We start from the raw sequence: 72,089 nt of genomic DNA on the forward strand, positions 1-72,089 counted from the left end.
AGTCCCGCCTCCTAGAGGGTCCGTTGAGTGAGAAGCAATTTTGTTTGGGCAAGATGACCCTGGGGCTTCCTGGGTGCCAGGGAAATTGATTCGGAAATTAAGCATGCTGAATATCGTTTACACCTCTCCATTTTCACCCTCGATGCGTTCCTTGTCTCAGAAAAGCGACTGCGCGTTCGCTGCGTGCAACGTTATAGTGCTCGGTAAGTATGATCAAAAACACTGGTATAATACCGTTTTCCATGGTCCCCCCCTCTAATTTTTTTTCTGTTTCGCATACCTGGATTACTGTGTCTTCTTCCTATATTCTCCGCTGCACACGGTCTTTACTCAATCCTTGTTATCACTAGTGAAGGCATTATTAGTTCAAGGAACGCCTTCTCGCTAAAAACACACACACACACACACGCCCAACAAGCGGTGTCTGGCGCTGAATCATTTGTTTGTCCTATCACACCTATTTTGTTGACAGACGGGATCCTGTCACCACCCCTGTTTACTTATTCAGGGCCACCTCCCCATGAGCGAACAGCCGATGTCGTGGTTTGTTTAGTTTAGTCAATTCCCTTAGTCAATTCCCAAATACACACCACTTACGCGAGTACGTTTTTTTTTTCAGTGAATTTGTTAGTTTTTCGGTCGCCAAGACCTTTCATGTTCTTCTCGTCTTCATCTATTCAGGCAGAGAGAAATTGTTGTTGGTGAGAGGGAGAAAGAACAGGTAATACTCTTAATTGTTGATCCTGTGTCGGTACCTTATTTTACAGGGAAGCGGTTGGTATATCATTGTCCTATCTAGGGGGGAACTAAACATCGCACAAGAAATATATTTCGCCATGTCTTTATTCTTTAATCTTTAATTAACGCATTTTTTCCCTCGCTTTTATTAAATTTTTCTAGAGGGAGGAATTCGTGGCGTTAGATATTCCTACATCTTTAGCTACGATCTGATCATTGTTAACCTGAACCTATTTAGTCCTCTACTTTGAATTCATTTCGAGCGAATGTATCTTCCTTGCAAATAAAAAAATCGCCATTATTATTGCTTACACTGTTGCTGTTACTGCCACAAGAAACGATCTGAGGTGTTATACAAGCGTTTTCTGGTACCCGCGAAAACGGGAGTCTGAACAGAGTTTAAAGTTGAAGGAAACAGAGCGCATGTCAAGGGCGACGTGCGGTGAAGTTCCAGACTTGCAGATTACATGTGCTATTTAAGGAAAACTAATACGTGTACGTTCTCCTTCTATCAACAGTTGCACACGGTTATATTTTATATTTATCGCTGCTTCAACGCTCCAAAACCTGAGGTAACTTATGCGTGTTTTAGCAGACAATCTGAGTTGGAAATCGTTACTTTGCGAGTCGGCACTTAAAAATACCAAGAAAATGCCGAGCGCCCGTGAGTGCCCGCACGTGAGCGCGTGCCTCGTGGTGGCCGCCTGGCTGTTAGAAAAATGCAGGAAGCTCACACTTATGCATAAGTCTTGAAGGTAGCGAAGCTGTACGCAACCTTCACGACAATCACGACGGTTTAAGTTTCCGATTCCATTTGATTTGCTTCTTCTTCGCTGCTGCAACGAACTTTACTACAAATTCGTTGCTACAGCGGCGAAGAATAAGCAAATCGGCTATAATCGTGGATGACGCGACGAAGGGGTTTTCCAGGAACGAAGGAACAGAACGCTCACACGTTAACTATAGGCGCCACAGGTTCAACGTGTATAATATCACGTGTTTCGGCTCGAGCAGGTGGCGTGATTCCTCTCCCCATAGTCGTGACTGGGGGAATATGCCGCTTGACTCTCGGGTATTACCCCACGGTCGTGGCCGAGTGGGTAAATAGACTGACTCTGCCAAACCGATTCTGCCGTCGTGGCCGTTGTTCTCATTTTTCTTCAACATGAGGCACACGCTCACGAGTAAGCTATGACGAGTCTTTCTCATTCCGAGCAAGTTTTGCCACGTTACGGCGAACGCTGGACTTTTTTGTGGCCAATGTTGGCTGATCTCCATAAGTAGGTATGTTTCGCTTGACGAACGTGAACTCGGGGCACGTGGCGAAGGCTGGAGTTTTTTTTTTTTTTCAGGCCAATTTTGGGCAATCTCCTTAAGTGGGTAAGCTTCGCTTGAGGAACGTGCGCTCGAGGCAGGAGTGCACGAGCGCTCGGCATTTTCTTGGCATTCTTAACGGCATATACCATACACAAACGATTTGCTCAAAAGCCTCGCTGTTAAAACCAAGAAAACGCCAAGCGCTCATGTGAGCGGTCATCGCGGCGGCCGCCGAGGGTCCCCGGCGCGCGTTTGTCAAGCCAAGCATGCCACTTAAGGAGATTGGCCAAGATTGGAAAAAAAAAAAAAAAACTCCAGCGTTCACCGTTATTGTGGCAACACTTGCTCGAAACGAGAAAGAAACGACCTAGCGTAGGCCCCTTTAGGGTGATGTCCAATGATTATCACGTCAAAAAATGAAGGATGATCTCACTTATAGCAACAATGATGGAGTAAAGGTCGTTGTGGAAGCGAAGAAGAACCAAATCGGCTGCAATCGTGGGGTTAAACCGGTTTGACGGAAGTGAAGGTTGCTTACGGCTTCTCTACCTTCAAGTCTTACGCGTTAGTGTGAGCTCCATTCAGTTTTTGTATGTGCGAGTAACGGCACTCACATGTATATACTTGCTAACGACATATGAAGGATATTGAGAACTTACTACGAAAAAATTGAGAACGATATGAACAATATGAACTTGAACAATCTGGATGGTTGGGTACACAAAGATCGGGGCTTACTCGTAATTCGCATTGCTTACAAAAGCCTACAGAAGTGTCAACATTATCCGACGCGTACTACGGCAAACATTGCCCTTGCATCATCATGTTCTACTTCTTCCTGAAAACAGCGCCTAATCAAATACAACTCAGCTAAAATAAATAAATGTCGATTCATTCGTGGAAAGAACAGCGAGAAAAGAAAAACATGGGCTAACGGCGAGCTTTAGAATTGGCTACAGATATCGATCTCAGCACAAAAGAAAAAGAAGAAAAAGGATATTGCTTCATCTCTTTCCCAATGAATATACGAGACTCTTAGGGACGCGCGCACTATTCCTAAAAATTCGGGACGAGACGGAAACAATTCCCCTTATTTCCTTTGTCTTGCAGTTTGCTTACCTGCAGAACGCATTTCAAAAGCAACAAATCAAATTTCTTTTGACTACGTCTGCACGTCGGGCTCGAAAGTGCAGAGCATCAAGCATTCTTTTCCCCCGCCCCGGCTTTTCCTCTCCGGTGCAAAAAAGTAAGTTCAGTGTATCGATAGCTCGATTCTTCTTCAAAGTTTCTTTCGCTATTCTTCGTGCAGCTGTAATGGCGGCCTCCATACAAATAAAATGACCGTGATTGTTAACTACAAACGCACTATAGAGCTGGGCTTCGTTAAAGAATATCTAGTACCAAGTTTTATGCCAGTCGTTGTTGAGGCCTACAGAGTGTTCTAGTTGGGTGGGATGCTTGAAAATGTGAAGGTGCCCAATGATCCATAACGTGTTAATGTCACAAAAGCTCCAAAAACTTAATAGTTCTTTTCTCTGCCCTGAAGGAGAGCAGCGGATTTGTACGCATTCGCCTGCGGTCATAGTCAGGTAAAATTTTCTTTTCTTACTACCTGTGTTCCGCCCTAGGTATCTTTCTTGAAATAATGCACGTGTTATCAGTAGATTTTAACGAATGCAGTACTAAGAAACCCTTTGCCGATGCTGTCGAGCACGCCGGGTCTCTCAGAACGCAGAGAAATTTTACCCTTCCGCAAAAAAAAAAAAAAAAAAAACATATCATAACGGTGTTGCTGTGTATCAATAATAAAAAAAAAAACTCACAGGTTTTCTCTCTTCTGTCCTGTGCATTATACGAGGTTGTGAAGATTGTAGAGCGCAGGCTGACGCTATTTCCAGCGTGACCATGCGCATGCCAGCTCACAGCTTCCGGTTTAACGAGTTGATAAAGACTGTGGTGGCGTCACTTGGTGCGTGCACGATGAAGCTGGCGTCCTGTAATAATTCTCGAGGGAAGGCCGTTGCATGGTTCTGGCAGCGCGTTCACGAAGTGTTGCGTGAATACGGCAGAACTTCTCAAATGGGAACACAGACTGAGTATGGCATGCTTACTACTTGGGTCTAATTTCGGAGATTCCGTGCTTTGGACACGTGCCACCTGATGCAGCTGTGTTTTGTATCAGTTATCTCAGATATTCACGACTTCAGTAACGACCGTCAGAAAATATTCAGGACATTTACCCTGGTGTGACTTCACCACATCTTTGATCCCTTAGCAAAACATCTTGGGGAAAGCCCAATGACGTACGAAACTATTTTTGGTGGGATGGTTGTCCGTCGGTGGGCTATCTGATCAACATTATGCGCTCAAATTATCTAGCACACCCGGGGCCGTATTAACAAAGCAATTTGGAGACACCGCAGGGTACGCCATCCAGATTGGTAGAATTTCGTAATATTGGACAGAAATTCGCTGTTATTCGAACCCCGGGTCTTCTCCGCTATTTTACTCTTACGTTAGACGGAAGAGGTAAAAATTTTAGGTGCCAAGCAGACAGCCCGGGAGTCGCTGCCATTCCGGAGTGTTTCACTCTGTTTTTGCCTTGACCCTCTCGGACGCCCGCACTAAGCACATCGTCCGTGAAGACGAAGCCCGTGAAACGTCTGCTATGTGCTTCAAACCACAGTTTTCAGTGGCTGCATCGCTACCTCTAATATTTCAACCCCAGCGGATTATCTGTACCCGATGGCAGAGTGTGGCGCGCTTGGCTTCATTCTAAGAGCGTTTGCACAGTTCCCGCCCGTCTTCCCATCTTCCCACTCGCCGCTACGCTTACTTGGAACCACCACAGCCAGATACGAGCCGCGCGTATCGCAATCCAGAGCATCGGTTTACGTGCCCTGCAACCGCTGAGGCTCGTGATGTAGTTGCCACGCTCCAGTGGTAAAGCGACTTACGTACGAGTGCGCCCGAACACTCGGAAACATCCTCGCAAGCCGCAGATTCGAATTCGCCCGAAAAGGTAGTCGCATCACTGCGCTTGGCTTCAGATTTTGGGGTACGAAGTAGAGGTACCACTTCGGATATTTCTTTCTGCACGCTTTTGCACCGGGCATGTCTATTGAACAAGCGAAAAAGTATGCTGGATTTTCCGCGCATGATGTCGACTGAATGTGTATCAATGGATGTTCGGCAGGGTTACGGAGGCCAGCTATCGGACATCATTTTAAAAGTTAATTCGTACAATGATAAGTCCTAACTGGTAAATAACATGGTTATTAGGTGCGTTGGTCTCCTCTCTTTACAACCTTTACTTGATGCGTACATTCTGTTTTTGCGTCCTACCCGCCGCGGTGGCTCAGTGCTTAAGGCGCTGCGCTGCTGAGCACTTGGTTGCGGGTTCGATTCCCGGCCGCGGCGGCCGCTTTTCTGATGGAGGCGAGAAGCAAAAACTCCCACCTCCCCTCGCGGGAACCCCTGTTTAGATGGGACGCATAGGCGGAGCGGCGATGGGACCACGTTTTATAGCGCGCATAACGTTGAGGGGACTGCGTAAGCCGGTCCCAGTCGATGACGACGTTGGCGTACTTGTAAAGCGGCATGGACTCTAGGTGTTTGAGCCAAGCGTGGATGTTGCTTCGCCGGAGAACGGCACACCGATTATATGCGCAGCGCGCCCGAAGGAGAGGAAACCGCGGAAGAGAGAGTACTGCACATGCGCCGGCCCCAGCGCGTCTGCCGCGGCTATGACGCAACACAATCCAACCCAATCCACTTTAATCCAATCCAATCCAAATCCAATTCAATCCAATCCAAGCCAAGCCAAGCCAAGCCAAGCCAAGCCAATCCAATCGAATCTAATCCAATGCCCCTCGCGAGAGAGTGTTCGCTATCGGAGAGGAGAGGGGGTGAACGGTGGAGAGCGCAGCTGGCGCGGCGAGGAGAATGGGGGAGGGGTGGACAACGCCGACGACAACCACGACGACGCCGGAGGGACAAGGCTAGTGAATCAGATGCTCTGCATCTAAAAACGCCCGTGTGTACGAGATTTCGGCGCACGTTAAAGATCCCCTGGTGGTCATAATTATTCCCGAGTCCTCCGCTACGGCGCTCCTCATCACCTGAGTTGCGTCGGCGCGTTAAACCGTACAATCAATCAATCTATCAATCTTGCGTCCTTTTTCGCATTTACCAAATATTGGGCGTTTCTTATGGCGCTCGCTATGCCCTCACCTAGACCTTTTTGTACCCCATCGGCGTATGCGAAACCAGTTTTGAAGGTTACTTTTAACGAGCAATGATTTATCATATCGCTTGGTTTACATTAGATCGGAATCCCATCTCTAAGACATTTCAATTACAACTCATTCAGGCATTCGCTACTACCTATAAGAGTGGTTATTCATGGCTATAATAACGAACAGCATGGCGTGTTATGAGTTGTTTCACTTTTTTATCCTGTCGTTTTCATTTTTTTATGTCACAAACGCGTATATGACATGAATGTTAACTAAAAAACCTACGACAAGTAATCAAAGTTACCATGCAACTCCTTCATAAACTAGGTTGTGTATTCTGCTCTCACACATTTCAACCTTTCACGCACTGACGAACTTCCTCAATTAACAACTCTTAAATGATGTAAACAAGATTAAATATTTCGATCAGTTGAATTTTATTTCCCACATTGAAATCTTTATTTGGATATTTCAGTCGGATATGTAGCATCACTCGAAACGTCTTTCCGAATACTACATCTTCTTGCCCAAATTTCATGGGTATGTTAAAATCCCTTATGTCTCCTATATCAAGTTTTTAGGCACGGGCAACCATCTATGCACTGACAATGAGTTTGTTAGGAAGATCTCATGATGTCAGAAAGGATGACCTGTCGACGGCCTGTCCGGCCGACAAACATAACTACGCAACTTTTGAGTGAGCTCGTTCATAAAGGCCCTGGATTTATGAGTACAAATAGGCCATTGTATACAATTGGTTACTTCGTACAACAAAATGCGCCGCGCAACCGTCATGTCCTAGGAACCCTGGATGAGGCGTCTATATTGAGGAACCAAAAGTCATAAAAAAAACATTCAGCGACAAGCGTTGCAAAAAAAAAAAAAAAGAAAGAAACATCTTTGGGTCAGAAAATGGGATTTAGGTTGGCACTAGGGATTTTCACCTCACCTCGAGTACAGCAAGCTCGACACATCAGCTATTTTTAGTGTTCACCCTTTCGAAGCATCCTGTTCCAGTTTACGATCGATGGTGTAGCCACAGCGCGTGCACATATTTTCTACTTTGGAACTCATAAGAGGACGATCCAGTATTTCCTTTTTTTGCACAGTGAATTTGACTCATCTCGTAGGCTACCGTGAAAGCGAAAGACTCATATTTTCGCGTGAAAGCCTGAAAAGCTTCGCTACATTGTGTTGCCGCATTTTTGGTTCCCGTACATCTTTGCGTTTTGTTTGTGGACTCTGAATTTAAAATGAGGACGCGTGCAGCGGGAAAAATAAAATAGTGTATTTTGGGAGCACGCGAAACCGCAGCGGTTCGCTCGTGTTTCATTTCTGCAGGATTTATAAACCCACGGTGGGACAAAAAGGCGCGCTTTTTTTTTCCTGTTTTTGCCCCAACATACCTAGGTGTAGTCGAGAAAGACAGTTTCTATACAACGGTGCAGAATTACAGGCCCAACGACTGATGTATGAAAATTTCACTCATGTTGTCATGCTGGTGTGTACATATACGTATAGGGGATGACGGGCTTATTGAAGGAATATGGAAATGAAAGCCAACAGTAAAGAATACGAAGCAGGGCATATTGAATGCAGTTCGTGTCTGTTCTCTACAAAATGGGAATTTCCGAATGGCGAGAAAGAAAAATCGTGAGCAAATATGATCCGAGGCCACCCTTTCTGAATAACACGTTTAATACCGCACAAACTTAGCTAAAAAAAAGGCTGAATTCCTTTTTGTTTTCTGGTGTATTTATATGTAATTGTATCTTATGCTTAGGAGAATAGCTCCTCGAACAATGTTAGAGTGAAGGGGTCCTTCATTCATCTTTACAGGTACTTAAGTAACACTGCCGTGCGAGGTTACGCTTTGTTAAATCTGCAAACTGTGGAGGATTTTGGCGTCCAAGCTTCACCTTGGCAATAAGGTGTGCCATAGTGGAGGGCTCCGGGTGAGTTTTCGTTCCCTGGGGATCGATAACGCGTCCCTAACGGCGACGCAGGGGCTTTTTGTTTTATGTCTCCATTGGTAAAACGGCGCTCCCACCTGGTTCGAACTGGCGCGCACTGGCTCACCAGCACATCTTATCCACAGAGCCACGGTGGCGGGCCTCTGTGCAATCTTATCAGATTCATCGTAACTTAGTCATAATGGTTGATTCAATGTGTTTTATTTGTATTTTATCCCTGTCGGGCGGCATGATGTTTTATTCAAAGTATTTACGGTATTACCACTGTTTCTCTGTGCATGGTTTGAAGCTCTACTTATAACTACCGCTAACACAGATTGTTACGACATCACATCTTTTAGTTAAAGGTGTACGAGTAGGGCACTTTTAGATATTGAAAGCGCCAAATTTATATGAAGGAGTATCGAGTACCGAGCTGCCATCGTGTGGTCGATGGCAGCTCGCTACATGGCTTCTGCCATGTTAGCGAGCTGCACCAACCCAAAATTCCTGTCTCATTTCTTACTGTTCCACGACACCGTGATACGCCCCTCCCTCTCCCCCTCCCCCCACCCCCGTCTTCTGTAAGCATCTCCGCCTTTCTAAAACCACAACATTTGTTCTCGTCAACCAGCACAGTATCAACAGAGTCGATTAATTTGTTTCAAATTATTTTTCGTGCACATGTGCGCATTGTAAGGCACAAATTTTCCTCTCGTATCATCATAAATACAACGAAAGCTATTTTCCGTGCAAATAAAATAAATATAAACACGAAGTACAGCATCGATCACGCCTGTCGATCCTTCATGTTGGCCTGGTTAACCTCGTGAAAGCCATTTCAAGTAGTCGGAAGCATGCGCGCAAACACACACGAATGGTCGTGTGTATTCTCTGAAGACAGCCCAGCTCCCACCCGTCTTTGAGTCCGGTATGCGTGCGTCCCACTTCACGTCAAGTTTGAACCGAATCCAATTTAGTGATTTCGGGCTGCAGTTGGCCTCCTAATTTCGAGAAGAGCACCTCTTAAGAGCGCTTGGTGGAATGCGGCCATCTCCATCATCAAACAGCCCGCATCTATCTTCTTATCTTTTCCTGATCGAGTAGCCCTCGCTTCCTTCGAGTACAGTGCTATAACTGAGACGTATTTAGAGCATCCACATTTCCCCGTTTAGTCTGTTTAATGGTTTCAAGGATGCAAGCTTTTCTATAAAACAAGATTTTCATCTTTGCTGGATTTGTTTAGGAACCCTCTATTAACTACGTAGCACCAGTGGACACCATCAACAGAATTTAAAACATGAAAACAGCGCGACTACCCCGACGGTGGTATAGCACAAGCCATGCTCGGGGAAACAAAAATGTGATATTATGAAGCGCGCAACGACATTCACTCACATTGTTTGCCCACTTGGGTTCTTTTACGGTTTGAGCTATGCTTTTTAAGTGTTAAGCTATATTCCATCAGGGCCGTGTCTGCACGGTTACAAGCGTAGTCGCCTGTTAGAAGTAAGTGAATAATACTTCAAAATAATATATCGACCCATTCTTGGGGGTGTTTAGGGGCGTATATTGAGTGCGAGAAAAGTGGGGACTAGATCCCGGCAAAGAGAATGCGACAGCTTAAAATGCACGTGGGTGGGAAATAATGTAATAACTTTAATTTCAACTTCTATGCAACTCGACCAAAGCTGTAGAAAGAAATTCGTGGAAGCAAATATTGTCGATGACAATTGTTCGTTTCCAACCTACGGGCGGCAACAACGTGGAACAACTCTCTATGGCTGTGTTGAGAGCTGTTTTTTTTTTTTTTTGCTTTGAGGGCACCTTGTCACATGGGAATGGTTTGGCTGAAATAACTTAGCTAAACTTATTCGAGCAATTACTTCGTTTGACTAAGCAAGGCGCACAAATCAGTGGGTGTGTGGTGGTGGGGGGATTGTGTAACTGTACAGAGGCATTAAACCTCGAGCTGAAATACATGAACACTTTTACGAAATTCATGGGTGTGCTGACGAATGTTCATCAACGATTCTTTCTTGTAGTAAGCATGCTTTGCCACTTGTACACTCATTGCGAGGTAGAGTACCCTTTACAGTACGAGAGGGTGCTTTGGGCATCAGTGAGTTGATTGATTGTAGGGTTTAACGCGCCGACGCAACGCAGGCGATGAGGCGCGCCGTAGTGGAGGGCTCCGGATTAATTTTGACCACCTGGGGATCTTTAACGTGCGCCGAAATCTCGTACACACGGGCGTTTTTGCTTTTCGCCTCCATCAGAAAAGCGGCCGCCGCGGCCGGGAATCGAACCCGCGACCTCGTGCTCAGCAGCGCAACGCCTTAGCCACTGAGCCACCGCGGCGGGTGGCATCAGTGAGTGAGTGAGTGAGTGAGTGAGTGAGTGAGTGAGTGAGTGAGTGAGTGAGTGAGTGAGTGAGTGATTGATTGATTGTGGGGTTTAACGCGCCGACGCAACGCAGGCGATGAGGCGCGCCGTAGTGGAGGGCTCCGGATTAATTTTGACCACCTGGGGATCTTTATCGTGCGCCGAAATCTCGTACACACGGGCGTTTTTGCTCTTCGCCTCCATCAGAAAAGCGGCCGCCGCGGCCGGGAATCGAACCCGCGACCTCGTGCTCAGCAGCGCAACGCCTTAGCCACTGAGCCACCGCGGCGGGTAGTGAGTAAGTGAGTGAGTGAGTGTGAGTGAGTGAGTGAGTGTGAGTGAGTGAGTGAGTGAGTGAGTGAGTGAGTGAGTGAGTGAGTGAGTGAGTGAGTGAGTGAGTGAGTGAGTGAGTGAGTGAGTGAGTGAGTGACAGAACGAATGAACGAACGAACGAACGAACTTCTGTCACGAATTCCATGCAGCAAATGCCAAAAAAATTACAAAAAAACCTGAAAAAGGCTTCACGGGATTAATTTGAGTCAACGTGGACAATTGCAGAAAATAACAGCAACGATTTGGCTACATTCACAGAAAATCCCGGAGAAGTAACAGTCAAGTTACATTGTTTCTCATTGCACGCTAAGAGGTAGGACAACATTATCAGGAAGAGACAAAGACCGTAACAGCACCTATTACAGGGCGAAATGGGGGTCGAATGCCCTAAAACCTGTCTTAAAAATGTGGCTTCAAGCCGCACCTGTCAAGATTGTCGGACAAGAGCAAAAAGCTTTGCAATAAAAATTTTTCGCTCATTCGCTGAGCGCTTTTCCTATGCGTTTTATATCTGTACGATCAAAATGATCCGCTGCACTTCTGTACTTTTTCTTATGCTGTGCAGGCCGGCGGTGTAGGAGCGAGCTAAGAGTGGTATGATGTCCTTCCCTAGATGTCACATATTTTCAGATAACCTTTAGTCGCCTTTCACTTCTTGACGGTCTCGGACATGTTTATTTCGACCGTTCGTTTTTTCTGTGCATCTTGACAGGGCGTCCGGAAATAGCGATGCTTTTACTACGCTTTCAAAGATTATAATGTACTGCCAAAATGTAAACATCTGTTACAATTTTCTTTGGTAACGAATATGGCGACCAAGCACTGTGACCTAGAGAGCTCCGTAGTAGAAATGAACAGAAGAAATGTCAATTGCGCAAAATTGGCACCACTGAGTTCAAAAACTCCCAACAGTGTCAGGTGAAAAAAACCTTTTGCCTGTACAATTCTTTGATACAGGACGCAAATTTTGGTGACCCCTTCCTTAACCCCTTGTATTATGCGACTTCCTCATTTTCTGAAGCTGATTGTCCACAGACGCTTTCATTTATACGCATTTGAAATGAAAATATATTGTTTTGATCTTAGGAATTATCTATGCTGGTTGAAAGCATCGCACCTTTCGAGTAGTGAAATGTTGTTTGTGGGATTTCTGATGCTAACTACACACGATTGCCATACCAAAAAAATGTGCAGATGATGTTTGAATTCTCGTGTCTTTGAGCCAAAATCTAGCATTTGACCGCGAGTACCAATGCATGGTAACCTCAGCGAGTATTTTCCATTTCTAGCCTACCGCAGTTTCTCAGTGGCTTAGGCGTAGTGCGGCTGAACCCAAGGACGTGAGTTCGATTCCAGGCCGTGGCGGCCACTTCTCTGATAAAAGCGTAAAGTGAAAACGCCTATGTGTTCGAGATTTAGGCGTGCGTTAACGACTTCAGATGCTCAAAATTAATCCGGAACACACCATTATGGCGCGCCTCTTCGCTTTTGTAGCGTCGGTGCATTAAACCTCATTATCAATTAAATCAAATCATTTTTTTATATCTGAGTAACAGTTAAATGGCAGCAGAGTTGTAAAGTATTTAAAATTGTACTGCGCCTAAGGAATTCAAGTACACCGGCGCTCATGAGAGGAGTACGCACGGTTAGGTCAAATGGGGGTAACTGACATAAAAATGCACAAACTGTAACATATAATACCATGTCTGTACGCTAAAAAGCGTGTGCATATAATATAGTTTTTTTGGAATCAAGTGTGTTAGCTAATCAGCAAAGCAAAATAAAAAAAAAATACCCGGGGTCTCTCGCGGCCGCACGGGTTTCGTGACCGTGACCACACTATACGCCTCGAGATTCGCGATCGCTGCGCCGCCTGCCGCCGCTTCTCCGCGGCGTTTGCGGGATTAGCGCTGCGTGGCTGATATGTGGTCATGCAGTGTTTTGGTTTTCTTTCGCTTCTCTTTGCCTTTTCGCGCTCTAAACAACTTGTTATGGTGACGTCTGTAAGCTAACTGCACGTTTAGGGCACTTAAAAAAACAGCTGCGTCTTGGTAGAGCGCTCTAACGCCAACAAGAGCTACCCGGGGAGGCGGTTCTGCGCGCTTCTTGGCCGCTCTTGCGGGCGTCGGCGATGGCAGCAGCATATCACCGCTGTCACCTTCGAACACGTCAGCACAAGTGAATTCTATTTATTGTCGCCTCGTTTAGACCTGATATTGGCACTGTAAGAGGTTGGTTCGTTTTGCAGCGCAGACAACAAATGCGGCCTTGCTTCGAATATGTACGTCGTAGAAAAATATGTTTTGGGGACGTGATAACCCAATAGCTGACAAAAACGTGTGCCTTTTATGGGAATATAAGCCACGCGAAAATGTTAAGTACAGAAAATAAAATCTTAAGTCAGATATGTGCCCACTCATGCCTTATAGTAAGAGCCAAGGTATATGGTAATGAAACCACGGGAAAATGAATGGTCTGCAGAAAGGAATAAATAGAATAGTCGTACGGGAATTAAAAAAAAAACGAGTGCAGCTTCTGAAATGCTAAAGACGTTTGTTTGAGCAAGGTAGTATTCACCAGACCAACTAGATGCGAAATGCACTGATATTTCGCTAGACATGGGAGGGGGGGGGATTAGGAGGAGGACGCTCAACTATCGTTGTTTACAAATGCGGAGCGAAATCAACGAATGAACGTTTTAGTAATCACACACACACGCTGCGTGTTCCCTTTTCGTTTGTTTTTCGCCTTGAAAAACGGCTGATCACTCGGCGGACTCATTTTTTGAAGAATACAGGGTAGGCAGTTCACAAGCGATACGAGGTGTCGTTGGAAGAGTTGGTTGATTGATTGCAGGGTTTAAAGCGCCGACGCAACGGAGACGATAAGGCACGCCGTAGTGGAGGCTCCGGATTAATTTTGACCACCTAGAGCCTTAACGCGCGCCGAAATCTCGTACACACGGGCTCGTTGGAAGAGTGCCGTATCTGATAAGGGTCTCTGATTTCGGTTTATGCTAGATTCTTTAGTCTCCCTGTGTCATGACTCATATGACGGTGTTTCGAAGAAGAGTTTGGTCACGGACGCGGATTACTCTATAAGCCCATCTTCGCGCTTCTCGTGGAGGATAAATGTAACAGATGAATCTTTGCGAGCGCTCACCTCGGGACAAGACAACCCAGCATTAAATTTGTCGTCGTGTGCTGACTCCGGAGTGTAATTTTGCATTATCCATCGTACTTCTTTGGTACAATGTTTGTGAAATTTATGCCGCATTGGCTTGTTGATGGTACTGATCAATATCTGATATGTGATATTGGCAGGCGTAACTTGCGTGCTGTCAGGTATGAGTGCTCCGCTAGATTTTCTAAGTGCACAAAGTCGATTCACATCATAGTGTGTATGGCCGCTACATGACCATCGGAGGAAACACTGCTTACGAAGACACAGTCACGAAATTTCAAGGCAGCGGAATTGCAATCAGCTGCATGCAAATTCTGGCTTCGGGACGCCGGCCTGTGACACACGCCCGGCGCTCATATAGATCTCACTATGATCGCCTCATAAACGTTTATACTCTCGTGAACATACCACGCTTCCAAACAGAGTGCCTGCTCCACGTTATTCGGTATTTCGAAAGCGGACAAACGGTAAATCGCTGTCTTGAACGAGCCCCAAAAGCTACGGCGACAGTGAGGAACGGGCCGGGGACTCCCGCGCCTGCTTTCGAAGCGGGCCGCTAGGGGGATTTCAGTCGCGCCCCTACAGGCCGCGCTCGAGGCGTATATTTCGTGTTTAATGTGCGATGGCGCTGGGTATCACGAAAGTACGAATAGACGAAGTAACGCCGGGCTCTATGCGAGCGTCGCTGAAACGATGTAGAATACTTTATTGTGAAGGTTGGGCAATTATTTCGAATTTCTTCATAAAGACTGTCTTCATAATGAATTATTCCGAATTTCTTCGCTCCCTCCCTCTAGTCAAACTGTGACCAAAAGACATATTTTGGAGCTCGTGGCATCTACTACATTATACCAGTGTTAACGCGACACCGACTACCACCTATAAATTATCGGCTTATAGATAAGCTAAACTTTTTTTGTATGGTTCCGCACAGCTACAAAATATGTTTTGATCCGCTACAGCTTTCTCCGCGGCATACAAATAACATAAAAAATAAAGATAGGACACTAAAAATTAAAGAGAAATAAGCTTGTGCTCCAAAGTCAAGGTGTTATATATGGGCACCCGTAACATAGTCTCAATGACAGAGGGGGATCGCGGGGAGGGTATATTCGGAGGAGGCAAGACAAGGTACGGAAGGGCATAACAAGGTGCTTGCCTGTAGCCTGGGTTCCTACTGAGGCCGGGAAACGGGCGCTAAATGAGTTAACCTTATCGGGCATTTTTATCAGCTGGCGTTCCACGCATGACGACGACCAATGAATTCTAGGGTGAAGGAAGTCCTCCTCCCGTACAAGGCTATTGAGAGATCTTGGCGGGCGAGGTTATCTTCAGATATCTCCGCCGTGAATAATAAGTTCCTCGGAATAAGGGGTTGGTTTGGTCATGATCGGATGACGTAGCATAGAAGGGTGAGTAAATGAGCCCGCTGAACATTGAACGGGATGAATACGTCATCGCCTTAATCCACCCGCATAAGGGGGAACAGGAGGTTGTTTAGACGGTGATAAACGGCCGATCCGAGGAAGTGAGTCATAGAAATTGCTTGCAGCGGCCGGGCAGAAGCAGGTGAGATGGTGCGCACAGCTGACACTCTTTCCGACTCACCCATGGCCAGAATAATAACGCGGGTGCAGGAAAGTCCTGCAGCTGCGGAAAAGGTTACGTTTATTTATTTTTAATCGTGAAAATATGCTGAGAACCCCAATTTTTAAACAGAATTAAATTGTCAACTCATGCGATTTGATCCATAAAGCGGCTCGGAAAAAGGGAACTAGTACAAAGGGGGAGTAACATGGAAGATCTCCACACTGGCCTCATCCATAGCTGCGGCGTTGGATTCTTCAATGATTATTGTGTATTTCGGGGAAATCCTGTATATATTTGCGTCGAATACCTACATTATTTTGGTGAAATGTTTTGTTTTGAGTCCAGCATAGCCTGGTGGAGAGGGCCACGGCCGCCTGAGCGGGCCAGGGCTTCCCGGACCAGAGGAGGCCCTCCACCGGCCGGGCGCCCAACCATCAGCGCCTGAAGCTCGTCTAAATAAAGCATACTCACTCACTCACTCACTCACTCACTCACTCACTCACTCACTCACTCACTCACTCACTCACTCACTCACTCACTCACTCACTCACTCACTCACTCACTCACTCACTCACTCACTCACTCACTCACTCACTCACTCACTCACTCACTCACTCACTCACTCACTCACTCACTCACTCACTCACTCACTCACTCACTCACTCACTCACTCACTCACTCACTCACTCACTCACTCACTCACTCACTCACTCACTCACTCACTCACTCACTCACTCACTCACTCACTCACTCACTCACTCACTCACTCACTCACTCACTCACTCACTCACTCACTCACTCACTCACTCACTCACTCACTCACTCACTCTCACTCACTCACTCACTCACTCACTCACTCACTCACTCACTCACTCACTCACTCACTCACTCACTCACTCACTCACTCACTCACTCACTCACTCACTCACTCACTCACTCACTCACTCACTCACTCACTCACTCACTCACTCACTCACTCACTCACTCACTCACTCACTCACTCACTCACTCACTCACTCACTCACTCACTCACTCACTCACTCACTCACTCACTCACTCACTCACTCACTCACTCACTCACTCACTCACTCACTCACTCACTCACTCACTCACTCACTCACTCACTCACTCACTCACTCACTCACTCACTCACTCACTCACTCACTCACTCACTCACTCACTCACTCACTCACTCACTCACTCACTCACTCACTCACTCACTCACTCACTCACTCACTCACTCACTCACTCACTCACTCACTCACTCACTCACTCACTCACTCACTCACTCACTCACTCACTCACTCACTCACTCACTCACTCACTCACTCACTCACTCACTCACTCACTCACTCACTCACTCACTCACTCACTCACTCACTCACTCACTCACTCACTCACTCACTCACTCACTCACTCACTCACTCACTCACTCACTCACTCACTCACTCACTCACTCACTCACTCACTCACTCACTCACTCACTCACTCACTCACTCACTCACTCACTCACTCACTCACTCACTCACTCACTCACTCACTCACTCACTCACTCACTCACTCACTCACTCACTCACTCACTCACTCACTCACTCACTCACTCACTCACTCACTCACTCACTCACTCACTCACTCACTCACTCACTCACTCACTCACTCACTCACTCACTCACTCACTCACTCACTCACTCACTCACTCACTCACTCACTCACTCACTCACTCACTCACTCACTCACTCTCACTCACTCACTCACTCACTCACTCACTCACTCACTCACTCACTCACTCACTCACTCACTCACTCACTCACTCACTCACTCACTCACTCACTCACTCACTCACTCACTCACTCACTCACTCACTCACTCACTCACTCACTCACTCACTCACTCACTCACTCACTCACTCACTCACTCACTCACTCACTCACTCACTCACTCACTCACTCACTCACTCACTCACTCACTCACTCACTCACTCACTCACTCACTCACTCACTCACTCACTCACTCACTCACTCACTCACTCACTCACTCACTCACTCACTCACTCACTCACTCACTCACTCACTCACTCACTCACTCACTCACTCACTCACTCACTCACTCACTCACTCACTCACTCACTCACTGGCAGCCAGAAATATTTCTTTTACTTAAACATGATATTTAAACTCTACTTTATAGTGTTCCCACTCCCCTCTTTAGTGCGTTGGTTCTTGAGTGTACGTGAAAAAAAAATGCGTTAAACAATTTGTTATAGCTCTGTTCTTGGTTTCCTAGGCCTGACCGCAAAATACTTCTTGTGACTGATGTTAAGGAAATTGGTGCTTTGAGAAGGTCAGTGAAAGTTCACGGGAGACGGCATAACAGCTGACAACCACGAGACGGCCTCACGCGCACAAACGCACATTTTTGGTGCTGCTTGACGTTAAAAAGGTCGCGGGTGGGTAGTGGGCAAGCATGGAGCGCTGTATGATCGTTCCATTAATCGATGTAGCTGCAGCCTGTATGCTTGCCTCGACACGGGTTCTACACAGGCCGCCGTGGCCGCTTTCAGGTGGAGGTGAAAAGCAAAAACTCCAATGTGTCGGCATTCCGGCGCGCGGTAAAAAGCCCAGTTGGTGAAATTAATTCCGAGTCCTCCACTACGGCGCGCCTCTCAGCCAAGACGCAGCTTCGGCGCGTTAAACCAATAAAAAAGCCCGTATTTTTTATGTGTCAGACCTAACCTATTGTTCGCATTGTGTTTCTATTAAAGAAAGCCACTGAACTTTTCACAATGTGACACCCGTATAAAAGTGCGGATTGCAAAACCGGAAATATACCAAAACAGTGCTTTAAAAAAAACCATTGAAAAATGCTTTTTAAAAAGGGCTAATTAAGGTTTAATTAGAAGCTATTCGAGATCTAGATAACAATATAAATGGGGACATTAGCGATCTTAAGGTTTATTTCCGGAGAAATGGAGGGGGATTCTGGCAATAGATGAGCGAAAAATTTGAGACCTACGTTATTTGCGCTTGGCAGTTCAAGAATCTAATAGGGGCCACTGCAACTTTTATTCCCTCACCAGTATCACGCGAGAAACAAAGGTAAATCATTCATTGTTTCTTATATATCTCGTGTAGCAACCAATGCCCCTTTGCCAGGCTAACGTGGCCAGAACTATTAAAGAAAACAATTTCAAACTTCGGCGAATGCGTGTTGATGTGTCCTTCACTGCTCACGTAGAAATAAATCATGTAAATTCGTTTGGTTTAAGTCTTGAGCGACTTAATGCGAGCTTCCCCAGTGTTTTTTGTTTCTGTGAGGAATTCCCTGTTTGTTTGTTTTTTAGTTGCAGGCACTTGTTGCCTCAACAGAAACATGATTATTGTTACTCAAAGATTACGCTCTGCTGTAGTGCCACAAAATAACACATGCAATGATGTTTCCCAAAATGTGGTTTATCGCTGCTGAAAAAGAAAGAAACAGTCAGGGCACACAAAAAAATTACGAAGATAAGAAAGCACCCGTATATAGGCACTTCCTGAGACCGGTGTTCTTGACCGTAAAGGCTTTCTGCTGACAAAGCACTTCCCCTATTTTGTAATTTTTCGTCATGTAAGCGGCACATACTGCGCCCCGGTTCCCGCTTCAAGTATAAGCGACTATACGTAGCAGAGGGCGCTATCACCAGCAGAAAAAACAGCGCCAAGTCGCGGTAGAGCTGCTTGTAAGTACCTTCTATTGACTGATTCGTTTTTCTACTTCTTGAGGTTTTCAGTTTCATTTTTCATCGAATAGCCGCATGCGATGTCCTAACTCACCGCAGCTCTGTATTGAAAATGTCATACAACATTTTTCGCGACCTACCATTTCACAAAGTTAGTTGAAACAAAAAACTCGTTTTATGGATAATCAAATCCCACGATAACTACTGACGGCTTATTGTGGCGAATTGGGAAAATGACGGGAGGCAGCAAAGGAAACGATAATGAAAAAAAGAAAGATGCACTGCCTTAAAGGTTTCTGTCAAAGGATAGCCATTCTCCCAGGCCGTCGCGTAAACCTGCTGCTTAGAAAAAGAATCAGTCAATCAATAAAAAAACAACGCAATAAAGAGTGGCCACAAACATTTTGCGAAAAAAGAAAAGACCCCAGCGCAGGATACCTTTAATCCCTGGAGGGCACTTAATCCAATGTTGGAAAAATCCGAAAGGAAGAAGAGGTAGCTTGGCAGCTGCCTCCTACTATCACCGTCATTGTACAGTTCCATCCGCCCTTAAAAGATTCGCTCACGTCCCGCGGTCCTCGCCTCGGTTCTTCAACAAAATGGTGCCGTGACCAGGATCAAAGGATAACACAGTTGAAGACCTGAGTGCGCACCGCCCCACAACGATGACGTGAGTGACCGCAACGATGGGACTAGACTGCTGCTCCTGACCATTGACCGAAAGCGTCCGCGGAGAAAACACAAGGACTTGAGGACGCGCCAGACGTGCAGCGGACCCCAAGCTCTCAACGATTTACCGATTCTCCGCGGACGTCTCGCGTAGACCACTGAAATACAACGACAACGGCTTCAACATCAACGACAACGGCTTCAACATTCAACCGAGCGTGATCCTTCTCGACGACCACCGAGACATTAACGACGTCGAGAATGGACCTGCAAGGCCTTTGCCAAACAAGAGGCCTAATCCTACAGGACGTCAAAGCACTGATCGACGACATTAAATCCCGCATGACTGACGAGACATCATCAATCGGTGAGCTAATGTTCCTGAAAAAACGTTTATTAGAAAAATATGAAATCCTGAAGAAACTGGACGGTGAAATTGAAGAGCTTGTCGAACTGGACGATTTAGAGAAAGAATATGAAGCATCATTAGAATTCGAAGATTCAATCCTGCTGACAAAATTTAGAATGGAGCGTTTGTTCCCGGAGTTACAAAAATATCCTAGCAATGACACTGTAGCAATAGCCTCCGAACAAGACAACAGCACCATAAAGAACAAAGAGTCAGCACTAAAGAGCAGTGGCCGTCCTAACAAAAACACCAATTTGGCGGCACCTTCCAAACACGATCGTCAGGAGCCCCATGTCACCGAACGAGCTGGTACCTTCAAAGACGAACATAAGGCCTCAACTGACAAAGTGCAGACAGCCGCTCCTGATGCTCGTCCAGACGAACTGACCTGAGCTTTTTTTCACAGTTGACGCTGCAAACGATGAACCGGCTTCATTACCTCCAATGAGTGTAACGAGTGATAAAAGCGACGGCAACACAGTGAGATACCTAAAGAGACGTCGTCTTCTGCGGAAGATTTTGAAGAGAATAAAAAGTGCTCAGCGTACAACGAGCGACCTCAGGGAACACCGAAGGTGAACCAAAGAACACTGCTGAAACATCGACAGATTGCCGCAGTTACAGGCGCACCCGTCGATCGTTCAATTATATGTTGCCATCACGGAAACACGAGACAGATTGCCGCAGTTACAGGCGCACCCGTCGATCGTTCAATTATATGTTGCCATCACGGAAACACGACTTTGGAGGGGATTTTATTGAATAGAACAAAACGTGAAGATTTTATAACCCCGATGCCAAAACAACGAAGGCGAAAATGGCGAAGCCGGACAACCCTACCACAGGCAAGTACAAGTAGCACAAATAAGGCTCAACCGAAACGTGTGATCCAGTACAATGTGAGACTAAAAGCAAGGAATCAAGCTCGTTCACATCCGGCACTTGAATTTCCTTAGGACCCGACAGTCAACCCGACGACCATGCCGCATGAAGTTTGTACGAAGTCTGCAAGGTCGTCTTCCAGGACGGACGACGGTGCAATCGAGTCGATTACCCTGCTCAGATTCTGCAAGGCGCAGGTATCACAAACGCACCAAGCATCGATGGAAACGAAAGTATAGACTAGACTAACACAGGGATGCTACGACGTTCATGACAAGGATTTTGAGCACATTGAACTGATCACGGGACCTTAGACGAAAGTGTTAAAAGACGAGTGCTTGATGACCGTTGAAAACTGCAATTCTTCACGTAATGCCCATTCTCCTCCGCCATTTATCGCGAGGCCGGGAGGATGTTGGAAAAATCCGAAAGGAAGAAGAGGTGGCCATTAGCAGCTGCCTCCTACTATCACTATCATTGTAAAGTCCCATCCGCCATTAAAGATTCGCTCACGTCCCGCGGTCCTCGCCTCGGTTCTTCAACATCCAAAAAGCCCAAGTGTGTTGCCTGTCCTTGATTCTTTTCGTTTTGTTTTATCTGGTTCGAGGACAAATACCTCGATTTAAAGCGGAGAGATACATGCAAAAATTTCCCCCAGCACGCAGAGGCTGCCCTGAATGCGGCGCGTAAGTGTTCAGCCTGAAGGTGGCGAATCCTCGTAAAGTACTGCGCAGTCATGTCGCTTGGCGTTCGTAAGAGGTGGCTGACGCTGAGGCGTAAACGGTGTTGCCTGTGTGGACTCATTTGTTCGTATGTTCTGTGCTTCCTTACTGCTCCGGAAAGCTTGTTTCGCAGATGTGTGAAAAGAAATTATACATTGTTTACCGTAGCCGCTAAACATGACAAGCCCCCCCGTATGCAAAGTACCCTCTTTGGCAGCTGCAGTAAAGATGAAAACTTTCAGATAATTTCGAGGGGCATAAAAATCCCGTTCTTTTTTCCTGTTTTTAGAAAAAATACGAACAATTGAAACAGTTGTGATTTCGCAAGGAGCTGTAAAAAATGCGACATGGTAATTTCGTTAGCATTAAAAATATATATACTCTAAAACCCAGTGCAAGCGCCACCTTGCTTGCAAGTCGAGATTACCGACCAAGAGTGTGCGTGTGTGTGTGTGGGGGGGGGGGGGGGGGGCTGTGAGGAACGAGACCGCAATTCAAGGTGGCGGCTGCAACGATCCCCTGCCTGAAAAAAAAATGCGGAATGCACATGCACCTATCTGAGTCATCGCTTTCCAAACCTTCAAAAGACTCCTCTGAGTAAGTCGAAAAGAAAAGTCCGCTGAAAAGTCAAGCAGAATTTCGCTTGAAGTCCGCCCCGGTCTCCTGGTGCCCTGGCTCCAACATTTGCCAATCCACACTGCAAGTCGCCTTCCTCTGGGCCATCTAGTGTGTTTCTAGTTCCACAGCCGCTGCATGACCGTGCCACAGTATCCCCAGGTACGGCGGCCCGCCCATGCCTCGGCAACCAAATCGAGCACATGCTCCCGCCAAAATAAACCGACACCACAAAAAAGAAAAACGAGTAATGGGGCGAAGAGATAGTGCTATCGGGCTGCTAACCATAATCGGGTTGGATTGGATTATAGACCAGCTGTAGCATGCCAGTGTTGCCTGGGTATGGTGGATTTCGGGGTGTGGTCTCAATAAAGAGAGGGGAGGGGGGTGCTTTCCCCGAACGGCGCGGAAATATGAAATTAGCCGGGAATATCAGACGCGGGTGTGGGCGCTTATTCAGACAAAGCCTTCTGGGCATAGAGGTTGGAATGCATGTTCACAGGTTTTTTGACGTCATCCCCATCGGTAATATTGCGTAGCTTGTTTAGCCAGTTTATTTCACATGCTGCACAACAAAGAGAATTTAGCATTGCGCAAACGGTGAGGGGCTCAAGGGTTGGTTGAAGCGAAGTCCTTTTCATTACGAGGGCAGGTTCAGGTGCTTCGTAAAATTCCAAACGTCTTCTTTCGACCGAACTTCTTTGCGGGCTCTGTATTATGCGACGTTATACAGAAGTTTCTCGACGTCCAGCAAGAGTTGCATCACCAAAGAATTCCGTTGGAAAGCTCTGTTTTTTTCTTAATTTTATCCTGCTTGAGAAAACAATTGTCTCTTTCCAGAGTGTTAATCTTTTTCTTCAACTGCTTACATCTCCAAGATGCACGGCGTCAGTACTCTTTTTTACTCTCCCTCTCGTTATTCCCCGCAAGGTGCGGACATTTGCCATTTTGAAAGGCGCAAAAGCCGATCTCCGGCATCCCACTCCACCGACTCTTCTATGGCTTCCCATTATTGCGCAGGCTATCCGAATAATATTCGTGTACAGTGGGAATGTTCGTTCTATACACCTTATGTCGTATCACCTCTCTCTCTCAAACTTTCGCATCTCGCTCGGTCCGGCCAGCCCGTCTGACTCAGGCGTCCACCTTGCCAATCAGCTTACTCTTGTGGCTCGCATACAGCGCAGGCTAGAACTGGCCCACAACTGCTAAAGCGTGCTGAGGTGAGGATGCTAAATCATGCGTGCTCACAAAGATTGTCAATCAATCAATCAATCAATCAATCAATCAATCAATCAATCAATCAATCAATCAATCAATCAATCAATCAATCAATCAATCAATCAATCAATCAATCAATCAATCAATCAATCAATCAATCAATCAATCAATCAATCAATCAATCAATCAATCTTGTTTTATACTGGCGAGCACTTCGTCTTCCCGTGGAAGCTCTGTGCACACTCACCTCCTTCCCTCGAAAGTTGCGTGCCTGCCTATTGGACGTTCCTCGTCCTCCGGTGTCATCTGATTCCTCTCTGTAGACAGCTCCGGCAAGTAAGCTCCCTCAGCCCAAGACATTCGCAGGCCAAGGGTGCAATCAAGGATTGTCCCACAGTGTCGCCACCTAGTTTCTCTCACTTGCGAGCCCAGATGTGCAGCCTCCTGTCTTCCGTATTTTGTCCGCTCGTTGTTCCGCGATACCTTCGTTGTAGCTTCGCCCTCTGGTGCAGATACCTGTAGGACTTTGCACCACCGCATATAGCGCTATCGTAGACTTTTATATGCGACGCTGAGGGCATCTCTTGTCTGCGGCCCTGTCCTTCCTGCGTGCGTCCGTTGTTGTTGTCCGCAGCCACTCTTCCCCTCTCCTCTCCGATAGCGGACACTCTCTCGCGAGAGGCATTGGATTGGATTCGATTGGCTTGGCTTGGCTTGGCTTGGCTTGGCTTGGCTTGGATTGGATTAAAGTGGATTGTGTTGGATTGTGTTGCGTCATAGCCGCGGCACTCTCTCTCTCCGCGGCCTCCTCTCCTTCGGACGCGCTGCGCATATAACCGGTGTGCCGCTCCCCGGCGGCCTTTCGGTCGACGGTTGCTCTCCGCTTGCGCTTGAACCCCCCTCAGACTGGCATCATACCAGGGTTCCCGCGAGAGGAGGTGGGCGTAATTTTTTTCATCAGCCTGCTTCGTAGCCTTGTAAATGGTCAAGAACCAATTTTTCAGACGTAGAACACAACCTCTCTTTGATACGGCAAAACGTTAAAGTGTACCCTAAACGAAAGCAACGTCAAATATCAGCAGGCCTTTGCTATAGTTCAGACACAGCAAACATTGTCAACTATTTGAGGAGGCGCGTTAGGTTTGTCCTTGACTTCCCTCTCGTCTTCGGTTAGCCGATTACCATCAAACATGTACACCCACTGGCCAACCCACCATCTTGAGACACGCTGCGTTGCCTTGTGAAAATGCCTTTTGTGTTGCCAATTGCTGTGGCATATAGAGCCCCGCGAATTTCGTTTTAATATCCTGATGTCGATTCACTAAAATGCAAATACAAGCAATGCTTATGTTCGGGGTTTTGTTCGCATTTTACAAGCGATTGTTACAGGCCTTCTGAATTGGCGCGTTCAAAAAATGTGACCCGAGACCCGAGAAATGACGAAAAAAAATTGGGGCAGTTTGCACTAGTGGTGCAAGGCTGGAGAAGCAGCGGGGCTGGGGGTCGACCTAGCTTTTTCCGGTTTGTCTAGGTGTTTCCAGGCTTTGGTTAGCTTTGTTAGGTGTTGGGATGTGGTTGCTGGGCTAATCTAGGTGTTGAGGGGTGAAGCCAAGTTTAGCCGGATTTTACAAGGTCGTTACGGTCGGCTCTTCACACGGATCCCAGAAGACATAAAGCTAAGTCGACCCCCACCACCGCTGTTTCTCCAGCCTTGTACCCCTAGTGCAAGCTGCTCCAATTTCTTGCGTTTCATTACCCCAAGAAAGGCTATGGCTATCACCTTCATTATGCTATAGTAAAGGGCGCGCATACGCATATGCACTCTTGAGCTCACGCTCTAACAGGCACAAATACCGGCTTCACTGTCTGCAACGTTGTAATCTTTACATCCGCCGCAGTCCTTTTTTCCTGTTTCTCTTTTTTTTTTGCTAACGCCACCGGACCAAGCTCAAGCCTGAACAGCTGAGCAGTTAAGATAACAGGTTTCAATTATCAGCCACTGCACAAGGAGTGCACTCCATTTTCCTAAAAGAAAGCTTAACGATGTCTGTCGCGAATAAGGGGAAACAAGCAGCTGTCATCACTGCTGAATGACATCCCCATCTAGAAACAGGGCGGAAAAGATATCGGGCCCGAATGCGCCCATGCGTGAAGGACGAGGAAATGCGTTTTTTTATTTAAATATGAAATATTAGAAGAAATGCAAGCATTAAAACTGTTCTTAAATTTATTCTTAGAAGTTGTGGGGCCCACTCATCAAATGTGAGGATTATGCGCAGGGATATTATGCCTGAGCAAAGTACGCTTCGGGTGTGTCGAAACTCTATCACGCGAGCGGCGATACAGCTGCGGTATATATCCGTGATTTTGGGGAATTATTACGCATTTCGATTATATCCTGAACGAGAACGTTTCTGTATTGCCATTGAGATGGGAACACCACAAAAAAAAAGAAATTAAATGTTTGGATAAAAGAAACGCACGGGTACAGGTTAGCGGCAGCATTGGAAACAGGGCAGCCAGGCATCGAAGGTCGGTGATTGAAGTGCGGTTATCGATTCAATAAAAAGTAAAAAGTGAACCACTTCGAAAAAGCCTTGCATTTATTTTACCTTCATGCTAGAAAAAAAGTTCGTGAACTCGAAACTTTGAGTTTCATAATCGCTGCTTTTATACCCCCGCCAGACAAACCCAAATCCTTGTGGAAGCGGCATTCTAAATGAGTAAACGTTGCTTTGATAAATATGCAGTAGAGTGGGAATGAATCTACCCACGTCTCTGTTCTCTGCATACACTTGGCAGGAATTCGGTATCCCGAACCCATGGCGCAGCACCCGCGTAGATGCGCGAGAAAACTGGTCGCCGGCGACTATATACGCGAGCCATGTTCACCCCTGCAGAGCTCCAGGCGTTTCAACCAGCGAGTTAACGAGCGCACGTAGTTCACTACAAAGAGAGCTTTTATGGCGCTTGGGGACGGAAATGTTCCCGATTACTCTTCCACGTTCGCTGCAGCCAGGCCTGCGCCCTCGGGGCACAAGGTGTTTGCACAGTGCGTTCGCTGCTCCGGTCGCCTTGTTGCGGAAGGGATGCGGAACGCGGGAGAGAATAGCGTCGGATGAATGAGAAGAGGGAGGACAGTGGTACAAAGACAACTTTTAGAAAAGTATTTTTCCTATAAACAGTTGTACACTTGGTCCTCGTTTTCATTACTTCCGTGGCGCTTGTGGCTGTTCTAAGAGATTAGAAAAAAAAAATGCCTGGTTTCTCAAGGAGTACCCTTGCTGCCAGCATCTCGACGCGCTTTGGCAATTTATGAATGCCGAGTTTCCGAACTTGGGAAAGAACAGTGGGAGTAACAGAGAGGCGATGTGGCGTTAGAGCAAGGGTTCCACTCAAAGAGTTTGCTATTTCTGATCCTTAGCGAACGTCGCCATGGCTGAGGGAAGCCGATGTTGTGAAAAGCGCCACATGTCCAAAGATATTTTCACTTAAAGGGGCCCTGAAAGGCATTTTGAGCACACTAAATGAAGTAGCGCAATCGTTAGATTGGGTCGTCAAGGTCATCTGGGCCAAGTATTACTCTTTTACGAGCAGCGGAAAGCTCACACCTTTGTTGCAAAGTTTGTCGCTTTTTTCTCACCCTTTCCTTCGTGTTTTTGGACGGCGCCATCTTCACATGTCTACATCATCGATTCCCCGATGTTCGTCATGAGCTAGACATCCTGCTATTGGGCGGCTTTTTCACGCACTTCCGGCAAAGAGATGAGTCGTCTGCTCAGCGTCGACTCGCCGGCTGATCTGCCAGCGTAGTGCCGGAGTGCTTGGACATTTTACGACAAACGAAACAAGTGTAAACAAACGCTTAACCGTTCGTATTGAATGCAACACGGCCATAACACGACATGGATATTCTCTTACCGGAGTACGTTCCATAAAGAAAGCGTTGAAGCCCCGTGGCACTTCTTTCGTGCAATCGCAGAGAACGCCCTGAGCCGAATGCCCGGGTTTGACGCATACATTTTTTTCCACTTCAAAACAATCCAGAGATGCGTTTCGAACGAACACAACGTCACAACATGCGTTGCAAGTCTGAACCGCGATTGACAGACGATGGGTTGCCTCCTCCTGCCCGTCGTAAATTTGGCACTCACCTCGCGCGCGGTTTGCGGGGACGAACAGCAAGTCACTTAACTCTGGCGCGCAAGCCGAGATGGCTTTTAGCCACGCACACTGCACATACCCCATGCGAGGTTGAGTCGTACGTCGCTCGAGAAAGATAATCCAGACCATGGGAAGCACTATCCACCCGCAGAAGCACAATGTCGCATTTCATCGCGAAACAAAGGCGTCCACAACACACACATTATCGCCTCCTGTAATGCCAAACGCATCTCACACTTCCTAATGAGAGTGAGTGGTACGACTGCAGTGCCCACATGTCGCGAGGTGGGGCCCCGAGCTGAACCGGGATCACGCAAGCGTAACTGACCTCTGGCCGGTTTGTGCCTTGTTGTCAAGGCAACCGATGTTTGAGATCGTCAAAGAAAGGCGCTCGCTCCAGCGCTAGAAAGCTCAGAGCCACGCCGGAGCATGTTTTGCCAACGTTGCCGCTCTCCACCACGCGTCGCCCCAAGCTGAACTGGTCACATGATTGAAGCGTTTTGCGCACGGGTTCTGTAACGGTTTAAAATGTCTTTTTCACATGGCGCCGGCAGGAATTACCACCACCGCAAAATAACACCCGGCACCAGCGGGGCCACATCTGATACGGCGCTTTTTGGATAAACAGTGCGCGGTGCATGAAAGGGACCGAGCGCACGATCCACCCCGAGCGGCTGCGAGTTCGCCGCCGATTAAAAGTCACGTGCTGCACTGCAGCAACGCACACCGCGAAAGGGCAAGGCCAGGCCACCGCACATGTGGACATGCGGCCAGATTTTTCGTTCGCTTATCCATCCTTGAGCGGAGTGCGGAATTCATGGTGTCAACAAAACTTGCCCGTAGCAGATAGCAGTCGGAGGAGCGTAATGCGGAAGTACGTCACCGCTGACTAGCGCAGCATCATGGGAGAGAGTGCTGGCGCGCCGTCAACAGTTGAAAAGAGGAGGAAACGCGGCGCGACGATAATGCGCGGTTTTTGATTTACGATTTCTCAGCTAATACTCATCGCTTTAAGAAAATTCTTGCGGGAGGAGATTGCTAATACATTGTCTTATTTGGTTACATGTACATCCATGCATCGGCGGAAGGTATTTCAGGACCCCTTTAACTCCACAACTTTTTCTACTCGACGACACTCTGGCGCAGGCGCTGTCGGCGTTGTTGGCACCAGGGTTGCTGCAGTCGTGCTTTTTTTCACACTCCTTCTTGGTCCGCCTAGGCCGGAGCAAGCGCGACGAAGTACAAACGCGATGCTAGGTGCGTTGTAATGACCCTCACTTGCATTTGGAAATTAAGCACGGAAAAAGTGTTTTGTTAGGACCCAGTAGCGTGTGCTTAGCGTCCCGTTCATCTTGATGACCTTCTCAATAGGTGGAGTTAATGTTTCGCTTGCTTCAGATATCTTGATTATGCTACAGGAGGGGACGTTACGGAGGGCAGGCACCAACGGCCGACACATCTCATTACAACCAATTGAATAATGAAAGAAAAAAGAAAACATGAACATGGCGGAAAAAGTTAAAGATAACAGTACAGATTAGTTAGGTAAAACATTTATTAAACAGAAAAAGACGTAAAATACGGTGAGTGGCCTCCGCAGTTCACGAAGCCACGCGCCGCCGGTGCTCGTGTGGCCTGCTGGATCAGGCTGCGCCGCTCCGGTATGTCCGCGCTGGTCAACGCACAGTTTCACTGCTCGGGGACAGGCGAAGGGAGAGGGGCATGGTGTTGAGGACACAGGAAGACGAGGGGGCCAGTGGTGGCAGGAACTTGTTATGCGCGAAGCTTGAGAGGGAGATGTGGGTGAGGATAGGGGACTTATAGTGTGGGCAGGTTTGTTGTCGGCACCAGATTCGTGATTCTTCGACAGGGAGCGAAGAGTGGGCTTTGAGCACGCAAAAGTTGCTTTGCCGTTCTGCTCTTTTATGTCCCGATAACTAGCTGCCTTCGGGTGCTGCTCCTTCAACAACATTCCAAGCACTCTTTTAGAACCAAGGACCATTACATTTTATGCAGGAAAAAAGGAGAAAGGCCAGAAAGGAACACCTTTTGTTGTCCATGAAGTGTTTACACTTGAACCCTGCGAGACAACAAAGGCACGTGATATTGAAGCTCTACTTGTACGAAGGCTTATCAAAATTTGACAGAGGTGACTAAGTGAAGGCTGCGTTTTCATCTCACCGAAGTACACGCTTGAATGCTAGTGGGCTGGATATTAGCATCAAGGAGATTAAGCAGTAAATAACATTGTGACTGCTTTGATACAACCTGAGAAATAACGTGACCGTTGGGAGCTTAAAATGGGTAAGATCACATAAATGCTCTTCTATTTCCTTATTTTGTAAATCTCTCTGAGCCACTCTACCTCTTGCTTACCTTTTTACCATAATAGTGTTGTTCTATTGTGCACGCTATGCTGGTTCAATTAGTGCATCTATTTCCAATTGTTAGCTGCTGCTTACTTATCATTGTTCGTCCGCATTCATCTTCGGATGCGAGACAGACGGCTACATGCTAGTTTTTTTGTCAATTCTCACTGTGATATTTCGACATGCCTGCCACATAATCATGAGCTGTCTCCATGCCTCAGAAGAGTTTCTAGATGTTTTCTTGAGAAGGGCTTCACGCACAATGAAAGTATTGTTTACAGTGCCGTAGAGTTGCTTGTAGTTCTTGTTATAGCCTTTAACGACACAGCTACGTCCTCCTTCACAATGACAGTTCTTTTGACTTGAAGCTTTACTGGGCTCTACTAGATTTCTCATGAAAGAAAAAAGAAACAAAACAGTTTTCTTAAAGCATATCTTGGAGAAAGAGCTGCCCCATTCCCACCACAACTCTACCCCAAACCAACTGCAAGATCATCCAGGCGACATCACTGGCTAGATCCTTCATGGGAGGAGAGGAAGTGCGGTGCAAATACTACTTCGCGAGTCCCGTAAGTCACGACGCGTTTTTACCTCAAGGGACGACACAAATTAGGTAATTACAGAAAAAGAAAAACTTCAGATACTACGCCAGTTTATAGATACTCTGGCTTGCGGCGCTCAACGGCGTCTTTTAAGCTACACAAGTCATCATGGTTTGAAGCTTATTCAGGCGATTTAGGTTCAACTAACTGGCCCGTTTCCACACGTATCTGCACTTAACCGTGAAAATTCTCGGCTCCAACATGTCGTAAACCACGGGAAGAAAAGCTATACCCAGGTATCTGGCTAAGAACATGTTGACTGATCGATTGTGGGGTTTAACGCGCCGACGCAACGCATGCGATCAGGCGCGCCGTAGTGGAGGGCTCCGGATTAATTTTGACCACCTGGGGATCTTTAACGTGCGCCGAAATCTCGTACACACGGGCGTTTTTGCTTTTCGCCTCCATCATAAAAGCGGCCGCCGCGGCCGGGAATCGAACCCGCGACCTTGTGCTCAGCAGCCCAACGCCTTAGCCACTGAGCCACCGCGGCGGGTGTAAGAACATGTTCCAGAAACTTGCGTTTTGGGGTATATAGTTACGAAATACTTTGGCCATCCCCATGTTCTTAGACGTTTGTTGGGACTTGGGGACGCTGCTCTCTCGAAGCCTAAAATAGAAAGAAGGGGGTCGTTGTTTATCCAAGCTTGACGAAGTGCTCCTGCAAGTGTGCTGTTTGTCGAAGCAGCCCGCCACCATTCCTTTCCAGCTTTATGGGTCGTCTCACACTCCAGGCGCGCATTAGTCGGGAAACCCAGCGAGCCATTTGACTGCGCACGCGATAGTTCGCAGGCGCCGATGGGACGGTTTACGGCTGGGGAGAAAACGACCAGAGTGCTCTACGAGCACGCGCTACGAATATCAAAGCTTGAGCACTCAAAGAAATCACATCTGAAAAAAGAAGACTTGCGATAAAGGCCGTGAAATCTAGAATGCTGGAAACAACAAAGGGGCGAGGGGGAGGAGGATGCGGCTCAAGACAGATACAAAAATAGAAAGCGAGAACCAGAGAGAGAGGGGGAGAGAGAGGAGACTACGCAGAGAGGTCTTACAGAAGCAGTCTGCTGCTACTGTGCGTGCAGTTTTGGAAGAGCACAAATTAATGCATAGGGTTGAGCAAACTCAAAAGAAAAACTGAAATGGAAAGAAGAACCTAAATGTATGGAAAGATGCTTAGGTTGTGGAAAGATGATAATTCTTCTGACCATGCCGTTCTTTTCCAGAACAATTACAGGTCGAACTTTCACAAAATTTGCGTGATTGTGGACTGGGCGTCACACGGTTCGCCATTTCCCGTGTTTTTTAATATTTTTTTCTTATTTTTTATTTTGTCAAACACTTGTTCGACCAATTATCTCCGTTTACGCTATAATGATTACAGGTAGAACTTCCGCAAAATCCGCGTTTTTGTGGAAATGCAGGGCATTACGCGGTTCGCCATTCTCCCTATTTTTTATATTTTTCTTATTTTTAAGTTTCGAAAAATTTTGTTCTTCTGATGACCTCTATTTACGCTACTCTAACGATTACAGGTGGAACTTCTGCCAAATCTTCATTACTGTGAAAATGCCGGGGGTTGCACGGTTCGCCATTTTCCGATTTTTTGTTTGTATTTTTGCCATTCTCTTCGTTTTTCAAAATTTCGTTCGACCAATGATCTCCATTTGCGCTATTATAACGATTGCTGGTAGAAATTTTGCGAAATCGGCGTTATTCTTGAAATGCAGGGCGTTACACGGTCCTGCCTGTGGGGTAATCAGCAAAGAGTGCGACGCATTAAAAAAAATCGGGTTATATATTGAAATAGAAGTGTCAAACACGTAACCTTCTGCTGGTCCAGCCACAGTGAGTCTGCTGACTGGCATTGATCGAGATCCTTTTTTTCGTTTTCTTTTCATCGATAAATCATTCAGAGCTTCATGAGCGCGCGCATTTTTGTTCTGGCCATTTTTTTTTGTGCTAACCATCGTTTCCCGAACCCAGGGATCATGTTTTTTTTTTTTTTTTTTTTCAGTCCGTACCATTTCCGAGGTGAATCTGCGAGCTGCAAACAAACGCCACTACGTTTGCGCCTCTGTGGAAACCGTGTACCATCGCGCTCACTATGACCTACACTGCTAATTAGTATTCAGACTATTATATCGTCAAAATAATGACGGTGGGCATATACGTTAGTATATGCCCACGTTGTGCTCCTAATGCGTACCTGGTCTTTAACCCAGGGTACCAGACAAAGGTTGTACAAAGTAGCGGATACTAATGAGCGGTGTAGGTCATGTGAGCGCGAGAGTTTACCAGATGCAACGTGAAAGAATGAATAGTCGCGTGCGAAAAGCTAGAACATCTCTTCATCTGTTTGTAGTACAAGTCACGCAAGTATATCTATGCATAAGCAAACACCTGGGTGCATCAGGGAGTACTAGGATTCGACGCCCACTCACAAAGGAATCGTATTTGCGAACATTAACACAGGGACAAAGCTGAAGAGGATACAAAACACACGCTAGAACTTCAACTCAATTTATGTTGCAGAAACAGGGAAAGCGTATATATGTACTTATATACATATATGTACATATATGTACGCTAGGCTTGAGCTGGCTGGGCACATTGGCCTGGACTTGTTAGTAGGGACACGCATTTCCTTTCAGCGGGCAAGATACGAGAATTTGGCCTGGGTCACGTGGGACCAAGCACTATAATGAAGTTCTCTCATTCCCGGGTCAAACTGTTGACCAGCCTGTCTATCGTTCTTTCTTTGAACCGTGGGTCCAACACCGGCTCTATTTAGGGCGCTGGCAAATATTTAATAACGAAGCTTTGGGTGCCATTTCTATAATGTTTCTCAAGCTAATTTGCTGCATCGCAAGAGCTTTTCGTCTACATGATTCTTTATCTTCGAAGTGTGAGCGTAGGTAATTATTCCAAAATTCCCCTGAAAAAAAAATTCCGAAATAAAGCGATTTCGCGCAGCATATGCTATCTATAACATGCAAACGCATAGATATGGGCATCGGGAAAGGGGAATATGTGTTGAGTAAAAGCTAGAGATCAAGAACAAAGAGAAGAAGACTGGTGGTGACAGAGGAGGACTTTTTAAATGCCCCTACCAGCATTCGTTAAAGCCACCGAAAAAAAGAAAATAGTAACGTCTTCATAACGGCGTACAAAGGTGCTCAACAGACGACGAAGAGGCCGCAACACAGTAAGGGAGAAGGAAAAAAGCTTTGCGTCGAGAAGAAAAAAAGAAGGCGCTTTCGCATTCGACAAAAAAATGCGACTCTCTGTAGGTCAGCAATGGCAGCCGGTTTACAAAAAAAAAAGCTGCATCATTGGGCAAAGTTTGGGCAAAGGTATTTTGTTATACCTTATTTTATTCCAGGGTCTTTCTTGTGTCATCCGTGTGCAGAAATACAGTAGAAGCAAAGAGAAGATGCAAGCAAAGTAAAATGCGGAGAGCACGAAAAAAATGCAAGAACAGAAGGAATGACCCACCGTCTACCGTCAACTTAGTTTACTTGGCTAGCTGGTACCAGAACCCGAGTGGGAGTGATAACAACACATAACGAGTAATGATAACAGTGAATTGCAGAATGCAGTGAGGTTGGTGACGGTACAGGTTACATTAATTGCTAATGTGTTCCAAGAAATGCAGCACTTAATTATACAGCAGGATTTACAGCATGCTTAGGCATTCCCTACCAACAATGTTTGAGCCAATTCAATAAAAAATTAAAACCTTCTGATCACTGTTTATTCAAAGATGTACGGTCCTGTTTCTTGCAGGCAGAAGCCAGTATATTTACTCTCCCCTCTTGCGGCTGGTTTTAAATCGTCCGCACGGATAGATATTCTGTCTAAATTGTGCGTGGGCTTCAGCACATTTTTAGGGCAAATTCGGACAAACTAAATGCGGAAGCTTTTAGAGGAAACGAAAGGCTCAATTTGCATGTGAATATGCCTTGGGGCACACTCGCATAATGGAGAGCTTCGAGTTTTAGGCTTTTAATATCATAGAGCTTAATTTTTCTATTATGTACATCTTGTTTGGCAGCGTCCAATTCTTCCTATTTTCTTGATGACCTTCATTGCTGTATTTATGTACCATTTTATGAAATCACCGCAGCTGTAGCGTTACCTCGCGCGCACGTTCTTTTTTAAAGTAGTGGCCGCTATTTCATATTTTTCGCCATATTTCCACAGAATTTCATAGTATCTACTTCGCTTGTAAAACAAGACAACACCATTGTAACTAAACTTAGCCACCGAATCTTCCATTCCAGTTTTACTACAGGCGATTTCTTTTTTGCATTTTCCTTTTTCGTGGTATGAAATTCAGCGTAGACACTGTAGTAATTTGTATGCGTCTGCGCTTATTTTAAGCGCACAAATGAACATAGAAAAACACCAACAACGTGAACTTTCTTAATTATCCAACCTTTAGATAATATCTTAACCTAACATAAGTTTCTTTTTTGTCGAATTTCTCTCAACCTTTAGGCGCTGCACTAGGCCTTCGCACAGAGCATTCATTCCAATGGCGTGAAGGCCGCGCATCAACCTGGCCCGTAAGTTTGCTTACCAAGCTGCTTGCGTCCTCCTTTAGGAACCAGTTAAGGAGATAGGCGACGTGCTTGGCAAATGCGGCAAGATGCGGGATGTGCAGATGCGTCACGAGGACGTTTAGGAATCTCGCAACGGCCGCTTGCTTTTCGCGCCCCTGCCGAGGCGGGTTTTCGCCAGGAGCCCAATAACAAAACAATGAAGGCAACTTGCATGATCGCAATTTAAAAGGACTGAGGGGAAGGCGTGATGCTCTATCGCCGAGCCTGCCTGGGCGGCGTGTGCCAACGATTGCGATGCTTCTTGTCAACGCTTGCAAGCACTCCGAGTTGTGTTGTTTTTCTGGGAAGCCCAATCCAAAGGCGCTTTCGAGGGCGTTTTCTGTGTAGGAAAGCTGGAAAATGTTTTTTTCTTTACTAAGCACTATTGAATCCTGGTCTATCCGAAACAAAACCGGGATTTTGTGTGCCGAAGCAGGAAGGAGGTGGTCTATGAGGTGCACTGTTGTCGAAGGCTACGCAATTATTTAGACCGCCTGGGGATCTTAAACCTGCGGCAAAATCCTTACACATCACCACTTTTGAAATTGCAATACGTGCTTGTACAGAATAAAAAATCAAGTATGTTTCATAGTCAATGAGGGAGGACGGACCTCAATCATCATGCGATTAACAGCATTGGCAGCAATGACACAGACAAAATTTACGCGAAAGAAGACAAATCAGTTATTACACACCGGCAGATCTTGAAACCATTATTGCGCAATTGAATCGTAAAATATTCAATGAGTTTCCGAAAATGGGGACAAAGTTTTCTTTTAAATATACGAATCTAAAGAGATTCTTGTTCTCTCGCCTCGATCATAAAAATGGCCGCCGCAGTGTGCGGGACGCTGGGTTAGGGACCCTGGAGTCGAAGTTTCATCCTCCTTCAAACTCAAGTGTATTTTTTCCACCTTACAACGGCGGCCATTTTCTGTATCGAGCAACAACAACCCTGATTTTTCGCGCAATGGGGCACTTTAAGGCTCCGCCTTAATAAATCTGCCGCGGAATTAGAGGGTCGCCTCACGCTTTGAGATAACGAGCTCTCGGTTGATGCGGTTCGTCCCGCCATGGATGTGGTTCCCTGCCTAAACAGGTTGCAACCGGACCTGGCAAGCCCGAATTAATTTCACAGAGATGTTGTCCTGTACAAACTTGCATTGCTGGAAACCCAGCGCCGATAATAAAAGAGAAAATAATGGTAAGTAAAGAAACGAGAAAGGGACGCGAGATACATGCGGTCCTCTCGGGGAGTCACGTTGGCTATCGTTGGCGGAACGTGACTGGGAGGAACAACGGCAACTAACACCGCCACCGCTGCCACCACCGCTAAAGTCGGCCACTGCTGCTGCTGCACCTGGCAGGGTCCGGCTTCTCCACCGGTAAAACACGTACTCTACTCACGGTTCACGAATTAAAGTTCGAGAAGAAAATGGCTGCGACAACCTTTCGGTATTATTAGCCGCTATTTCATTTATCTTTCCGTTTTAGTCACAAATATTTGAACTTCTTTTGAGACGAGCACCACACGACTTCAACAACAAAATGGCCGCCGCTGGCGCTAGGCCTTCTAGAGCGCGAGTCGTTCGACAACGAACGCCCATACGGGTGTGATATTATAACATGGTCACCACCAAGGTGACACGTCATTCGAGACATGTCCATGGACAGCTCTGAAAAGCGCGCGCCGGGAAAGGAAAACAGCGTCGCCGGAAGAGGTTATTCCGCTGCCGCACAGTCAATACCAGCCGCCTTGAGAGGTGCATTTATGCCTATGTGGGCGAACAGGAGGCGATGGAGAGTGAGCGGAACGAGTCGGGGAGGGGGGGGGGGGGGGGGGGGGCGGGGGTGTGGTTGTGCAGGGAGCTGAAGAAGTGGTCACGGGCTCGGCCGCGATGTTCAACAAAACATTACACCATCTTCCTGAACCCTGAAGGGCTGCAGAGCCGTGGAGTAGTAGCGTGTTAATTGGTTGTTAGAGTAAAGACACGTGTAGTAGCGTATTAAATGTCTTCTTTATTTATCGAGTAGTGGGAAACGTTTTGCGGCTTCTCATTCTCGAGGAATCTGCTGTTCGACGCTGGCGTTTACGTTCGGCGTCGCGAGCCCTCCTCTGTACAGCCTTGTCTTCGGAGGTGCTCGCGGTTCTGACAGTGTGCTGGCTGGCGCTAGTTGAAGGTGTGCCAGACAGTTGGCTGACGGAATCGTTGGCGTCCATTTCCAGTCATCGGATGGCGCAGACCGAAGAAGCAACTGAGTGGAGCGCGGAGGGGGTTTATTTGCAGAACACAGGGAGTGGAGAGGAGGAGCAGCGCGCATGCGCGTGATTGGACAGCTGGTGTGGAGAGGGGAGAGGAGGAGCAGCGCGCGTAGCGCACAGGTGGTTTGGGGAGGTGGAGGGGAGAGAATGGTGTTATCATAGGTGGTGTGGAGAGGTGGAGAGGTGCGGACGCCGGACGTCGACGGACGACGGAGGGTCGACTAAGAGACGCTTTGCATCTAAAAGTTTAACAGCAGATTAGCAGAGGTTCCAACTAGGATTTCGCCTTCACATTCTTCGAAAGTTCTGAGCTTCGCCCGTAATATTAGCGTAACTTTTAAACTAATCACTGCATAACTTCTGCTATGTTCAGTCAAAACGCCGAAGTGATTTACTGCAGGGAATGAACACTCACCCTTGAAAGAAAAAAAACATGTCAAGAAAGTAGGTGGACGAGAAGCTCTCCTCCAAGACTTTCATTTTTCCCCCAGTCAGTATGTGGCCGGCATTGCACTCTTACCGTGGAGTGGTAGCTTTTCACGTCTGCGTGTATACGCGCGGTGCTATAAGCTGAATGAGCAGTCGTTTTAAACAGATTCCCTTCGATTTTCTTTCGAAATGGTAGCGTTGCACAGTGAATTAATTTACCCTGAAGATTGATTTTGATTGGGGAAGTGCGATGTTGGAAGGGACATCAAAACGGCGTTGGGGACCCATACGGATGTCAGAAAACAAAGCATGTTTCTTTAAAAGCAAGCGTAATAAAAGCTGGATGCATAGTAAAAGAATTTGGGGTAAAGGGGTCCAATATGAGGAAGGATTCCAGCGCTGTTCATATCGCGATCTTCATATTTATTCTATTCCCTCCAAATAAGCGGCTACCGACGTTTGCTGACCAGTTTAGTAAACACCCGCAAATTCAACGTACTTTTTCTTCTAACGGAGCCATCATTGTTTTATATCGCACCATTCAATTTGCGCGCCCGACAATTTCCGACCGACGCATACCCGAGCTTTGGTGGAGTCATGGGAAAGCGACTAGGCTTTTCTAATGGCCCCCTTTTTTATGCATCATAGAGAAAATGCCGGTTATGCTCCTTTTTGTAATGGCAAGCTATTTCTAGAATGTTTTTTTCCTTAACTTTGTATAATTTCGATCGTCTATTCAGCCGCATGTACGTATTTTCTTCCCTTGGAGACGACGCTTAGCGTAGGGGTTACCCCGCGTGATCACCATTACCACGTACGAGGCAAGCGACCGCCATATCCAAATTTATTGACATTTTCCAGAAGGACTGCAAAAGGCGGTATTTTCCCTTCAACCGAATTGTCTCATTAATACAAGTAGAATCAGCGGTGCATCCCTTCACTGCCTTGATTTAAATTTATCAGGGCGATGCAGAGTGCAGGATGCAGAGGGCGATGCAGAGGGCGATGCATCCAGGGGCAATTTGTTACCTGCTACGGCTAAACACTGCACCCATCCGGGGCCTTTCCTTCAGGGTTGCTACAGCAGACTTTCGTTTTATTCTAAAAGAGCGCCACTAATAACATGATGCGAAGAGGAGCCTTTCCCCTTTAGCGTGTCACCTTTCCCGAGGAATCAATGAACAGCACCGGCATGTGCATATTTTGCTACCTCCCTGCTGTGTCAAATGGCTTTTGCGTGATGCCACTGTATTATATTCCGTGCCGAAGGACCACCTTTGTTAGCTCTCTTTTCATGAACACACTCGCTTACAATATCGACATTTTGTGACGCGACGATATCCACGGATCAACACCACTTGTCACCGCACTACGAAGTAGGCGTGCTCCTGTACGTGAAAAGAGCTTTTCACTGAAAAGGAGTGTCGATTGCACGAACTTCTGAAATTCGCCTTCCGGCTGAGCAAACCACCACCAGGCAATGGAGACATTAAAGGAAGCTCGCCTTCTTTCACGTGGCCCTCCAGACAAAAACTAAAAAAAACTTTTTTTTTTGGTGTGCAGTGGCAGTCAACATGAAAATGCTCTCGAATCTCTTCTAAAGGGTAAATCAACTGCGGCTAGAAAACAGCCTCAGTGGACATCTATGTAAGCACGACTCATAATTATTTTTTGCTCAGAATGCTCGCGGTAGAATCAGCTTTCTAAGGAACACAAACGCATATTCCAGCGCTATGAGGAAAAACGTCAGCGCCACCCTTAACTGCACACCTTGGCCCATAAGCTTTTAAAATCTTAGGTTTGACGGAATCTCGTCTGGTCGGGTAGAGGGTTTATAGTTAAAAACGTGTGATCGCCGACGTAAGGTTCAGTAAAAAAGTAAAAAAAGTCGTTTCGGCTTCCATACGGATGCCGAAACATCTTTTTTATCTTTTCTAATAAACCTTTTGTCGGTGATAACACGTTTCTTACTACGAACCTTTTAGCGTTTGGCATGCATGCCACCAAGGTCAGCGTAGAGCGAGCGTGATCAGTGCTGAAGTTTGCCTTATGAGGCCAAAGGTGTATCTATGTTGTTAGAGCCCTTTATGACGTGCTACTTCTGACATCGTTTTGTACGAAGGCATTTTTAGGTATGGTGCTTATGTTCTGCATTATCCAAATTGCAATAGGCCGAATGCAGCGGTGTTTTTGCTTTTATGACTACTCAAATTCAGAACGTATTGAGTGAATTTCCCAAATCGGGCTTCGTCATTCGAAGTACATAATCACTTTTTAGGTGCGGAGTACCTTAGGACCGCACAATGTCCGTCCGCGTCCGTGCGCATAGTATTTACAATCGCAAAAACAAATCCCACAGCCACAGGCAGGATTTGAGCCTGTGCCTAGTAGACCAGACAGAGTTAGTGTCAGTCGTCTTACCCATTGTGCTACGACCGTGAGTTAGTACCAAAGAGTCAAACGGCCTACTCCCTCGCCGGTAACGGTGCGGATTACCTTAGGACCTCCCAGTGTCCGTCCACGTCCATCCGTGCGCACACCACCATCAAGCGAAAATCAAGCGAAATTCTATTTGAGCCGTGAGTTGCAGTGTCAGTTAGGGAATAATCAAGGTGCAACTCACGGCTCAAATCGAATGACGGTCGGGGCGCAAATCGGATGTCACTCGGGGTGCAACTTGGATGTCATTTCGAGTCCCCGTAATCCGCACCCTCGCCATCATCCACGTAGTGGAGATGCTGCCATTTTTTGTGAGTAACAATGCACTTCGCCCTTTAACTTTTTCAGAAAATTCTTTTTCGTTTGCCATCTCGCAGTATTACTGGATTTAAAGAAAGCTTTTTTTAAAATTGTTTTATGTTTCGCGCAAGCTTTTTCAACCGTACAAGCCTTTACGAACCGTTGCTTTTTTGTGCCTGCGCTGAACGGAAACCAAACCGTTCATCCTTGAGAACTGTAACGAAGACAATTTAGTTGTCACACCATACTGCTTTTTCGCTGGCCAGTTTCGTCTATGCTTTAAAGAGCTGAAAAACGAGAAGAAAAGGCCCTTCATGTGTCTTCTGTGTGCTAACACACTGTTCTCCCTGGCAGTTTCACTTGCCTGCTCTTCTTCCTACGTACAGGGCTCCTGACAAGATGGTTCGGCCATCAGCTTAGCCACCCCGCTGGGAAAAATTATTCATAGCAAGGTGTAAGTTTTCTCTTCTTTCCCAGTGTGTGTGCTGCTTAGCGCTAATAAATATGTTTTCTAAATAATTTATGGCCACTGGTCCCTTCACGACACCCATTAAACATTCACCGGAGGAGATAGCTCTCTGTGTATGTCACCCCGGTTGTTCATTCTCTTTTTTTTCTGTGTGATGTGCCTTCTGCTGCCTACCTTCTTTTTCAGTCTCAGGCAGTTCGGTCCACACACGTTGAAGTGTCGCGGTGCTGCTTTTTATTATCCTGCCTTCTGCCTCGCGTGCGCGTTGTTTCATAACTGCGTCCTTTGTAGTGCGCTGTATTGTCAGATTTAGATCAGAAAGGCGAAGCTAACGGTTTCACAATCAGTTGGGCGTTCTAGGCTGTGGCGTAGGAAAGATTTCAAAGACGTCTGCATAAAAAAAAAACAGCTTCTAAACGTATTGAGAACTTTCTTACAGCCCAAACGAACAGCTATTGTTGTCTTCAGCGGCTTTATAGAACCGCCTGTCGTTATTTCACAGCGGCAAGTACTTACGGCTGAAATGTTGTCAATGTCCTGTTTTTTTACAAACTCATCTTCCCTGGAATCGTGCATGTTGCCCAAAATAGTGATCCACCGATGTTATTTCGTAAATGAGGTCGCGACGAATTTTCGCCCCCTAGTTAATTGCTGACGGAACGGTAACTTTGTTCCTTCTGACGTTTGAGCATCCCGCTTCGCCATTTCCATAGTGTTATCACAACTGTGGTAACAACAAAACAATGGCGTCATCTGATGTCTCCAGCCAACCAAATTGCGTAAACGAACCGTTTTTTGCATGTGTAACTTGCGATATCCCCATCCTACAAGTGGCCTAAAGACGGTTTTTGTACATAAAATTTGTTGGTATGCACAAGTTTATTGTCTCAGTATGTGTCTGTGTTTATTGTTGAATGAAGAGTCAAGATGATGTCTCGCGCTCCGTCCTGTCTGTACCTGTGTTTCTTTTCGGGTCTCCCGGTCTTTGGCTCTTTTCTATCAACCGACAATGGCTACGACGCATACGGAAACGGAAAAGTACAGTCTCTAAAAACTTTTTTAATATTGCTTCAATCGTTTAAACCTCCCACTTTCGAATAGTTTTCTATAATACAATAAATTTTCGCAGTCACAAAAAGACCTACATTTTTTTGTTATTCCTGTTATCTTATATTTATTTTCTTTAAGTTACAGCAGTTAAACAGCCTTTTTACGGCAATTACCAACTCATACAGTAGGCAACATAATCTAGTATAATTTGTTGAAAATGACCGCCAGCAATCGCAATAGAAATCATCGAAAGGCTTCGGGGAGAAAGGGTTCGAGAAGAAAATGGTGCTGTGGCTCAGTATAGTGACTCCGTGCGCAGGCATCGCATTTGGAGTTAAGGGCGAAGCAAAGCCTAATGCCCGAGCAGTCATCACACGCAGCTGCGGGACACTCCTTGGCCATGTCTTCGGCTCTGGCGGCTCCCTGGTGGGACCGTATGCAAAGCATCCTTTTTTTCCGACTGCCTGGCCGACAGTCCACGGGGCAAGTAGGCGCTTCGAAGGAAAGCAATTGGCTTGCCTGCCAAGGTTCGCCTGCCCAAGCACGAGGCTCTTTATAGGCCTGCGCTTGTCTTCGAACTTTCTGATGCGTCGGTGGCCCGATCTTGTTTACAATGCAAAGTAAATTACAACGGCTTTCGTGAGGTCAGGTAGATGCACAACCATTTAGGAGCGCCCGCGTTGAAATTCAGGAACTTATTTTGTTTTATTATTTTGATCACATCGCCTCAGACAAGTCAGCCTGCAGAAAGTCGGCACGTGCGCAACGGAACCCGTAATCCAGATCTAAACAAGAACATATTGACCCGGATTAGCATAGCGGCTAACGCGAGGAAAGATTGAGGATTCTCTTGAGTAATCCTATTGATACGCATGAAGGCGTAGCTTCGATTCATGGCAGACGAGATTCTATCAGGTCCCGCTGATATACATCCCCCCCCCCCCCCCTTGTACGTTAAAAGGCCCCATAGGCTGGGGTATTACCTAGCTACAGAGGCAAATAACAATGCGATGTTTTGAAGAAATCCAGTTCATTGATTTAAAACTCTGAAAGCTGAGCAAAAATGAGAAGTGACTGAGAAATAAGAAAATGGACGTAGAAAAAGGAAATATCAAAGTGCGTCACTTCCTCGTTGCACGGAAAACAATACGGCTTAAAATACGTACACGTTCTAATGACAGCAAACAAAAAGCAAACAGCGTTTGAAGCTTTCTTTATCTCAGTTAACAGTTAATGTGGTTTTTTCAACGGCGTTCTCTTGCGGATTACGGGTTCTTCGATGCAGGTCAGTGGCTCTCAAAGTAGGTTGGGCTCTTTTCCAGATCACTTTAAACGGCCTAACATGCTTGACGGCTGGAACTCTGACTCTGGCCTGCAGCCTGAGTCTTGTGCCGATCGTGTGTTCCAGACGCGACAACCTGTAGTATGTCCCACCTTCTGCACCTCGTCGCCGTTTCAGGAGCATTCTTCACTGCGCGCCTCCTTCATTTCCTTTCGCTCCTTCGTCCCACCTCTCGGAGCAATTCCTCTTAATTAGGGAAGCAACACGTACTCAGCAACGGTGATGTCGGCAGCACCTTCGCGTGTCTACTATAGTTCGATCCATTCTTCCGCTGTGACTCCGTCGTGTCGATGCCTGTACGCGTGGGTAGATACGCTTTTCAGTTCCATGCAACGACTGCGTGGTGTCACCGCTTGACACGACGGTGGCACGTTTGTCAGAAGACGACGGAGTGCCGTCATACCTTTGTCACAAGCTGTTATAAATTAACCCTGGTCGCTGGCGCGCGAATTCATCTGTTGCAATTGTGGCATTGTCGATTTTGCTTCCTTCCGGCGTCATCCTCTACACTTACCATCCTCGGGCATCTGCACAGAAAGGAGCTCGGCACTCTCACATATCGTACTGTTTGCAGCTGGTTATGTGCATTCAGTAATTATTTCATTATTAATAATTATGAATTAATTAACGAATGCGCATACTCACTCACGCGCGCACGTACATGCATGCACACATACGCACGCATGCATGCCCACATACGTACACATGCACGCACACACACGCACACACACGCACGAGGTCGCGGGTTCGATTGCCGGCAGCGGCAGCCGCTTTTCTGGTGGAGGCGAAAAGCAAAAACACCCGTGTGTGCGAGATTTCGGTGCACGTTAAAGATCCCCAGGTGGTCAAAATAAATCCGGAGCCCTCCACTACGGCGCGCCTCATCGCCTGCGTTGCGTCGGCCCGTTAAACCCTACAATCAATCAACACGCACACACACCATCCACGCACGCACGCACGCACGCGCTCCCGTTCCTGGTGCTAACGCCGTGCGTGTGGGTGTGCAGGACTAGAGAAGCGGCCGGCGGGAAGAAAGAGAGACTGCGTCACCAGGCTAGGCGGACGAAGCCAATCCCCGACAAGCTGTGAGCTGATTGCTTTTAAACTTTAGTGTACTTTTAACTAGGCTGCCTTAAACCTTATATATACCACCGGCTATTTTTATGTCTTTGAGGTCACGTAAAATGTTTCCTTCTTTTTCTTTTTTCGAAAGTATTTTGGACAGCTGTTTTTGGCAAACAACTCCGTAATTTTTTCACATACTTTATCATAGCTTCCTCCCATTCTTTCTTTTATGTCCCCCTCGGCATTGCAGGTTTATCAAAAATCTCGTGCGGCGTCACGCTATTTTACCAACTGCGGTACATGAGGTATCGGCCTATAGAATTCAAGCTTTTAGTTTCAACAAGAGAAGCGCTTTTTTCGGGTGCAGCCGACTCAAATTCTTATCGCCTTAAGCCGAAGATTACATTTCCCGACTGCCCAGGATGCCGATGCGCACTGCTGGTTCAAACCAATTTCCCGCGGACGAGGCAGCTGAGATTCAATTGCGGCCCGCTCTATATCGCACCTATAGCGTCTATTTCCGGTTCATCTCATCGGGTGCAGAACACGGCCCGCTGCACCGGGAGATCAGAGATGCTGCTTCCGGCTAGCAGCTGTATGAGAGATGAGAAGAGGGGTGAAAAAGAGCAGACAAGAAAATACTTTCGCAATAATCAGACACCGAGCCCGTTCTCTACTGGCTACAAAAATCAAACTCTGAAGAAAAGCTCTCGTTGCTTGTAAGCATCAGTATTGCGTTTCGCGCTCTTCTTGCCTCCGTTTATCGTTCTTTATTTTATCGCGGCACGACATTCTATTTGTGCACGAACGTATATGCCCCGTAGATTTTGTAATGCAGGAATAACAAAGCTGAGGTACGCGCCAGGTTGGTTGGTATTGCGCTTGAGAAAAGCAAGTGCCCCGTAGGACAGGAGAAAAAACGATGAAGGTGACACAGCAATCTCTTTCCCCCTCTCCATCCCCCTCTCTCTTTCCATCCATCTATCCATCCATCCAATATCCCTCTCTCTCTCTCTCTCTCTCTCTCTCTCTCTCTCTCTCTCTCTCTCTCTCTCTCGCTCGCTCGCTCCCTGTCTGTCTGGTTTTTTGTATTGCTCTTCTTTGTCACTTAGAAAGGCAGCATGTTACTGGCTTCCTTAGTGTCTACTCACACAAATTACAAATTATATGCCATGAACATCAGCACATATCAACACCTATCGAAGAAGCAATGCAGACAGGGAAGTGAGCTCTTTTGCAGTGCTCGAATTATCGCTGCAAAACAGGACGCTGATGTACAGCCACCATTTTTACTCAATATTGGTACGACTTTATCCTCGTCACTACAACCACCTCCCTAAGCAACACGAGGCCGTTATAATGTAGGCCAAGTGTAATCGAAGTGTTGGCACTGTGACGCTGTAAATGCAGTAAGAAGCATTGGTAAACGATCACAAAAGGTCTGTGGAGATTTTTGGTGCAGCTGCAGGCCACTGTGCCTCACGCCAAAGAAGTGGTTGAAAATGCCGCTAAATAGGGCACCAGCCTGCCAATTAGTTTGCGGTGGTTCTGCGTAACGGTTATTTAAGACGCTTGGCGCAGTTCTTAATGCGCCTGGTACTGTTTCACTTTATATCGCGGTTTGCGTGCGTCATCGTAACATAGTAAGAAGACATACCCTCGACGGCGTACGCGATGCGTACGAAATGGGTTTAACAGCGGCTATTAGTGGTTTATGGTCCGAGAAACTAAGCAATTATGTTGGCTGTTCGACGAACAAAAACCGTGCTTGGTACAATTTATATTAGATGAATAGAGGCACCGTTGCGCTCAGAATGACGAGACATATTTTCGAACCTGAACCTTTTTCTCCGTGTATATATTCCGGGTTTCCGCTTGTTTAAAGAGGTGTGCAATAAAAAACTCGCTCGAGCAACGCTATTGTATTTTTAAAGCCAAATAAAGTAAATAGAAAATGGTGGTAGCCAAAAAGTACTTTGACAGGAAAAGCAGTTTGGGGATGAGAAAAAAACACTCACTCTGTACTGTAGCACCCCTATGTGCCGTAATCACTAGCTAATCATTAGCGCCACTTCGGTGCCATCACGCCAGACCCAAGCAAGGTCTGCTACGCGCACGCTCGTTTGTGCCTTTTTTTGTTCCCGCCTGCGGCGTGGATTTTCGTGCTGTATGATGTTCGAATGAACGCTTTTTTTCATGAAGTAGCCTTTCAACTCGCCATGCCAAGCCAAGGGCCGACCTTCACACCCAGACCTCGCAGTACAGGAACACTTGCCTATGCTCCGTCTCCATACCCTCAAATGCATGCCTGCACGTAAATTTTATCACTCGTGCATTTCTTTCCCATTTTCACGAGCAATAGCGCTGGGGTGCCTCAAAGTCTTAGTTCTGGCTCCCAGTCACCACGGCAATGCGCTTCAAGGCCACTGCTTTGCCTCAGTTCCTAAGAAGTCGTCCGATTCACTTATGTACACCTGCATGATCCTGGAGCACCCATGTGGTGATTTAAAGCACGCCGACGGGCTCATTCAGCGACCGAATGGTCAACGACGCTGTGCTAAACAAACCGTTGTGCTTAATTCCAAAGCAACGCCCTTTCTACTGCGCCACATGCGCTGAGAGCAATATAAAATCGTACTTATTTCTAACATCACGCAACGAGAATTTCCGCATTATGCACTTGGCCTTTTACTCCAGGCACGTGAAACGGGGTGTGTGACACAAGAGAGCCGAGAGGACTTATCGGAGGCGCACTCAGTCAAATACAACGGGATCCATGGTAGCGAGCGCTGAAACATGACGCCTCAGAGTAGTAGTAGTAGTAAAATCCTTTATTCGGAATGGAAGGCCGGTAACGTTTGTGTCGCCGTCAGAGCTGGGGGGAGACTTGCGGCAGAGAAAAGAAAACTACCAAAAGTGGCGGTACATTCGAAAAGAACGGAGCGCCATTTCTCGACTCTTTTTTTTTTTTCTAACGCTGCGTTTATTCGTGAAGAGAACTATATACGTGCGCGCAAGTTTAATGCATGACGCTTTGCCGGATGAAGGTTGTTGTTGCAGCATTCCCAACAGCACTGTCGTCATCGGGAGGCTGTTGTGCAGTGTGATGTGAATAGAAAAAAGAGGTTAGCCCCTAGGCTCGAATGCCAGCATTGGGTCTGCGTCTCCTTTTTCCGCTGCCCTGGCCCTTCGGCCACAGGCGCCGTGCAAATTTGTGGGCGCTGGCGGCACGCCCCGTTACGCGACGGCCGGCCCTGCCTACACTGCTATTGTCGATCGTACACAAAAATCGACTTTCATATAACTAAAAATTAAAACAATCAGCTTTATTGCTTGGGGGAAGTTTCGTCTGAAGATCCCGGTAGAGTTTAGGGTTTCGATTGTACGGGTTCGTCATGTGCTTTTGTGGGATCGTCAGAGACTTGTTTTCATTTTTTGCGTTTTTCTTGTGGAGCGACGCAAGCAGGCGCAGTTCAGGAGCCCACGCTGTCCCGACAACTCAATCTGTGACGTGGGCACGCAATATTTGCTTTCGCCATTCCGACAGTGCACATTTCACGTGTTCGCAGAAGCCATGTTTTCTTTTCTGCCGCACGGGTCCACAACCCACACTGTCTCTATCGTTCCGTCTGTTTGTGGTTGGGACGATCGGTGCATTGCCGATGCGGCTGGAGTCATCTTTCACACAGAGACACCCCGTTGGTTCCTTCCTTTCACTGGCGTGTCTCCGCCAACGCTAACGATTGCTTTCATTACGCCAGACTAGGCGCGATTGTCTGTTTGATCTCGGCGGTGTGAGCCCCACTCTCCGTGCGGACGCTACAAAATAGACGGCAGCCCGCAATCCATCTTCGGCATTTGAGCCTCATGACATATCATCATCGTCATTTTAGTTTAAAAGACATTTCAGTTAGCACACTCATTTGAGCCGTCGTGAACGTTGGCAACGGGATCTATACTTATGGTTTATAGAGAATGAGTGGTTCAATAGTAAATGGCAATGCGGAGGCACAAATCGGACGTCAAAGACCACGGGAAGGGGAAGCAGAATTGTCTGAGAACGCAGTTGTACGAGGGGAGAGAGTATTGGCATCATTTCGGACATTGCATGCGTGATTACGACGACATATCTCATGTTTTGCACCACCTGCGTATTTATATCACTAATTGCAGCGACATGCGTGAAGACGGTTTTGATGCCAGAGACAGAAACCCATTTCTCGGCAGGTAATAATATCTAAAATACCGGGTTTAGGAGCAACGTGCTTCACCGCAGTAACACCATGTATGCTATGGAGTACCCTTTACAGGCTGTCTGCGCGGTCTACGTGTTCTTGCACCCGGTATGGGATGAATTGTTCTTCGCCTGCCACATTTCTGGAAATCTTTCCACTGCGGAGTGAGATTGCATTCTAGCTGGTTGTCAAAATATTATCCTGCGGAGTGCAAGGGAAAGAGAGAGAGAGAGAGTTATTTGGAACGTCAGCTTAAAAAAACGAGAAGCTGGTTACTCCCAACTACTCATAACTTTGGAGTAAGCGGGAGGTACAGTAGCTTTCTTAGGAAAATAAAAGGTATAAAAATTACTTGAAGAGTCTTTACTGGCACCTGCCGTGGGTGCTCAGCGATAAATATGCCATGTACAGTGCAAACAGCAAAATACAGGAAAAGAATGCCATGACAATTTATTTACCTTTATACAGTAGGTATACAGATTCCTTCTTACAGCATACGGATGTAATGTAGTACTCCTATATGCATCGTAGTGCAAACCAATACAAAATGGCCATAATGCAATGCACATACATTCACCTACATGCAGTGGAACGAAACATCGATTTTTGCCACATGTGCACCGGAGAATGTTCATACCTTTAATAGCGGTAGACCTTTCCTTCGAAGAAACTTACTCCATTTTGGAGGCTTCCATTAACTGGTCGTCAAATAATCGCCCATTACAAAAACGTAGATGAAAAACGACATCGCAGGCTGAAAATGCTCCTAGTTTTCCACACACCGCAAAGAACATAATCCATAATTCTTGCAATCTTGCGTAATTTTTGCATTAAGGTACCAAATGTATACATTTATTTCTCGGTTTCTTATTTCTCGACACTTCTTTTAGACGGTGGCAGGTGGGTCCCGCTTCATTTAGGACTCTGCAGCAGCAGTTGATGGCCAGGTGTAAAATCCTGGCTCCGCTATTTATCGTCGCCCAAACGACGCCCTCAGGCTGCAGAACTACACGAGAGAAAAAAACTAAGAAAATGAATAGAAATCGATTGGCTCCATGACGCCAAACAGGCACAAAAGGATGGGACCGTTGGCATCACTCCGTCGCTCTCCGTTGGATGATCACATACCTATCCGGGCCTCGTGCGAGGTCCCCCATCTTCGCTGCCACAAGCAGCCGAGTACGCATCACTGGAGCAACGCCTAAGACGGTTAGAAGAAATGATCAGTGAGAATCAATTACGGGGTCAACACTCTGTAAAGGCAAAAAAAGGCTTGCGTGCTCAGTTAATGGGAAATATGTTTTTGCCACCCGAAAACAAATTATGTCACGAAAGAAAACCGGCGATTGCTCGACGAGAAAAACGAGGCAATGAAGTGAAGTGATTGAGCCTTGTTTTTTAAAGAAGTGCACAAGCATTGTCACTAGCATAGTTTGTACATTGCGAGAGTATGATCAGAGGGAAGGTACGGAAGAACAAAAATAGGGCCGACAAGCATCAGTACATGGGCAGCAGTGATCAAAACAAGAGCACCGGAGATATTATATCCGAGTAAACAGTATTCTAGAACTGCGGGCGATGTCATATACAATCCCGATCATGGTTCAATGATGTAGGGACGGAAAGAAGGCTCTCCTAGCACCCGCACAGATCGGTCTCAGACTCAGATACACGACCGTCTGTTGCAGTTTTTCAGTCATCGTACGGTACCTCTCCAACGGTGGCGTTTTCTCATTATTTATTTATTTATTTATTTATTTATTTATTTACTTATTTATTTATTTATTTATTTATTTATTTATTTATTTATTTTTATCTATTTATTCTTTCTCTCTTTCTCCCTGTCTTTCTTCCCGTCTTGTTGCTTACGTCCTCCATTCCTTTCCCTCCTACCTCCCTCCCTCCATTCTTCCTACCTTCATTACTGGGTACTGTGACCGAAAAACGCAATACACCTAACTCCACAGCCCCCTTCCCTTGACTTCGTGCCCCCTCGCAGGCCACAAGAAAGCCAAACCGCAGAGGCCAAACCTCAATCCAACAACCCGTGATGGTTCTAGTCCATGTTTAACCAAGCTTCATGCCCAATGGGACTCCTTAAATCAAGAAATTCAAAACCTGAGCATAGACAACTTCCTAAAGCAGGAAATCAACTCCCTACGAACCGAGCACCTAAACTTCTGTCAAGAGGTAATGTCGCTCCCTGCCCTGTCCAGCCGTCTAGAGGCCCGACCTGGTTCCTTGTCCGGCCATCTAGAGACCCGACCTTATGCCGGCCCGACCCGTCAAGATAGACCTGAAAGCGCCAGTTCTCGCTCCCACCGCCGACCCGCCCCTTATGCCAGATTCGTCGAAGTCAAACCCTCTCACTCATACTTCAATGGCCACGACACAGCTTAACAAGTTCGCCACTGCACTCCTGCAGTGGAACTGTCGAGGATTCAAGAACAAATAAGGCTGTTTACAACAATATATAAACGCTATCTATCCCGGACTAGATGTCATTGCTCTCTAAGAAACAGATGGCTTCAGGAAGCTTCCTAGCTATATCATTTATGAAGACCCTTTAAGCAAGCCACAGTCACTCTCTTCCGAAATTCAACAGCCTCTGTACAGCATACCACGCCACAAAAAGTGTGCGAACACAAACTATTAGAAATTTTATCCACATTGACCGAACTGAAATCCAATCTATTCATCTCATCATCTACTGCTGGCCCACCACCAAGAAACCTGACGTTCAATCTACGATACAGGGAGTCATCTCCCTAGCTGGCTTCCATCCGGCTCTTATTCTAGGAGACTTCAATGCCCAACATCAACTTCGGGTTAACAAGTACAGCATAGTACAAGGTCGGCAAGTTCCCTCGAATATTGATCAACTTCACCTCACCCTCCGTAACGACCAAAATCACCCCGACCTGAACTGGCGCCAGTACTTGCAGGGACACCACCCCAGACTTGTCTTCGTTGGCGGGCCAGCTCGATATCACGTGGTCATTCAACCAAACTAACTTAGGCTCAGACCACGATATCATTTACCTCCTCTTCCATAATCGGAACTACAAGGCACGATTACAAAAAGCTTGGGTTACGAACTGGGATCATTTCCAGAAGTCCCTGCGCAGCCACTCGCCAATCCCCGATCACTCCTACACTGCATGGATAGACGACCTTCTTCAGACAGTACAAGCTCATACGCGATCTGTAACCGCGACTTACCAGACCCCTTGTGTGGACGCGAGTTTGATGCACCTTTGGGAAGCACGCCAAAGCCTTACTCGTGGATGGAAACGCTAACGCCGCAGTCCTAAGCTACGCAGGCGCATTTCTCTTCTATCTCAGCAGGCGGCGGAGTAGGCGCAGTCGTTAAGCAAAGAAAATTGGCTGAAGATTCGTGACAGCCTCCAGGGCACGATGACCTCCCGCAAAACTTGGAACATACTTCGGTATCTTATTGACCCCCTAAAAAGCAAAGGGAATGAAATAGACACATGGCTCGCATCCTTCACGCTTACCCCGGCGCTCCAAAGCAGCTCATTCAAGACTTCACGGCTAAATACCTCCAAACAGAGATCCTTTCCCTTCCGCCACCCTACTCTGGTACCCACAACAAAGACCTGGACCGAGATATCGAACTTTTAAAACTGGAAGCAGCCCTGGCTGAATGTAAGAACAAGAGTGCCCCGTGTCCTGACCAAGTAACTTATATTCTCCTGGCCAATTTTGGTGACGATGATCTTACCGTCCTGCTTGAACACTTCAATGAATTCTAGACATCTGGCCGCCTACCTATCAAATAGAAAACCGCCGAAGTTCGCTTCATTCCTAAAACAGGAAAACACCCACACATATATAGACAATCTCCGGCATATTTGCCTTACCTCTTGTGCAGGGAAGCTACTGGAACGCTCTATACTCAAAAGGCTGCAGCCATACCTAGAAGACACCAACCAAATGCCCAAAACGATGTTCGGCTTTTGGCAACCTTTAAGTGCCCAAGATATTATGTTGCGACTCAAATAATAAGTAATTGCACCTGCGACTCGCCACTACCCTCGAGCCATTTTGGCTCTCGACCTAAAAGGGACATTCGAAAACGGGGACCACGCAGCGATTCTCTCCCGCCTTCAGACTGGCTGTGGCAACCGCATTTATTTCTACATTTCGGACTACTTCACAGTTCGCCAGGCCGTACTCAATTTTGGAGAAATAAAATCTAAACCAATCTCTTTTGGCAGTCGCGGTACACCGCAAGGGTCGGTATTGTATCAGCTTCTCTTCAATATCACTGTGCTGTGACTACCACTACAGCTTGAACATATGCCGAAATTGGGAGCACTGTATGCAGACGACATCACACTCTGGACTGACACGTACGCTCTTGGAGGGCTGCAGGACACACTGCCGCTTGCTGCCGAAGAAGTCAATCATTACACCTAGGTTCGTGGCTTACATTGTTCCCCGCAGAAATCAGAGCTCATCACCATTCGGAAACACCCTCCATCCCATCACGTCGAGCTCATCGAAATGTCTCTTGATGGCCATTCGCTAAAACCTAGCCAGTCACTCAAGATATTAGGCTTTAGCATACAAGCCAATGCCCGACACGACTTTGCCTTGTCAAAACTACGTAATATGTCTGATCAAGTTGGGCATATGATTAGGCGGCTTACTAACCGGCATCGAGGAATGAAAGAAAAGGACGCAATGAGACTAATTCAAGATTTCGTCATATCTAGCCTCACCGATGGCGCCCCATACATGGCCCTAACCAAATCTGACATTGAAACACTTAACAGGATCATTCGGAAAACATTTAAACAGGCTCTTGGGCTCCCTATGAGTACCTCGACAACCAAGCTTCTTTAAATGGGTATTCACAACACCCTCAAGGAACTCATTGAAGGTCATCTAGCAAGTCAGCGCCTCCGCCTGACACACACTCAAGCAGGCCGCTTTGTTCTTCAATGCATCAACTGGCCCTGCACAGAACAAGCTCACTTGGCCCCATTGTAACACGAGGGGCGTAAACATATATCGGTACGACCCCTACCAAAGAATAGGAACCCCGACGTACATCCCGGGCGCAGGACCGCCTGCAACCAAGTCCACGAACGCTTTTATGGCGATCGCTCTGACGTATCCTACACCGATGCGGTAAGCCACGCTGACAACTAAACCATGGTTGCAGTTACAACATCTAAAAACCATTTAATTAGATGCGCGTCCACCCGGACGACCTCCCCTCCAGACGCCGAAGAACTCGCCAATGCCTTAGCCCTCATCCAATGCTCCAGCAAAATTATTATCACTGACTCTGAAGCAGCCTGCCGCAGTTTATTTTCAAGGAGGGTGGCACCCACGACCCTATGGATATTTCAGCACTTCCGTACATCTCACCGAGTGGCGATCGTTTGGACCCCTGCCCATGCCTGTGTAACGGGCAACAACTTCGCCCACCAACAGGCTCGCGAACTGGCCCATGGAGCCCTCGAAGTCACCGCAGTTCCGACGCCACTTCCTACCTATCAGGACATCCCTCAATTTAACCAGACCACCAGACAAAAATCCGGGTGCCCTCACCATACCCCAGCAAAACTCAGGAAATAACATTCAGACAATTAAAAGCAGGGACGTACGTACTCTTGGTTCGAATGTATTCATTGTTTTCCGCAAAGTACAGCGCTCTATGATTTTATGTACGGGTATGTACCCTCCGGTTTATTACTCTGTAATGAGGTCACAATCCAGCCCTATTACCCCTCTCCACCCGTTCCTTTCCTGAGCTTTGGGAGACACTGTTGACCAGCTGTCAACCGGAGGACCAGACTCTCCTGGTGACACGGGCCAAGACGACTAGGGCAACGCATGGATTCTCAGTCTAGGGTTTCTCTCTCATCATTAAAATGTTTTCCTCCCTCTCTCCCTCTCTCTCCCCCCTCTCTCTCTCTCTCTCTCTCCTTCCTTCCTTCCTTCCTTCCTTCCTTCCTTTCGTACTTCCTTCCTTCCGTTCCTTTTCTCTTTCTTTTTTTCTTTCTTTCTTTGTTTCTTTTTCTTTTTCTTTCTTTAAACCTATATCATATGGAGCATCGTTTTTGCCGTTCTGTGTCTTCCATTCGTCCGTCCTTTCACGAGCGTCCGGAACCATGCAGACGGCCGTGTTTATTACACCGTTCCTACGACCGCCACGGCGAGCTCTCTAGGCGTCGGCCCCACTTCAGCTGAACCGCAGTCCTCTGACTGGTGCCGCAACTCCGTCTTCTTCTCACAGGATGCCGGCGTTGACGCCAGATTTTATTTTTCCAACCGATCATCGATCAATTCGAGGGCGATGCGCGTGTCACGAAGTTTGTTTGTTGAAGCAATATTCTTGCTTAGAAAGTGTACAGTGCCCCACTGTGGCTCGGAAAGCTAAATCTTCTCCTTCGCGATGCCCGGAGTTTCTTTAGGGTATCTGCGTCACTATACAACCGATGAAAAATAGCAGTTGTACGGGGTGAAAATGCCTCGGAGAAAAGTATGGTTCACTGCGTTGAGTGTATAAAGTGTCGTCGCAACAAACCGAAGCTTCAAGAGCCTCCCTGCGTCTTTCGGCTGTTCGTCTTCCTCGTTTTTCTCATGTGCCTTTCGCTGTAACCAATGGAACGGTTCTACCTTTAGCTGTAATCAAAGAAAAGAATGCAATAGCATTGGCCGGGCCTACCAAATTTATGATCGACGTCAAATATCTGTAATATCATTAGGACCTGTAATGTGACGGTGGCTGCACTATACAAAGAAGGCACTTCATCTCTCCATCACTGCATCTCCCCACCCTATCCGCTGACCTCCCTTGTTAATAACACCCAACTCACGTAGCTCTTTCACGTAACCTTCAACACGTTCCACTAATCTCCCTATGGATGCTCCCCCTTACACGCACGCACGCACGCACGCATACACACGCGTTACTCGCACTAATTCCCCCAACAAACAAACCTTCGCCTTCAAAGGTAATCATTGGATACAAATTCTGCATCCAAACATTTTCTGTTGCCAACGACCAAAATCGATCACAGAACGTGTATCGGGAAGCAGTTTTCTGATCCGGGTTTTTTTAGGTTGCCTGCAATTTTCCAAGTGACACAATCGCGATTAGATTCTCTAAATAAATATATTGACTTAAATGATTTTCTATGATAAAAATTACTGATTACTACACACGACGACCGATAACACATAGTTGCCTCGATTTTGATTTAACACTTTGTCTTTTTTTATATTTATTTGTTGTCCAAGTTACCCGGGATACCTTGTATAGGGAGGGGGTAGAATGGACCAGGGAAAAGAATGTTGCCGGATACTAAAGAAGAACCAGCATGCCTCCACCACATAGCATCTTGCAACACGGTTCAATTCACAGGCGTTTGGTAAGAATAGGTATAAAGAAAATTCTGTAACCTGTACGAATGCCGCCACCGTCCCTTGTATAGCCACAGCCCTCCACCAGCAGCTTTTCCAGACGATCAACACTCCGGCCTACTTACAAATCGGAGGGAGCCGCAGGCCATGCCTCCCTCCAAGAAAATGAGGTGGCTTACTTCACTACCCGCGATATCGTACTCGGGGCACGTGGCGGACGGGCGAATTTGCCTCGCCCCCTTCCACCTTTCGCGTTCCCGCTTGCTACCAAAAAATCCTTCACGGTTATCGTCGGAGCCGTCTGCGCTACCTACGCCTCAACCGCCCCTCAATGTTTTCTGACTATGCTTCAACATGCTTCTGCACCCTCAGTCTTCATTCCACATTTCTCTCTACATACCCGTGCAACTGTACAACATGGAACACCCCAAATATTACCTACCCCATTGCAAGGGCATACCGCGATCACCCGAATCCCCTCCTTTCGCCCAGCCTGGAGTAGTGCGAGTGTAGGCTAGCCGATGGAAGCTCAGGAACGTCTGGTATATCGGGCTAAATCAGCAGTGGTCGCTCCCTGATTTTGGGAATTATTTTATTTCTCGACTCCAATAAATGTTTATACACTAACGTAAAATCATATCACCACGCTCCTTCACAGCTCTCTTTAGAGCCTGTAGGGATTGTCCCCTGTGAACTCTCACGTTGCGCCGTTCAAACTGTAGATTTTTTGATAGATTGTTAGTGATATCCCCTTTGTAATGGGGTAATTACATGTCATCTTACCAAAAAGCCTAATATATCAATGTTTTATACTCTTTGTTTATGGCGAGTGGAGGAAAATGATACGGCATTACATCATCGTGCCAACAAGTGTTCACTTCGAGGGAGAAGTTCCTGTTTTTATTATCCCTTCCTGGTGAGCCGATACCAGTACCCTACCTTAGAACCTTCTCCGAAAAATACTTCCCTGCAAACCTCAAGGACCAAGCTGCACATGAAAGGCTGCTTACCTGGATACGACAAACATATCAACGTGTGCCACATTATTCCGAAAGACTCCCCCCCGCCCCGACTGACCCCTGTTACCAGCGCCATCTATCGGCTGACAGCAGAGATGGTCTGATTTTTTAAACGGCGTGGCAACGACGTCGGACTCTACAAAAGCGCAGCGGTGGTTCAGCTCTAGGAGGGTCGGCGGACCGATCATCAGAGGGGCAGCCGTCAGCCCGGGGAGTCTCCAGCCAGCCACACCCCAGCCGCTTCCATCATCGACGGATAATGGCAGCAAGCGAACAATCTTTCGTCCCGTCGGGGCGTGGGATGACTGTTTGCCGCTTGTGAGTCCTTGGCTCTTGTTTTCGTTCGACCTCCCCACTTTGTGTCCCTTGCACGCTGCTTAAGTAAAGCCCATGTTTGCATTGCAACGTCTTCTCCGGTAGTATTTTAGCGAGGGTGTTGACCGAACCAATTTGGCAGGCAGGAGTATTGCAAGCCTTACATCACCCAATATATTTTTGTCGTGGGCGCTCTTTTAACAACGCAAACAAAATTACAAAATCCTCTTAGCCACAAAATTACAACCTAATAAAAAAGTTGGAGCTTCTTCTCGCGGTGTATGTGTGTGTGTGACGGGAGCGGCGAAGTGTATCGAAGGGGTTCGCCATGTGTTAACCTAAGTCAATTCCACCGTCCAGCTCGCTTCCGCTCAGTGACCGCGTCGGCGCTCCCCTCCGTCCTCCGAGAAGGCGGATGAGGGGATTGGATTAGATTGCATTGGAATGGATTGGATTGGAATAAATTGAATTGTATAGGATTGTATTGGATTGGAATTGTATATAATATGCACACGCGTTGTCACTCATTTACATGCGCGAGTGGGCAATGCCACGGGCAGGTGATTTACGGTAAGAACGATCCCCAGTGCTTTGCCAACTCGTCATGATTCACTTCGTGGAGATGCGGAAATTTTTTTTTTCTCCCTGTTGCGGTAACCCTGAACTTGGGCATAAAATATTGAGCAAATGGCAATACTCGGGACTTGTCCATGTTACCCGAAACCCAGTTGTTTCACGCGAACCTGCTCTAGCAGCACTGACAGCGGAAATGCTATTCGCGCTTTGTCGGCAACAGTCCCTACATCTGTGGTGTGTTCTGCTTGTCCAGCGGTAACACATGACTAAAATGCCATGCGCCAACTGCCCAAGCAGGTAGATTTATTAGGTCACTGTACGTCGAGCTGTGGGAACCGTTTGACAAGGTTAGAACAAAAAACCGGGTGTTAAGCTTAACGTCGGACCGTTGTACACCCGCGTCGCACATCCGTCTGCTGGGAATCGACTTTGCGCAAACCAGTTATAAGCTGCAAAAAACGGGTGGCTTCACAAAATAGGTTTTTGCGTGAAGTTGCAACCCATTGACACGAAATTAAACGAGGTCGGCTATTAGTTTTTTTTTTTTTTTGCACTTGAAAATTCCTTCAAGCTGACGTTTTTCTCGTATGTAGAAATTAAGTCCAGCAGCACCTCCTCCCTTAGGCCTTAGTCGTTGCGCAAAAGTAGGGTATCTTTATGCCCCTCACTGCCGCATGGGCTTTGTTCGCGGCTCGAAATGTTATTCATGTAAATTGGATTACGACGAGCCATAATGTTCCCGTAATTAAGTTTCATGCCTTCTCTGCGTGCAGCGACCCTTCAACCTCTACCCCACGTCCCTCACACTGCGGCGCACGTGGAGAAGATTATTAAAGGCGCGATTATAAGCTCGTCATGACGCCCCCGCCGCAGTTCTAATACAGTTGTCTGCTTGCCAGTAGAGTGAGCCAGGACTAAGCTGTGCGAGCGAAACAGAATAAAGCCAAAAGATATGCGGAAAAGACTAGAAGTCTGGACTTTTGATGAAGCGCATAATACTAGGCGGCTAGGAACAGACATAGTAGGCGGCCCAGTATTACAGCTCCACGCGGGAGCTGTAATACTGTAACTTCAGTATCCCTGTACTATGGACGCTCAATCCTTGAAATCAATCAATCAATCAATCAATCAATCAATCAATCAATCAATCAATCAATCAATCAATCAATCAATCAATCAATCAATCAATCAATCAATCAATCAATCAATCAATCAAATATAAACACTATTAAGTAATAATCATTATTAATAATGGTAATTTATTCATCGTTCATTTATTGAAGAATAATTTTCTAATTTGTCTTCAATCAATCAGCTCTCTAAAACAAGAGATTTATTTGATTCATGAAAATGCAGGAAATCCGTACTCACTAACGCAGCAAAACTTAGGCAACAACAACAAAAAAAACGTCGCTAACGTGTTGTTAGCTTAGGGAAGGTTATAATGCTGTAGTATTTCTCGCCCACACTGCACTCGCGCATACCAGGGCAAGAAAACGGGCAAAAGATTTAAAGCCGGAAATGCAGCTTCATGTTCCGCTCTTAACTTGTTCCGCTCTATTGAAAATATGTGCTTCGAACACCGTGGGTGGTGTGTAGCCGCAGGGGGGGATTTAAATTCAGCGATCGGTGAGGTGGCTTGGGACGCAATGGAACGATTCCGTGAATGGGCTGCCCACCGTGCGGTAGCTTTGGTTGGGGCTTATCCGATGTTCTTTTTTTCTGTTCCTTCCGGTGCCAGTAGAGAAAAAAATTGCAAAGACCGCGGGTGGCTTTCGATGGGATTTTGTCGCTTTGTCGTCGTCGAGAACTCTGCCGCAGCAGCAGACAAGAATGCGCCGGCACGATCTCACGATCAAGAATATTCGCTTTGCCATCGGTTTGCTCTATTGCGCGACCATTCTACAATATTCCGAAATTTGACTGTGCAGGAAACGTCTCACTCTGATGTAGTGTGACCGTTTGGTTTGGTGCAACCTAGTTGACAGTGTGTTTTTACTGGATGCGGATAATGGGGAGAACAGTTTCTTGTTGTCGTTCGCAGTCATTGCAAGGGCCGAAATGGGGGTACAAAATGTTTGCATAACAAAGCACAAAAAGATTACAGCTGTATAATAGTATTTAATCTTTTTTTGGTTGTATTTCAAAGAACGCGGTAACAATCTCTTTTCAGTTTTTTAGTTAAATTTTAAAGGCTTTCAGACCCTAGTCAACAAACGCCTCCACAACTTAGAATAGGGGGCTATGGGTGCCTTAAGTAATACAGCTCTACACGCATCAGAAACTTGCGCAAGAGATGTTATTGTTTTTCTCGTCTGGGCCTTGTTCGCGCTCCTGATTGACGTCACTCAGGTTACATTAAGGCTGTTGGCCAGCTTCCTTTTAGTTGCAGCAATAAACGCATCGGATAGCCACTTGAAAGAAAATAGCAATAAAAGTAAGGCAGAAACTGGAAGACGCTACCTGCTCCAACGAGAAAGCATGCAGCACCGCTATGTGCTGTCGACAACTACTGATTTCGCAGTGCTTTCATGCTATAGCAAAAAAGTGAAAGCCCTTATCAGCAGTGTTGCAGGGTCCCTTTAAAGACAGGGGAGCTCGCCTGGCCGCGCCAGCCTGGACCCAGATACCCAGCTCAACCTGGTTGCGGGCAAGGGCAGCGAAAAGCCAAGGAATCGCGGACAGGAGACCGCATTAGCAAGATGAGAACCACAACAGTAGTCTATACTCTATAAATAGGTTTCTACTCTCTCTCTCTCTCTCTCTCTCTCTCTCTCTCTCTCTCTCTCTCTCTCTCTCTCTCTCTCTCTTTGGATGAGGAGAATACCTACGTATTATGTTGCACTCGTTCACCGATAATTGTCACTGGATGTTTAAAGAAAAAAAAACCTGTGGGGTGGGTAGTTCGAATAACACGAATAGAGGGAGGGCAGAGCAGGGAGGGAAAGAGGGCAGGGTGTACGCTTTGCATCAATGATAACGTTTACATTGCAGTCAAGTGTGCAAGGGCAAGCGCGTAGTAGGTGATTCAGCGTAAGAGGCTAGATAGGTTTGTAGCCAGCCTGCTACCGCAAAAGTTGAGGCAGCCAAAGAGAGTTTCCGCATTTTACAAAACATGCATATTTGCGCTTGCGACTTTATTTCTTTTTGTAACAGCATTAGGCCCTGAAAGTACAGCAACATAAAATACAATCAAGATATGCGAATGTACTCTTATTGTGTGCTTTAATTCTTGCTTTAAGTTGTGCTGACAGCCTGGGAAGTAGAGTGTACGGTCTTGTCACCAACGAACAACTGTGGGGCAGAACACCTTGACAAAGTGACAAGCCAAAGGCGCTCATTCAACTTTAAATGTCTTCCCGTAACTTTTTCTCAGGCGAGTAAAGGTTTTCATAGACCCCGCTCCGCGCAGAATTCGCGTCGGAGCAAAGAAAGTGACCGGGACATCAGCCGGTAGGGTAAAAAAAGAAAATATGGAGCCTAGAACATGCGCACCTTTTGAGAATTCTCTGAAAGCTGAACACACATAGGTATATATACAGTGAGCCACGCCCTGACACGAAAGTGGTCAATTACCCATCTGCCATTCTTTTTAGAAAACGAACATTGTTAATAATGTCGACCCCAAAAAAAATTTCACCCGATAAAATCAAATTTGGGGTTAGTTACATCGACAGAGTTAGGTGGCAACTATGTACTATATGCAACATTCCGTCAGCAATAAACCGGACGACAATGATGCCATCCCCACGCAGAACACTAGAGGAACGCGAAAAATGCACGTTGGATGGCATCTATTGGTTTTAACTAAATGCTTGTTGTAATTTCCCCCATTGCCAGCCACGCGCATGAGAGGCTAAAGCTCATGCTGCGTATGACACCTACGCAGCCATTACGCCGGGCGTCATCGATCCGATGCTAGCGATCTCTTCTGCCACGGCAGTCCAAGACCGAAAGCTATCACGGTGCTTACGAGGTAAGCGTGGAATGCGCCGTCGTGAGCTCTTCCAGCGGAGTCTTACGATGGAATTCATGGGAGTGGCATAGGGAAGAGACACAATGGGCACCTAGGAGGACAATTTACTACGTTTCATCTAACATTTGACGAGCTAATGTCACGTGACTTAGGCCTACCCGCGAAGGCGGACAAGCGAGCGTCATTTACTGCGACGCTTCTTTCCGCCGCGTCTCCTCAATGAGTGGGCGACCCGTGCACGCTACGTTGCGAAGTGGAATGCAGTATAAAACTACAACCGGAGGCATGAAACCAAAAAAAAGTTAGATAGACCAATGAGAGCGTGTCAAGCTTAATCTTTTCGTATGTCCCCTTTGTACCCGCAGTCTGTCGCAAACACAGGCAGAACTCGTTTAAAAAGCGGCGTCAGCAACACAGCGCCGAGAAAGGTCTTTACAGAGAAGAAGAATGTTGGACAAAAGCCAACCACGTCCCTTGGAATTTCTCTCTCCGTCTGCATACAACACTGCTTGGCCGATGCGGTTTTTTTTTTTTTTTTTGGAAAGCGAGGCACACTCGCTAGAAGGGGAACAATGGCAGTGCCAAGCCCGGACAGAAAATGAAAATGAACACGAGGAGGTTCAGAAGCCCAGCGCTGTGCGGAAACAAGGGTGTTTTCTTCGCTATTCTGCCGGTTTGCTTGGCGTGAACTCGTTTCCAGTGCGCTGTCCTTTTCTCCACAGGATGTGCGTGGCTGCTAGTGGAAACAAAGGAATACCTCGCCAACTGGGCTTTTTACGCTGTGCATTAAATGACGTTGTACTTGAGCTCGCATGCAGTGAAACTACTGAGGGACCGAATTCTGAGGAAAGGGTAAGCACCGAAGGGGAAGCTTACAAATTTGTGTGCACACGTACGTGCACGTGGAGGAGCTACGCTCTTCTGGGGCTTAGTAAACCCCCTCCAATCCCCTTCCATTGTGTGAATTCGACAGAACAAGGAATTTGCACACTCAGCACTTCCCAGCATACGCCTTCAAAAGGAAAAAAATGTGTTCTAAATGTGCTGTTTTACTTTGCCACTGTGTTATTTACGTAAAGAAATGGTGCTATAGGAATGTGAATTATGTAGTTTTCGTCTTGACTGTGCGCCATGAAAAACAATTGGCCATGTATCTGCTCCTTTCGTTGCAAATGTCGACGAAACACGATAGTTCTTTGGAGCCCCTACCAAGTAATTGCCTCTCTTCTATTTCCTGCTCACCTCGTAAGCTGTTCCTCTCCCGTCTCGCCCCTCCGATATAAAGACGCTAGAGGAATGCTCAAGTCAATTTAAATTTACCGTGTTCCACTGCTGAAGGCCGGGTGACTCGATAACTGCGCTGCGTACCGTGTAGACGGGCGTGAATCGAGGCATCCTACTGCAACGTTTATAGAACCACATTGCCCTGATCCACGTGTGTTCCAAGCGGAACGTGGAACATATCAGTGGAACCTTTCGTTACTGTTGCCGTTTGATTTCTTGAAATGCTGTGAGAAGCTAAAAAGGCGAAGGAAACAGCAGGCGACGTTGTGTGTTTTTGTTCTACAGTAGATTTAGTATTGCATTTTTATCTCCAAAATTAGACATCCATGAATTTTTTAATAAAGGAACACTGCTTACTTCTGTATTTATTTTCTACCGCATATTTCTGTAATGTTGTGTTCTTGTTCAACGATGTTGACAAGTATGAACCTTGCCAGCGGACTTTGACTTTAGATTTAGTGGTGGGTATATAAACATATTCTGAAGATTCTGTTTCACTTTGTCCGGGCGGCTGAATCGAGTGACAGACAGACAAACAGACACACATACCCACAGACCAAAATTTTCGCGTTCGAGTAGCCCGAGAAACACCATCGTCTTTAATAAATTGTGCAATCTTGATGCACTAAAAAAGCTGTTGAACAAATCGTTAGTGTACGGGGTCCTCAGTTAAAAATACCAAGAAAATGCCAAGTGCACGTGAGCGCATTCCTCGGGGCGACCGCCCAGCGCTGTTGTGTGCGTGGCTCGCGGTGACCACCAAGCGTCCCCGGCGCACGTTGGCCAAGCCAAGCATACCCAACAAGAAATATTGGCCAAGACTGGCCAGAAAGAAAAGAACTCCAGCGTTCGCCGTAATCGGGGCAACACTTTCCCGGAACAAGAAACACACGTCATAGCTACGCCCCTCCAAGGTGATGTTTAATCATTATCACTTTAAAAAAAATGAAGGAAGCTCACACTTATAGCAACAATGATGGTGTAAAGGTCGTCCAGGCAGCTAAGGCGTTGCGCTGCTGAGCACGAGGTCGCGGGTTCGATTCCCGGCCACGGCGGCCGCTTTTCTGATGGAGGCGAAAAGCAAAAACGCCCATGTGTACGAGATTTCGGCGCACGTTAAAGATCCCCGGGTGGTCAAAATTAATCCGGAGCCCTCCACTACGGCGCGGCTCATCGCCTGCGTTGCGTCGGCGCGTTAGACCCCCACAATCAATCAATCAAGGTCGTCCAGGCAGCGAAGAATAAGTAAAATCGGCTGAAATTGTAGACTTAAGCCGTAGTGGCATTTTTGGAATTTGCGTACAGCTTCGCAACCTTCAAGTCTTAAGGGTTAGTGGGAGTTTCCCTCATTTTTTTGTTTCTTGTCCCTCTGTGTGTGATACCGTTGCCTGTTTTTTTTTTTTTTTTTTTTTTTTTTTGCTGCGGCAGCGTGAATGTTCTGCACCCGCTATAATTTGTTCAATATTTCGTTTTTGATGAAAGCGCTTCCTTTCAAAAACGTGGTTCACCTTTGAGCCTTTACTGAGAAGCCAGACGTCTTTTTCCTTGTTACTTCAATGACGAGTATAAACTACGGGCGTGGCTACAATTTATGTCTATTAAAAGGGGGCTCTGAGTTTCTGCTTTCCTTTCTAAAGATGCGAGTCGTTGACAAGAAAGACTGTGCCAATCGCGTAATGACCGTACACGGAGTGACAAGTGAGTAATTGTTTTCTGTCAATATTGAAGTTTTGCGCCCACTTTTTGTATTCTGAAGTGTGTCGAGTAAGCAGTTAGGAAAATATTATTTCGGCCATTTTACCTTGCACGTCACTGGCTGGGGGTAAACATCAACTTTGTTGTTCGCTATATTCGACATGTCGGAAAAGTGGTAAGCTCTGGTGGGAGTAATTGCCTGGCCCGAAAGATAGGTTTCTAGAACATCGAAATTATAACTCATTCAAGGTTATTGGCGTCAGCCTCGTCGAATATCCCTTGTCTTCAGCCCTTGCGCCATATGTTCGTCTTGATGTGGGTGTTCGTTACTCTGTCCGTTGACGCAGAACACAGAGGCGTGAAGGGGATAAAACGGATGAGCTAATAGTGCGCACTACATGACGAGAGTTGGCATGTAAGGAAAGGTTCACAGAGCAAAGTGAAATTGATTATTCCAGTTCAAAGCGAATAAATTGAAAAATGTGAACATTTATTAACTAAACCATAAGCCACGTGCCATGGCTACACGGTAACTCGCGTGCTTGAAGACTTATTTCAGCGATGATTGTCCGCAAAACAGCAGTAGCTTTAGCTAAAGAAACGAATAAAAGCTCGCACTCTTTATCCCTCGCGTGGCGTCAGATGCTTTTGCAGCGTGGAACTGTAGTCATTGTTACGACCGCCTTTACAGTAGGAACATTCCTTTAATCTGTCTGGAAATAAGAAACGATTGTCTATGTGTTCTCTCTCCGGCGCCATCGAGCAGTGATCAGAGAGAGGCGGGCGGCACAGGTCCTCGGGAGACCGCACAATCATCAACCGCGGAGCAATCATGGCTCGGCGGTGTCGTGTCTTGGGATAGAGGCAAGGTGGAACGGATGAGGCCGCATCTCCCTTAGCGACTGTCAAGGGGGAGGCCACCGCCAACAGACGGACCGCTATCAAAGCAGTTGTTCCGTGTCTCACGCAAAGGCGCTCTCCATTGTCTTGCTGTCGTGCAGACACTGAGGAAAATAAATATCTCCCTGCGATCGACGGTCTGCACCACGGAAAAGTGCTTTTACTCGGCGCGCGTGCTTCTTTCGTTCGAGTGTATCAGGGCTGTGATGTTGCTACACTTTCTCACTCAGTGTGCTGGCTTTCAGAAAACACCTGATAACATACGGATCTCTTCTTCCTGTTTTTTTTTTTTTTAATTCTAAAAATGCGAATACAGAAGATGGCGAAGAGAGCGCGCAGTGCTCCTTGGAAAAAAATCAGTGAAATATCTTTCCGTGGTAATCACAACGCCGAAAATTTTTGCACCGTTAGTCGAATTAAGCAGTGAAAAAGTAACGATAGAGGTAATATTTCTGCTGCTTCTGGCACGGGTAACCCAATATGGCCGGCGGTGTTTTCCTGGCGCGAACACTTTGCGAGTCATATAAAACCATGTCACTTTATTTCCTAAGGCTAAACCAGATAATGCGGTGCTTACATTAGTTTAGAGATATTGACGCCCTACTAGAGATCTTTGAAGCAAAACTTTAGCTCGCCCATATACAGGGTGTCCCAGCTATCATGCACCAAGATTTAAAAAAAAAGAGCAATCATAAAAAAACTAGAGGAAATCATAAGTTTGATAAAATTGATCTGCTTTCTGACATATCGTTCGGAGTCAGCATTCAATTAACGCCTTTCTTTATTTTCTCATATGAGACCTTTTTTTTTTTGTTAAGGATAGAGTTGCAGGGGGCGCGGGTTTTAAATGGTGGGGTACTTTAAAGGCCAATGTCCGCTATCTCAAACTGTAACGCTATCTTGAAACCTTAAAGTAGGGATGACAAAAGTGACAAAACGGAGTGTTTTATCAGATATTTCATTCCACATTACTTTTCTGAGGGTTTATTATATTTTGCATGTGTAAGACCTTTTCATCGTATAAGTGTGTTATACTGTGATCAAGTCATCGTTTTGAAGAGCTTTCGGGTGATCGCATTATACCGTGTGTTTTCAAACTGGCGGATTACTCTCCTTTTCAGTGTAAGCAGTGATTCGTTTTGGGAAATTGTTGTCATTCCCCAGGCAAGTGGTGCAAGAGCAAGGTAGACATTGCTAAACCTCGACCGCACAAAACCATATTTCACGGACTTCTTGTAGCAACGAACAATATTGGATTACCCCTCCCTCCCCCAACTGCACTAATGCTTTCGTGTTTTTAACGAATATCTCAACGAGTAATTTCTGAGTTGAAGTGGCTTCGTTAAATCAAGTTTTAACTGGAATTCAGTATCCTTGTAGCGACGGCTTCTATGCAAGCCTCGTTGTAGTCAATCCTTCAAATAATCGCTACGAACGTACGGTGCTAGTCGTGTTTTGGTAGATGTCATAAGTGTGGTTTCGCTTTCACTAGTAAGCCTCGACACAAAGGGTTGCCTCCTTTATGAATACAGACTTTTTTAACTGCATTCGGTGTAAACGAGAACCATGTGCGCCAGTATACATACATTTTTTTTATCAAAACGCACCTGGGCCGGCTCTTTCTGCGCGCGCGGGGCGTATTCGCGTGGATGTTGGCTGCTTAAGCGCGTTCGACCTACTTGCCAGTTCCTGCGCCTGCTGTAAGTAAAATAATGAGGCGTGCAATGTGGCTTCGAGCGAAGCGCTACAGTGAAGAAATCATCAGCAATTATGAAGAAACGACTCTAAAGCAAAAGGTAAATATCTGAATTAGTGCGTCGATGCGAAGTAAAGTTGGTACTTCATCGTGGGAACAGATTGAGCGCCAGGCACAACTGGAAGAAGGAAAACAGGCAGGAAATATGCGCCCCTTTTCTGTTTGTTTCCTTCCCCCAGTTGTGCCTGGCGCTTAATCTGTTCCCATGGTAAATATCTGACGAGAAAAATAGTATGAGACTACGCTGAGATTAACATTACTCATTTGCGGAAATTTTCCCGGTAAATAGGTTCTTAAGTTGATACTCAACTTTAAGATTTATAAAGCTCTAATGCTGAATGTATTTTATTTTATTTTATCAGATTTAATTAGAGCTCCGATCTCAAATCACGGAAAGCAATCGGAAACGAATGCAGCATGCTACGATGCGCCGCACTGGCTTTGCTCTCTTTTACCATTTTTCTACATTTCGTTCTCTGTTGACCGTCGTTCTCATTATTTCTGCGCTTCCGTGAAAGCGGCAGTGAAAGCCTTGTTTCGCGCTTGATTGGCGGTGGCCAGACAGGCAGCCATGAACGGTATAATATTCCTGGTTCAGTGCAAGCAGGCGGTCGTCCAGCACACTTTATCGAAAGATAAGAGCAAGCTTCCGTTGTCGAGGACGATTTTGAGCGCAAAGCGTCGGCACCGGGATCGCAAAAACTGCTAGGGAATGGATTCACGGCCCAGAAAAGGTCGTTAAGTAACATTTGTTACGCTTTGTTTCGAAGCATTTTACAGCCCCCGAAAGGCATTCCGGCAGGGGACACCGAAACAGAAAGCAGCATCGTTGAATTTCCCCCTGGGGTACCGCGTTTGGGGTACGCGTAAAGCATTTAGATAAAAATACAACTTGTAAAAATGTACAGGTACGCCAGTATAAACGATCTCCGAAAGCTCGTTCATTTTTATTGCTAGCAAACGTTGTCGCGAAGCACAGCACAAATTCGAATTTGGCGTCGATAGCCTCTCAGGGTCAGTTGTGTGGTGTGCACTCACTTTATTTCGAAACAAATGACTTTAGAAGCAGAAAAATAAATTAGATTCCACTCTCGTGGAACATTTCGGAACAGCAACTGAGCATCTCGGGCGAATCGATTCGGGAGTGGTGCGCGCTGCGGCCAGCAAGAACGTAACTCGCGTTTTGTCTGCGTCGGCTCGATTTTCCCAGCACCGTGAGCGCGAAATGGTAGTATCGGCCACTGCAATACAGGCACTTTCTCACGTTCTTCAAGTTTACTATCAAGATAGTAAGCATTGTTCGATAATGTCTTGACGCAAAGATGCAGTTCATACGGGAAATAGTGAATAGGAGTAGATAGGCAAACTGGAAGCAGTTTGGCAACTGTGTTCTAAATTAAGGAAATGAATATTGAACATAAGTATCAAAATAGATTAGGCTCGTCGTTGTTAAAGCACGCATTCTACATTAATGGCACCTTTCAAAGCCCGTGCTTCTGATGAGTGCTTCTCCATAATGCGGCTGTACGTTGTATCCCCTATTTTGGCGCTTGAGTTATATAGCGTTCCAGTTTGAGAGTCCTTTAGTTTATAACCACCGAATTTCCACCTCGCGGGTACAAATTAACAAAGAAATTATTAGAGTATGCTGATAATCTGTCCTTGTTATGTTGAAGGCAGCATGGTGTTGAAAAAGTTATCTCATGGAGACGCCCAAATTTGCGCTTTTTTTTTTGCGAGGGCTACCTTCCCAGAAAAGCTGCCCTCGAAAGTTTTTTCGAGGAAATCTTTTCAAAGAAAAGAGCCCTTATTGGACTGTCGGCACTGACACTTAGACCTTATTCTGGCGTAGAATACTAAAGAACCCCACGTTCATCTTCTTTATTCAGCGGAGACGCAACCAATGTTACTTGCGGCACCACAATAATGTCCTTCATCGTTATGTTCTGCATTTACTTGTTATAATAACCTGGAAAAACGAATACATACTTCTACAAACGAAAAGCAGAGAACCGTAGTAACAAAACTCAGGGAAGCTTGCACTCACGCGCAGGACGTTAATGGCGAAGCTGTTGTAGGGGACCATTGCGGTAGATATAGTTAATTTTCAGTATCATTATTTATTTGAACAGTTATGGTGCTAGTAATCGGCGTCATATGCAAGAATATCCCTTTGAAGTAATAAGTGTGTTGTTAGGTACATTTCACTTGTCTGTCGTTTCTCGCTTTGTATAGCCACCTGGGTGAATTGAAGTGATGTCTCATGGCTAATCGTTGTGGGTGTCTTTTACGGCTGCGCTTTCCAACTACGTTCGCAGAGTGTATTGGTGCGCTATTTTTTTATTTTTTCGCTAAAGCCAATGCACGAGTCGAGGCTTTGCGGTCACCACGAGGCATGCGCTCACGAGTGGTCCGCATTTTCTTTGTAGATTTTTCTGGGACGGAGGACTCAAGGCCAGTAACAACAGATCTGCTGTTAAAAAAAATGGCGCTCTCCGAACATATTTTCAACATTAAACTGAAAACAAAACGAACCGAAACGAAAATTTGAGTTGAATTTAACAATGGTGTAAGCTTCCGTACTGTACGTGAACGACATACTTAGTCTAAGGAATCGAAATTGTAATATCTAGGCTTTTATTCTTTGCCATTTTTTTCAGTCCACAGACAGTTTAATCGCCATAAAAATAGCATTCTTGCAAACAGTTTATTGAGCCGCTGTAAGTGGCGCAGGATGCACCTTCTATAGGGATGTGGGTTTCCCAAATTTTTTATTTCCTCAACAGTCCTCAGAATCTGAACAAGAATTAAGAAAATTGAAAATTTGGTATCAAATCTTAGATTTTATGGAAGATGCAGTAAGCCTGCTTGTTCCAATCCAGGCGTGCTAGGGTGCAGCGACGCGACTCGCCTAAGACTCAAACCAATTTTAGTCACGTATGTTGAACACTGAGAACTTCTTCTTTTGCTCCTCCGAGACATCTGTTGTTTTCCGTGGAATCCGCTCAAAGTAGAAATAAAACGTCGACGCTAAATCACTTTTCTTTCTCGCGTAATTCCATCACGCACCTGACACATGTGCGAGCCTGGCTTGCGGAAACAATTGGTTGAAAAACGCACACCCACTAGGCAAACAGAGCGTTTGAGAAACAGGCACGGAGCCGCCGAGTCTCCCATATTCGATTTAGATTTCGAGAGCAGTTGTTGCGTGAAGGAAATCCGCGGCGTCGAGTGTCGGCGTCTGTTGCTTCTTTTCTTCTTTCGCTCTCGGAAAATCCAGAAGACTTCATCCGGCGACCCTGCTTCCGGGGCACGAATCAATTTATTCCGCAGTACGTGTAGCGACTGCGTAATGATACATATCGTGCGCAGGATCAAGCAAGATGCCCTGGTTTGCACCTGGCGCTAAAGAGAGAGAAGGGCTGCTCGCGTGACGCCTGTAGCGCTTTCAGGAACGATCCACTGCAAACTCCGGCAAGATGGTAAACGTGAGGTGGTGTAGAAGCAGGTTTATTGCCAGACAAAGAAAGAATACAGACGTGCGTCTCGAGGCCGGTTTCCTCGGGATAGAAAGCAGAATTGCCTCAAAAAGCCGCCTTTATTCTGACGAGCCGAATAAAACGGTGACTGATTCATCAACATCTTACGGTAGGTTGGTTCGTTGTGGGGCGAAGTCCTGAGCTGCCGCCAGACGATTGCGGGGAGGCTGGGCTGATGCGGATTTGGTGCCACCATCCTTCACTCACATACAACGATTTCCTGGGGGGCTTCCAAACTGTCCTTTTTATTTCCATATAACGTTTTGGACAATATGGCTATGCCACGGCGTTCTCAGTAACGAACGGGTTTTTTTTGTTGTTG

This window comes from Haemaphysalis longicornis, unplaced genomic scaffold (assembly GCF_048455015.1).
Source record: "Haemaphysalis longicornis isolate Haplotype H1 unplaced genomic scaffold, Haemaphysalis longicornis Haplotype H1 scaffold_9, whole genome shotgun sequence".
Taxonomy (NCBI): Eukaryota; Metazoa; Arthropoda; class Arachnida; order Ixodida; family Ixodidae; genus Haemaphysalis; species Haemaphysalis longicornis.